The following is a 62,820-nucleotide window of genomic DNA, read 5'->3' on the forward strand; positions in this document are numbered from 1 at the left end:
CTATCCAAAGTTGATAGGTCTTGTCGAAGTCAGTTTTCTTTATTTGCAAATCGAGTAAAATAGTTTAGTTTTTTTTGGGTGTTGCTTTTTTTTATTCAATATATTTGTGTTAGTTAGGTCTGGTCGTGCGTGCGCATTGATTTTTGTTAAGAAAAATAGAGTTGTTTTTATTTAGTTTCCTTTTTAGTTGTGACCATTACTATAATCTTCTTGTTTTTGTTTTTGAGTAGTGTTAAATTAGATAGATTGATTATTGATTATTTGATTAGTTGTTGATTTTTTTAGTTGTTCTCAAATTTAGTTAGGTTTAATTTGTTTGAGTTTTTAATTGTTAGTCTCGCGGGTTTCTTGGTTATTTTAATAATAGTCTTGCTAGTATAGATATAGTTGTGTTATTTTGTTTTGCAAGAATTTTCTTTTAGAGATTGTTACTTACGGAGGATATCTATCATTGCCTCTTTAATTGAGCCCGAAGAAAGAGAGTCTCGAGCTTAGTTTAGGATTTGTTTTTATTTTAATTGTGTTTACTTTTATCGCATTGTAATTGTAGAGATAGTGTAATTCTTTTATTTTTTTTTGAAGTATTAATTAAATTGATGTTTTCAATTAAAATATTATGCCTTATTTTCTGTTCCCTAAGAAGACGATCTGACTTGCCACTCTACACGAGTATAATGATTGGTTTTGAATTTATTATTTGGTGTGTAGTTCTTGTTTTAAAATAACCGTTTGCAAAAATGACACCAATCATCGTTACAACAGTTGTCTTTTATGTGAGACATATATACATTAACATGGCTGGTGACGGCTCACACATCAATATTTTCAATGTGTAAAACAAAAACAAAAACTGTACATCGACTGCCCACGTTATTGCTCCTAGTCATGCAACAGGATAAACACTTTATTTTCCTATTCCAAACAAATGAAAATCTCCAAGACTTTAATTGTTTTCTCCATCCATACGTGGAGACATTTCCACCATAGATGGTGGTAGAGAAATTTTCCTTCGGCATCTTTGTATTCAACAACCTATGAGTTTTTTTTTTTCATATTTTTTGAAGGAAAGAAAAGTTTTATTGCAGATGGGAAGAATTCAGTTCAAGCCGACAGTCAAGTGGATGACGAGTGGCCACCCAGACAATGGAACAGAGGATGGAAAGGGAAGAACAGAAAATATTGCATAGAAACAAAGTAACAGAAATGGTGCTCAGCTAGTATAGGCTCGATAATGTTATTAATACTGAATATATTGTACATATAATTCATATTATAGAATGAAAATGGTTGAAGTGTTTTGGCCTGCAAACAATAAGTTTAGAGTTCAAATCCTATTGTTTACGAGTTTGAAATAATTATTTATTTTATAAATGAATCAGTTTGAGCTTGGAATATTAGGTTTAGGGTTCAAATTCTGTTGTTTTCAACTTTTAAAAAATATATATTTTTTTGTAAATGAGTTTGCTCGTGCTTAGGGATGGCAGTGGACCGGGGCAGGGGTGGGGGACAAGGTCTCCACCCTCGCCCCGTCTCAAAATCCTGCCCTCTATCCCCATTTCATGTCCTCCACCCCGGTCCAAATGAGGCGGGTCGGCCCCGTTTTCCCCCAGTCCACTGCCATCCCTACTCGTGCTAGGTTCATTTAGCTGGAGCTTTTCATGAGCTCAAGCTCGGCTCAGCTCAACACAAGAAACAAGCTAAGCTTGAAGACCCTTTGTTTGGTTCACTCACCAGCCCTAAGCATGCCCGTGCACAATGGTTGTCGTGATGATCGGGCCCTCCACTCTTCACATTCTCCCCTTTGAGGTGGCAAAGGCATCTTTACTCCACTATTTCCAGTGGCTTCCGTTGGTATGTGTTTTGGGTGTGCCACTTTTGACGTTTATATATAATTAGCAAGTCTAGTCCAATCCATTAATATGTCTATTTGGCTGATCCATCTTAAAGGCCCACTGATATCACAAGCCAATTGCTTTTAGTTTTTCATGCTGGTTTCTTGTCCAATATCGGAAGTAACTGTCCTAAATTAACCCGGGTAGGACTGCCTAGGTCTACATAGCTAGGCCTGATTTGATCTAAGAAATTCGATTGAATCCAATCATAACTCAACGAAGAGAGCCTGTGTCAAACCAAATCTGATCATGCATGGAAGTAAAATTTTACTTCTGATATCAAACTGAGGCGTAGGAATTTTGGAGATGATAATTAAGAGGACTATTAAATGTTTGTTCTAAATTAGGGATGCCAACCGTACAGGTTTAGGCAGGATATCTAACCAACCTGAATCCATTTAATCCGACTTGGTACACAATATTAGACATCTGAATATGTGATTGGGTTAGATTCCCTATTGCATGATGAGATCTGATTGAATTCAGACATGGATTTGGTCTTGTATACAAGTCCTTATAGGTTCAAAATTGTATGTTTAAAAACCAAGGCCAAGCATTTTTTTTTTATATTCAAACCCGGAGAAACCACCCCCCAAGATCAGATATGGCAGCCTACTTATGATCACTGTTCCTGACAACCTAAAACTCTGTAACTTACCCTTGCCCCCAAGCCCCCAAGAAGTTTCCACGCTTTGGCTTGTGCAAGGCTAGGCATCTAAAACTCGTTTTCAAAAAAACATAGCAGCAAACTGCAATAACACAGTATGAAACCACTTTAAGTTTTGGCCACAGGTGAACGAGTGTATCCCACATTATATACTACAACATATATTGCAAGAAACCACTTTAAACAGGTTTTGGCCACGTATCCATTTATTTTTCAAGTGTTATAATATATATTAGATTCAAACGTTAATTAGTATAATGATAACTTTTATTTGAACACAATGAAATTCAATTACCTTAACTGATTTTGGTTAGATTCAAATATTATTTTAATAAGTAGACTTAGATTTGGTTGGAGTACCGATTTGACATCCAACTTCATATCCAAAATTGAATTCCATTAAAGCTCTATTTGGGAGCCCGTGCTGGAGAGGACATGAAAAAAAAATGAAAGAGTAGAAGACTGGAGAAGAGAAACGATCGATGAGGCTGGAGTTGTCAAACTATATTAGTTGACAATCGTGTATTTTCTCTCCGTTCTTCACTCTCAACACCATGGACATTTTTTTTTTTGAGAAATGGGACACGAGAGCATGGATTTTTTTGAATATTTTAATCAATAAAAAACTATTTTTGATACTTTAATATATTAAACATTACATTTTTTATTAAAATAAAACTTTAAAACATTAAAAAAATAAATAAAATAATATTAAAATATGGACTATATGTGTCAGTGTCATTGTGGTCGAGAGGCTCGTGTCACCAGGGACACCACCAAAATCTCGTGTCCCTGTGACATAGAATTTCTGTTAGTTTTAGTTTTTATAAAACGAGATAAAAAAACGGTCATATATATGAGATTTTTTCTATGAGAAATCAAGCTCGCAAAATCACATAAAATTACTCATTCGTCTCACCATTATTTTTTTTAGACAGAAAACTGGGGTTAGGCAGATCTCTACTTGTTTATTGAAATGATAACAGTAGTTACATATTTACAATGGAAGGGTCTGGATTCAAACGAGACAAGTGTTGGTCATGGTTAGTGGTAGCCATGATAGCAAGAGATTTTGCTTCTCTATTACCCTCCTTGTGAACAAACCGAACTACAACTCGATAAAAACGATATAAACATTGAGTGAGCTGTTCCATGAAACCATTCACTCTTCGTCTTCCTTCCAAACTTTGATTAATATGAATCATCAAATCCCTTTTGAGATGATTCCAGTATGATGCTAACCGAAGCAGAAAGAGTGTTCAAAATCTGGTCTTAACGGGTCTGAGTTTCAGCATGTCTGGATAGACCCAATCACCCACCTGGTTGAGTGATGCTCCCCTTCATTATTCAGCTTCTGTTTTTTTTTTTTTTATACAACATCGTTCATAGCTTGTTATTGCACCCACGGCAACAACTCTAAAAAGAAAGACAAGAAACATTACAAAAGGAAACTTTTTATTTTTTCTTTTAAACAGGTACGCTTAGTTCACATTGAAAATAGAAAACCCATTGAAATAGGAAACCAAATTGAAATACGAAACTCATTGAAACGAGTGTGAAACAGGTTGTACGTAGCTTCACTGTGCACAAGGTGCTTTCAGATGTACTCTCTCACTGCTGCTCGTCCTAACATGGAGGATGTATCTTGGATGCTCCCTATCTTCAAAAAACGGATGCACATGATTTGTTAGAAATGTTGTTGGGTGATCTCTCATCAGCTTAATGTTTTTTGTTTCAACTTTAATGAAATAATTTTTTCTCTCCCTCAAACAAAAAAAATCGGTTCTAATGATGGGTTGAGTCTCATCTGGTCCAGGTTTGCGTTAGTTCGGTTATGAAACAGGTTCAGGTCGGTTTGGGTATGAAATGGATTCGGATACATATATATAACTGGTTTGGGTATAGATTGCCTGGAACCATTTGAGTGGGTTATAAGACGGGTTGACTCTAAATGGGTTTGGATCTATATATCAAGCCGTGCTTTCAATGGTCTATATTTTAGACTCGGCTCGAATAACACATGGGCCTACTAAAATTGGCTTGGGTCAGCTCTAATCACTTCCGGATGTCCGGTGGGGGTTAAGGACTAATCATGATTATTGAGGCCATTTTTTTTTCTAGGGTTCAGCAAAAGGTAGGACAGAAGATACAGTTCTTTTTTACCATGCGTCATACAATGGCAATATTACAAGAACATCCTCTCATGGAGCCATAGCATATGTTCGCGCAGATAAGGGATCAATCAATTTTGATTAGATTTTTTTTTTTATCATTTATTACACACAGAAACTGCACCCAGGATTGGAAACCTGATTGCAGTGGTTTTTAGCCTGCTGTATTTCACTTTGCCTTTCAGCGGTGTCGAACTCTGTGGGAGCTCCCTCTCTACTCTTAGGGAGACCAACCCATCTCCCTGTTCTCAAAAGGTAAATTAAGGGGACCAACCCATCTTAATTAGCAATGGTAAATATCAAAGTTCATGAAAAAAATTCAAGAGGAACACAACAGATTTTAGTCTTGGATAGAAATGGCCAAACAGATCTAGATTGGACTAGGTGGAGGACCATGCTAACCCTCTTGATAAACTAACAATGTTTTTTTTTTCTCTATAAACTAACAATGTTAAATATCAAAGTTTGCAATGCTAGATGACCAACAGATCAGATTTTAAACTTGGATAAAAATGGCCAAACAGGTCTAGATTGCAGTAGCTGGAGGACCATGCTAACCCTCTTGATAAACTAAGAGGTGTTGGTTAATGTTTAATGTAGTGGACAAAGAGCATCCAATGCTCACTGTAATTTATTGTTCAAGTGTGAATGTAATGGATAAGAGCATCCAATGCTCACGTTGTGTTAAAGTTCAAGAATGTAGAGCATCCCAAGCTCACATCTAGTTGAGTCCTTAAAAGTAGACAATGTTCGTTATGCACAAGCATAGACGTGGTGGGCATTCCAAGCTCACATCAAGTCCTTAAAAGTAGGTGCTGATTAATTTTTAGTGGGTTAAAAAACTGTATGTAGTGTTTTTTGTGTTGGTAGTGGTTTCCTAAATTTGTGCTGGTTTTTGCTTTTAAATAGGGTTTTGCTTTTAAATAGGGGTTTACTTACGTTACAAAGTATCGTAGCGTGAAATGAGTTGAAGGAAAAATAAAAGTCTGTGGCAAGTTTCTTTTTACAGCTGATGTGTTCTTTATTTTCTTTTAGGCTGCCATTTTTTTTTGTGCTCTTTTTGGTTATATTTCAGATATAGCCCTTCAAGCGAACCAACCCTTCTTCGTTAACAATGTCTCACAGTGAGAAAAAAGTGCTAGAGGACTGAAACAACAGATTTCATTAATCTTAGATAAAAATAGCCAAACAAGACATACCTAATGCATGTGAGCTGAAAATAAGATGGCAGCTAATGATCAATATGTGACAGGTGAAATGGGGGAAGATATTGTCACCACTCTTGGGTCCCAAATCCACAAGTGAAAGCCACTGGCTTTTTTTTTAATTGTTGTTTTAATTTACTACACATCTGACCCTTTAGATGTGATCTGCATGTTTATTTTAGTATAAATCAGCCGTTAGGTCTTCTTATTCAAGCATTGAAAAATCAATGGCTTAAAAAATGTGAATTTTTATCCCTCAAAAAGTAAGATTTTGAAATAAAAAAATAAGATCCGGGTTGATTCCTACTATTCTAATCATGCTCAATACATGCATGAGGTAAGATTTGGTCAACACATGCCAGTATTTTCTCGAGGAAACATGTTATTCCTCACTTTTATGCTTATGTTTTCTATGGCACTTGAAAATGTAAGAATTTGGAGGGAAATGTTAATGGTACAGAGAAAATACACAAGACAATATTTAATGTGATTTGGCCTCTATCTCATAGCCTAATCCATGACAAAAAAACCTCTCTCTCTCTCTCTCTCTTCTTACTTCCATGAGAGAGAGTTGTATTTATTTATGACGATGCAGGTATGCGCTAAGGGGCACCCTAGTGGCAACCCGGTACACAAACACTTGTTATGGCTTGAGGTTGGAAGTCTATGTTGAGATTATCCTTTGAATTTTTGTTTGATGGATCTAGGATCGACAACAGTATATGAAGGTTGACTCTCAGCAGCTAGTGGGTCGATCCCTGTGTTGGAAGGGTCGACTCCCATATGTTTCAGTTTGAGGTTTAGACCTGAGGGTCGACCCTTGAGTTTGCATAGTCGACTCCTCCTCCTAGTATAATTGCATGTTTGATTCCTTAGTGAGGGTCGACCCTTGGATGGCAGAGTCGATACCACTTATGTTTTTTAGATATATTGAGTGTGGTTGAAGGTCGACTCCTAAGAGTTAAGGGTCGACTTTTCCCGTGTTAGGATTTGAGTTTTGGTCATGATGTGCTTTCCAACATTAGATGCATGTTATATTAGTCTTGTGATTCGTATTGAGTGTTGGATCATACTGAGACATGTGTAGTCTCATTCTACTTCTTGAATTATTTTTAGGGGCTTTGGACCTGGGACGGCTTTTCGGAGTTGTTTTTGGTTTTTGTAGTTTGTTGTATACATGTGATATATTTTGTAAACCTTTACACTAAAAAATGAATGAAAGTAATTTTTGTGCCAAGATTTGTGTATATTGAGAAAACTGGTTTGGGTTTTGACCCAATGCCAGAATGGCACATTAGGATTGACTTTAGGTCGATGTTGAAATGGAACGTGTAAACATAGTAATGTTGGCCTATAGCCCTTTTAGTAATGGTACGTAAAGAAAATGATGATTTTACAATGATGGCCTGCAAACAATGGAAACCGTTTTTTGAAAAAAGGTTTTAAAGGAAAAGTCTTGGCTATACTTGTTTTTCGAAAAAGAAAATTTTAAAATAAGTTTTTGAAAAAAAATAATTTGGTGTCACATTTTCAGTTATTATCGCAAAGCCAATACACAGGAAAATTTAACCATGCCATCAATTAATAGAAAACATATGCAAAAACTGAAATAAATTTGATTGAAACTGAAGGACCTAAAATATCAATCTCAAGGACCTAAAATATCAAGTTAAAACATTCATTTCGTGTCTAAAACAAAAGTTGGATTTATAACTTCATTCAATCAAGCATACACAAGCACTATTTCTTACAGAAATTAGTTCTAAAGAGGTCCAAACATTCTGAAACACATCAAAGAGAGGGAGGAACAACAACTGAGCTCTGGTGTCACCACACTGTCCAAACGAAAGAGGGTTCATCCAACACTTCAACAACACCTGACAAGGACTGGTGAATGTTCAGTCGAAGAATAGGGTAGCACATGCAACTCTAGCAGCGGCCACCACACAGAGGGCAATGAGGGGGTCTCCTCCACCCGCATGACTCTTTTTAGGGTAGGGTTTTCTCACAGCAACAACAAGAAAATCCCCTCATGTTTTTACGGTTGTTTTTATAAAACAAAGTGAGAGGAAGGGGTGACCGACATTTTGGGGCCCTTGAATAGCCACCCAACCCTACCCAATGGGCTAGGTTGGGTCCAACAACTATATAGCTGCCCAATCAAAGTGTGTTTAGACCTAATGGATGGATTTGGGCTGCCCAATATATCCAATCAATTCAAAATAAAAACTAAAATCTACCCTGAAATGGCATATATCCTCTAGTAACCCAAATAAATCTTAATGGGCTACTAGATCTAGGTCTGGATTTGATGATTTAATTGAAAACAAAAAAGTCCTAGTTTCAAGTTGAAAAAATTCTCAAAAATCATAAATAATATCTAAATCTTAATGTCTATTTTCTCTAAAATAAAATTCAAAAGCTTTTAAAATGATCTAAAAATAGGCATTTTGGCATGCAAACTTTGTTTAAGTTGATTTCAATGACATGTCACTGTTTACTACGTTCTACAATACTATTTTGTTGTGGTGTACATGGACATGAGATTCACCACTTTATCTCATGTTTATCAAGATAATATAAAAAATCAACACTCATACTCATAAACTCTTTATCAGCATCACTATGATTTTTTTTTTATCTCATGTCCAAACTTTTTTTCAACAATCACTTTAAAAATTTGAGAACACTTGAAAGCATTTGATTTCTTCACTCATGAAAATAATGATAAGAACCGAGAGTAGTCATAAATGAGAAACAAATAATATTTGTACCCCCTATAGATAAGCATGTTGTTGGTCCTCATAAATCAGCATGTACCACTTCAAGAGGTTGCGATGCAGACTATTTAGAATTTTAAAGCAGAAGTTTATGCATCTTTTTAATGAGACATGACGAACATAAATTTTTAATTTGATTTCTATATATTCAAACTTCAGTTCATTATTTTTCCTAAGAGTTTCAAGAACTTTATACCTAATACGACCAAACTAGAAATGTCATATCTTTAACGCCTCGTCCTTCTTAACAACCATGTTTCTTTTAGCACATCTACCAAATTTACTTAAACAACTAGCTGGCCAATTATGAGCTAACCCTACTCAGTTTACTTAATTTGCTGCACTGTCCCTTTCTACAAATCCTTAACAATAAATCCATGAGTATAACACTCGATCATACACTTATTATTGTGAGTGAATTTAGCAACAAAAATAATATTTTTCTTAATGCTGGGGATGTGTAAAACATCTTTCAAAATAAGTGATGCATTGTTTTGAGTTAAGAATAATATTACCAGTGTTTATGAAAAGTAAGCTAAAATCATTACCAACAATGACACATCCCTTGATATTCTTCACTGCTTGCCATGACATAGTCTTCAACTGTCATGTGGTATGTAGCATCAGTGTCTGAATGCCCAGCTGCATTCTGAGATAAGTTTAATTAAGGTCATAGCTACAAAAGCTTTGGGAATATGTTATGATTCTATGACCACAAAATTGACATATGACTTGATTTTCTTGAGTAGAGTATTGGATGATTGATTTGAACCTCCCTTTTGATTTTGAAAGTTTTGAAAATTTTGACCAACACCTTCACCTCTACCACGACCTCCAAAATTTCCTCATCGCTCCTTGTGAAAAAAAAAAACAGTGGTTGTAGTCTCTAACATGATGGGACTGTTTGGGAGCCAACATATTGAGTCTCTTTTCTTGGTTTATTATCATATCATACAACTCCACAAAGGTTGGCAGTTGTTTAAAAGTGGACACCGTAGTAATGAAGCTCTCATGTTCTAATGTCAAACCATCAAGAGTCTGAAGAACCAAGTCTTCTTCTAACACCACTTCACTCATGGTACTGAGAAAATCAGCCAAAAACTTTACTTGATATAGGTACTCGGCCATGGATTTATCCTCCTTAACAGTTTGTAAATCTCTTTTTATCAAAAGTCTTTTTAAATTCAATTGAGATGCAATAGGATTTAAACGGGCTTATCTTCAAAAACAAAAAAATGTATTGTTTTAAATCTTAATGCAATAGGATTTCAACTCTAAATCTGATGCTTTCAAGCCAAACATTTTAACTACTTATTTTGTGCTACGTGTATTTAGTATTTCGTAATGTGCTTATACGAGTTGACCCATGCCAAACACTTGCTCGAATTTGGGTTGCTAGCTGAACCTATTTTATGAGTTCAAATGAGTTTTTATAAGCTGTGCCATGAGTAGCTCACCTCATTTCTAAGTCCTACATAGATCTACCAACCTTGCTTGAAAATTGATAGCTGGAACAAACATAAATTGCTTCAAAATTTGAATAATTAAACATACGAAAACTTTTTTTATTAAGATACCAGCCAATTGCTCACTGGTCACCTAAATATTCTGTCACTATCTTAGGACATGTTCCTCATAAATGTAATTTCCACATGTTTCCTCCCAACTGCAAAACAAGGCTAGCAGCCACAGGAATGTGGAATTACATTTTCATTAAAAGACAAGTTGGTTGTACCTCACTCAATTTTGCATCTGCCACACTGGTTCTTCATAATACAAACTAGAATCAACTAGAACAAAACCCAATTTTTATGAGAACCACTTGGTGCTTAAAGCATATGAACACATATTCATAACAACTTAAACTGATGAGGGGATAAACCAATTCAAACCAAAATAGATAAAAACCAAACAACATTTTCACCCAAACTAATTTAGACCCTACATGATCATGGATATCACTATGAATATAAAATTTCTTGATTAAAATCTTTTCAATATCTTTAGTTAACTCTGGTTACTACTGAAAGTTTATTAAGTTTTCTAGCCAGGCTCAATCCTCTTATTCTAGTTTGCGCCCAACTTCGATTGGCAACTGACTGAGTTTATCCTGGAACTGATTCTAACGTGTCACGAACTTGTTCATGATCAATTCGTATAGTTGGCAAGCCAAGCCATGCACAACTTGTTTAGCTTAAATGAGTCAAGCCCGAACATAGGGTGTTCGACTCGAGAGAGCTTATTTTAATAAAAACATATATTTTATAGATAATATATATATTAATTGTAATATATAAAAAGAAGAATGCATCAAATAAATACGAAAAAAGGATGCACCAAAAATATATACATAAAATATAAACTATTAAGTGTAATATAATATATATATTTTAAGTGTATATATATATATATTATATGAATAATATAAAATGTTTTTACATGAGTCAGCTCGTGTTCGACTCATCTTGTTCAGGGACAAGCCTAGCTCAAGCTCTGCTCGACAAACATGAGTCGAGTCATGAGCTCAACCTATTGCTAAATGAGCTGATCTTGAATGTGGACTATTCAGCTCGGTTACCAGCACTACTGGAGCCAATAAATGATGCAGCACATTTGGGCGATCTCGAGGAGAATGCGAAGAAGACACATTTAGGGAAGGAATATCAGTGACCCAGACATGCAGGCCATGCTCACGCCAAGTCTAAATCAAGTCTGCAGATCAAAAACATCATTTCTGGGTATTTTGGGACTTTACATAATTATTTTGTAGAAACTAAAAATTATTTTTGTGCAAAAACTATTTTTTGAAATCTAGATAATATTTAAGATTTTTTAGAATTTTGTAGCAGTAGATTCCAACTTTTAGAATTTTAAAGTTTCCTTATCGGATCTAGATTTAGGTCCAATAGTCTATTAGGATCCGTATGGGCTATTGAAGGGTGTATTTGGGTTCCTGGGTAGATTTTAAATTTTTACTTTTAATAACTTAACCAAGAACTGTGAATGGATCCATTAGATGGCCTAAAGCCATCCATTGGACCTGAAATGAGTCAATTGGTCCAAAATCTAGTTGTTGGACCCTGGATCCATCTCATTGGGTCCAGGGGGCAACAACCTTAATTCCAAAACAAAAGAACATTAAGGGCTCTTCCTCTTCATTCCCTATTTCAAGTTTTCAACACAATAGAGAAAGACATGGAGGAAGTTTTGTTGCTGTGAAGAAATCCATTGAGAGCTTGTGTGCATGTTAGAGAACCCCTCCTTGACTTCCCTCCTTGGTGGCTACTCGAAGGCACATGTGCTACCATCGATATCTCAGCTGAACATCGACCATGTGTGTCATTCGTTTGAGTGTTGTTGGTCATTGGACATAGTTCCTTCCTTTGCCAGCAACGCAGTTTGCCGGTGCTAAGAAGGTGCCTTCAACGTGATCAGGTGGTCCATTGGGTTGGCATCCCTTCGGTAGGTTGATTCCAACCCGATTGTAGACTGTTAACCCCTGTTCTGGTCGTGTATCCCTCTTCTATCTGTTAGGTCGATGAATGGTGCGTGTTGAATATGATTTCAATGTGTTTGAACCTGATTTGAGTTGAATTAGATTTTCATGCTAAATATGATTTTGTTTTGTTGGAAACTGATTTGTGTTGTATTAGATTTACGTGTTGAATCCAATTTTATGTTGTCGAAATATATTTTTGAGTTGAACTTATTCATTCTGATTAGAAGGTAGCATTATGACAAGTCGTCTATTCATTGTTCATGAATTTTGTGTGGATTTAGCACCCACCAACTGTTTGGTGAAACGCTCCAATAAACTCAACTAAATGATTTGGATTATGTTGAACTTTTGTGAACGTATGAACTGCCTTTGATTTATTTATTGATTCATTGATTGTCGCAATAGATTAAATTCAAATTTTAGCTCATCCTTGTTAAATGATTTAGTTGGTATATTGTTTAGGACTGGGTCTTAGTAGTTCATGAATTTTTCATGTTAAACTTTATGCATGAGCCTTGTTTATGGGCTGTTTGTTGGGCACACACCAACTCTTTGGTGAAACGTCCCAACAACCTAGCTGAATGAATTTAGGTTCAGCTGGTTGGTCAAATACTTCCTAGATTGCCTAGTGATGTTTGCCATTAAATTCTATATATAACTACCATTTGTTGACATTGTTAAATTATCGTAAAAAAATGCTGTTAAAATTTACATAGCATCAACATAGTTGGCAGCATGTCAAGGCTGCTTGATTGACCTATTCGGGTCCCTAGCCGACCCCTTGACTACGACCCTTTGTTGTCATGGTGTTCAGTTTATTATTTGTAAGTTTAGTGTTGTTTTCTTGGCAGAAATACATCACAATCAATTTCTGTGAAGTTGTTGAACTCCTTACTGAAATTAACTATTGAACCGTGCTTGATTACTTGACCAGTTCATTGTTGGTTGCGTATTGTCTTTAGTGCTTGCCTCTTAGGTTGTTCATGTACCCATCACTATCAGTTTGGTATCAGAGTGCATCCTACCAAGTTTCTTAATTCGATATTGTCCTACAGTTGCCAGCAATACCTCAAAGAGGATGTAGCCTAGGCATGAGTCAAAAGTTTTTTGAGACTATTCAGGATTTACATAAACAAAATCATGACCATCAATAGATCAATGTCTGGATGCTGAGGATAGAATCCCATATTTTGCATAGGCAAATTGAAAAACCAATACGGTGTAGTGCTACACTAAAAGGACGTTATCCCATATGCGAAGACAAGAATATTGTTCGTGAAAAGGAAGTAGTTGCTTATGCATCTATGATTTTTATGGAACAACCTCACGATGAACCTCTCCATGAGGTCCATGATGATCCGATATTCGACGAGATCAAAGAAAGCAAGAAAGAATGTAAAGGCTCCTATGTCACTCTCTTGGATGTCGAGCCTCTCATGGGTGACGTAGCTCCCTTATCACCTGAATTTGACTCAAGTATGAGGAGTGAGGACAACCTGAAAGTGTTCGTCCTCAATTTTTGGTGATGTTTACCCAATGGATATGAGATCTCATTTTAGGTAGGCCATGACAATATGATAGATTCATTATCCTGTTATGGACTGACTTAGAATCCACTCTTTTTTTGTTTGGATTCATCATATTCATTTCTTCTTGTTTAGATCTGTGTATATCTGGCTTAGGTATTTCGTTGGGTTTTGGACTTCTTGCTTTGGTTTGGTTTGTTGAGATTGGATCCATCATGGATTGATGTGTATTTGCTTTGGTTTGGATCTATTTATACTGAATCGGGTTTAGTCGGATCCATCTAAGATTGATGCATATTTGCTTTGATTTGGATATATTTGTACCAGATCAGATCTATATTGGACTCAATCTGCCCCTGAACTATTTAAAGGGGAGTTAACCCGATAATGAATCTATCATGAAAGTTTTTGGGAAACTCCCTCTCTAAGATGTTATTTTCTTTTCTTCGTCTTTCATGTTTTTCGAGGGTACAATAATCAGGATTGAGGATCTCACTTTGATTGCACCCACCACCTTCGATCGAGAACATATTTCTTCTTTCGATCGTGGCATTCACGATTTCTCGAACATCACGAGCGCATCAATGAGGGCGCAAGCCCTTTATAGTTTACGAGAAAATCGTTAGGGCACCGATCCCAAGATTGATGCCCTAACATTGGTATTAGAGTTGATATTCATGGCATCACATCATTTATCTCTAGAGTCTTCGCTCTCACGTAGGCCGATCCACGCAAGCGGGCTGATCTGCAGCAAGCCCTAGGTCGATCTGCAGCATGGATGCCCTAACCTATGTAGCAAGCCTAGGTAGATCTTTGTTGGCCCTCTCTCACACTCCTGTCGATCTGCATCCCTAACTGCGACATGTGTAGCACTTATACGAGATTTCTTGGTTGTCTTCTTTGCGAGTCTCTCGACTCTCTTTTCTGTTCATGAGAGGGAAACTCTCTCTCTCATTTCCATTCATGTGAGGGCAACAACCTCTTACACTTCTCCCTCATTCTCTCTCTCTCTCTCTCTCTCTTTAACTCAATGGGATAGGGCAGCCTCTACTGCAACCGTCCAACCCCACTCCCTTTCTCTCCCTTTCTTACTACTCTTCTCCTTTCTCTATCATTTTTTCTTCTTACTTTCTTCTTTTCTTCTTCTTCTCTTGTCTTCTCTATATTTTTCTTCTTGTCTTCTTCTCTCATATCGTCTCACGTTGCTCCCCCTTTTGTGTGATGCTGTCCATCGCAACACAGATTGTAGTTGTCGTCCTTCGCCCATCTGCATGCTCCCCCTTTTCGTGTGATGTTGCCTACAACAACATTGATCCATAGTCTACCAACCAGGTATGCTTCAAGTGTACCGGATCTGATCAAACCATATTGGGGCTTCGAGCTGGTGTCACACATATGACCGGTAGCACCACATGCTCCCTCTTAGCATTCTTGTTACTCAGATTGAACACGATCAGGTGCCACCAACTTTGAATTTTCTTAGATATTTTGAATTTTCCTATTATTTCGGACACGTTACCATTGTTGGCACACAATCTGAGGAATTTGGAGATTGTGGATATATCAAAGTGCGCTTGGCGAAACGAATTTGCATGAACTCCTACTAAGTTTCTCCCGTGCAAGAGCTGTCAATGGTAGTGGATGTGATTGGCCTTGTAGTTTGGGGAATTGGCATTTTTATTTTTAGGTGCCATTGGGTAAGGCAGTGTTAGCATAGTAGAGCAGTTTGGCCAAGTACGACCCTTCACCAGAGAGACTGAGTACAGAGATGACCACGATGCAAGCATGGGAAGGCGGGCTGTGTAGAACAGATAGACCAAGCAGGCAGTAGGATTGACAACCGAGTCTGGGAAGGTTCCTGTGAGGCTTGAACAGAAGAAACGATGAAAGACTCACACTCTTCTGTGAGCAAATGGAAAAAAGGTTGCAATAAAGTGTGGCGACCGGGCATAGGTACAAGGTACTTTACTTGAAAGTGTGTGACTCGAACAGTAAGAACAATGAGAAAAAGGGTGCAGAGGCTGAGCTAGAGATAGAGAATAAGGCTGACAGGACTGCAAAGATCTCCTATCATGCCCTTGCAGGAGTAGAGGTCCCCAAGACGATGCAAGCACATGAGAGTGTCATAAAGCTCATGGCAGACATGGAGGAGCGCATGTCCCGTCTTGAGCAGACCTTAGCTGGTTTGCAGGCCTGAGATCTGAATTCGCTGAGCTAAATACGAGAATGGATCTTGATTAAATTATTTTTTGCACTGATCTGCCAGAGTTTTTCTCTGATTCGTGTGAGGAGCAAGATCTAGTGTTAGTGAATGTAGAACTCCCATCGTTCTTTCAAGGACTGTGTGAAGCATGCACAACCATGGATTATTGGTTAGCCCAAGCCAATCTTGTTGCATTCTTTGATGAATCATATTAGCCATGCAACAAGAGTCAATCGATCAATGAAAAACTTTAATGTGCAGCCTTTAAAACCCACTAGGTATTTGTGGAAAACTCGACATACAACTCTTATGATGCATTGAATGACACCAGGTTTCAGCACTTGATTGAGATGAATGAATGAAATTTTAGAGACTTGAGGATGGAGTTCCTACACACAGGGTTGAGGATCACTATAGTCGCAGCGCTCCGAGTATCTCCCATCGAGACCGAGGCACACCAAATGACCCGAGAACTCAGGCATGGAGATGCACAATTATATTTGATGGTGGTCGATGGTACGACAGTAGAGGGCTAGACAGAGATGCATCCATAGTTGGAGCAGGTCCTAACCGAGTACAAATCAGTGTTCAGTGAGCCACATGGACTGCCACTCGTGAGGAGCCACGACAACATGATATCGATAGAGCCGGGAGACAAACCCTTTAATATGAGACTGTACCAGTTTGCTCGAGTGAAAAAATGGGAGATGTTGCAGTTTGGGGTGATTCACACCAAGTGCAAAAAGTGGACGAGGTGACCTGAGCGGTTGAGGACGAATTGTGATAACATTACCTCGACCTTTTGCTTTGAGGACAAGGCAATTTTTCAAGGGTGGGGAATTGTTACGGACCTACTTGGATCTGTTCTTTTTCTGTTTGGATCGATCAGATCCATTTCTTCATGTTTAGACTCGTGTTTCTAGGTCAGGTATTTCTTTGAGTTTTGGATTTCTTGCTTTGGTTTTGTTTGGTGAGATCATATATATCCATCTTGGACATGCATATTTGCTTTGGTTTGGATCTATTTGTACTGAATCATATCTACATTGAACCCGATTTGCCCCTAAACTATTTAAGGGGGACTTAACCCCATAATAAATCTATCTTGGAAGTTTTTAGGGAACTCCCCTCTCTAAGATTTCATTTTCTTTTCTTCTTCTTTCATGCTTTTTTAGGGTACAATCATCGGGATTGAGGATCTCCCTCTGATTGCACCCACCACCTTCGATCGTCAGAAACATGTTTCTCCCTTCGGTTGTGGCATTCACGTTTTTTCGAACATCATGAGTGTATCAATGAGGGCCTAAGCCCTTCACAGTTTACGAGAAAATTGTTAGGGAATCAATCCCAAGATCGATTCCCTAACATATTCATAGCCGAACCAACATATACTCATTCAAGCACGAAGGTAAAAAGATTTTATTAGGACCCTTTGGAAATCTACCCACTCAATCATCCACACCCAAGCATAGCCTAGCTAACTCACCCATTGTACTCCTAGCTAGGCATGACATGAAAAAACCCTTATGTGAAGTGTATCCATGCTATTTCTGTTTGGCTTTAGATTATTTGTTATTGTTACATTTACAAGTTGTATTTATTGTTTTAAACAAAGAACATGCTGATGTTGCACCAAACAAAGATTTGTTCCTAGTTAATGAAATCTTATAAGTAGGTTATATAGTTTCATATAAGAATTTTTACGTATGTCCAATGAAAGTAGAGCCCCATCCAAGATTCACCTACTCACATTTCTATTGTATGTTCGTAATCTTTATGATTTAGTTTCTTTTCGTTGTCACTTTAATTCTCATTTTAGTATAGCAATATCCCTAGATAATTGCACTTTCCAGTTGATCTTAAGAATTAACAAATCTTTTGAATTAATTCTGGATTGTGTTTTACTCATTTTCTTGCATTTTCTTGTTCTGAATTAGGATTTGAGTCATCATAAAGTGTTCTTACTAGAAAATCATTACTTTTATATCTTATGTTAGTTGATAAACTCCTTTCGTTACCTGATGATGATCCAGATTTTTCTAAGATTATGTTAGTATTATCTCAAGGTCAAATTGTTAAATATTTTCTTCTCAATGCAATTTTGTATAAAAAAAATCTTTTGCATATTCCAGATTATTTTTTGCATTTTAGTCTTATTGCAAAAGTACATAGTGAAGATCATCTTAGCATAGACAAAACTCATCAACTTGTCTCTTTTTTATACTTTTGATCGTACATACACAAAGAAGTTCATAGGTATTTTGATAAAAGACAAAAAGGTAATTTCTAAACCTAGTGATTTTGTTATGTTGATAGGAAAAAGAGTATCTCCTGATAAGTATGAAAATTTAGTTAGTTGTTGTACTGTTCTTCTCAAAATTACTAAAATTATTTATAAGTTAATTTTTTTATCTGAAATATTTATTGTTGAATGTCTTTTCAGGTATGATGATGATTCAACTAATAAGGAGCAGGCTCCAAGGATGAAGCCTTTTGACCCCAAGGAACTGAACAAATTATATTGGATTGTTATGAACATATGAATTGCCTTTGATTTATTTGTTGATTTATTGTTGCAAAAAATTAAATTTGAATTTTAGCTCATCTTTGTTAAATGATTTAGTAGGTATACTGTTTAGGACTGAGTATTTGTTGTTCGCAAATTTTGAAACTTTATGCATGAGCGCTGTTTGTTGCGCGCACACCAACTGTTTGGTGAAATATCCCAACAACCCAGCTGAATCGATTTAGGTTCAGTTTGTTGGTCAAATACTTTCTAGATTTCCTAGTGTTGTTCGCCATTAAATTCTATATATACTACAACTTGACATTGTTAAATTCTCGCAAAAATTGCTGTTAAAATTTACATAGCATCGTCACAGTTGGTAGCATGTCAAGGCTGCTTGATCGACCTGGTTGGGTTTCTAGTTGTCGCCTTGACTGCGACACTTTGTTGTCGTGGTGTTCAGTTTAGGATTTGTAAGTTTAGTAATGTTTTCTTGGCTGAAATATATCACAATCAATTTCTGTGAAATTGTTGAATTCTCCACGAAATTAACTATTGAACTGTGCTTGATTAGATCAAGGGGGTTTATGCATTTAATAAAGTGGCAGCTGCCAATTCCTAATTATGGCAGCTACCACCGAGGTGTTACTTACCAAATCCAATTTTTAGTTTCAAATACAATGGGGAGATATTCTCACCACCTTTCTCAAATGCATAAACTACCTCCTCAATGTGGCTCTCCCAAACAGTCACCACCAAGGTAGTTTGAACATGTTTTGCAAAATGCATAAACTCCAGTTCTGGGTACTAGTTCCCAAACAGTGCGCTTTCTTGAAATGCCAGTGTAGTTTTTATTACTAACTCTTTTCTGTGCTAGTATAGAGACCTTTTCTAGCATTTCAGACTGCCACTACAATTTTCTTAGAAGAAAAAACCACAATAAATTTTGTTTTAATGAACAGTATTCCACAAAATTCAATATATATATATATATATATATATATCGAACGGGTTTTCGTCGAACTTGGGTTGGACATGCGGCCATGCTTCCAAAATAAAAAATAAAAAATTTACCTTTTAGGAGTGGTCAAGACCGCTACTAAAAACCATATTTCATGCAATTTTTTTGTGCCGTAATTGCGTGCATTATCAGTGGCACAAAAAAGACTGACACTCGGTTTTTTAGTGTTTGATGATACAACCTTCTCATATATATATATATATATATATATATATATAAAGACACACAGAGCTAATTTTATATGATAGTGCAATATTTATTTAAAATTACCATTTCATTGTCACTACTATAATTTGGACCTTGCACTTATGGACAAACATGTTTCTATTCAACCTAGCAACTTTACAGTCGATGCATGTGCATTTTTAGTCTTTAATATGGACCAACAAGTTATTTATTCCCTTCTTTTAGTGCAGTTCTTGCTGCTTGAAATTTTCCATTTCTTAAAGTTTCAATGCAAATCTCAACTGTTAATGTTCAGCAAGTACAAGAAACTTGTTAACATGTGCCCCATTCAAACTACACAAAGTAACTGCCCGGATGCATGGGGACTTGTAAACTGCCAATAGGAATTTTGACTGTGATTATGTAATTTGAGCTGTTCTTCCAATTCCAAAGGTCAACTCATTTTCATTTTTCTTATGAAATTTCTAGTCACAAAAGTAATGAAGCTAAATTTAGTCTCTCTAGAACATTTGATTATTGTCTATTAGCTAAAGAGCTTACATGCAACTCCATTAATTTGTATCTTACCAATCTTATGATCTTTGACAATCAATCAACTGTTAAGACGTGAGTTTCACTAACACAACAAGGTCCTATTTCAATGCCTTTGCTGTGATCGATAGAGGATTTCCCTCACATATTTATGCATGATCTCAAAATTTGTGGCTTAAGATAGATAAGCAGCAAGAATATTACATGCTTAATTCCATTAGGGTCTCTTTCTTTTCTCCCAAAGAATCGCTTTCCGTTAAATTAAGAAGTAACGAATAAATTGTCTACAAGGCCTCTGCACACCTAGCTAGGGAGTAACTCAATTTGTCCTGAGATGAAGAGACATCTCGAGTTCAACCAGGGGGATGCATCCCCTACCCAAGCCGAAGCATAAGAGAAAGCTTTTCCGAAGGGCGGGGCGGAAGCGCCCATAGGGTTTTACACGAAGAGCCTCTGAACAGGGCATGGTCAATGTTGAACCGCTCGTTGATCTGAAAAAACAGTGATTTCTCCTCGACATCAAAACAAATAATGAATCAATTTAAAAATGTATTCATGACAAAGTTTGCTTTGGATCCCGGTGAAGTCAATAGTGAAGCTCATGCTATGAAAGCCGAATACCAATGTGAAGAAAATTACAGATATTATATGGCATGAAGACTTGCCACAGTAGTGATCTATATTTCCTGCTTCCTACACTTTAATCATTTCTATCAGCAGTGTAAAAATAAATTATAATTCTTGAAATTTTGGAATGCCATTGTTTCTTACCCATTTTTAGTAGGACAGTCCCCTCTAATGAGAAATAAGGCACCTTCTCTCTGCCAACCTAAATACTCATTTTGGTATCATTTAAATGCATTTTTCTGAAATGCAAAATACATGAATTCTTGTGTCACCGTATCCCATTAGAACTCTGAAGTGTACTTGAGCGAAAGTAGTACTGGGATGGTGACGTCCTCTAAAAATTCATGTGTTATATAGACATTAATATTAAATGAGTACAACTGTAATAGTAATATCAGCCCGATGATTATCACAGAATTAATTCAGGATGCAAAACAGACGCTTTATACATTAATAGCAGTAGCCATTGAAGCACACGGATAGATGGTCTACTATACCCTGGTGGGCTCCAAACCCTCTAGCGAAACACTTTTATTTTTTTTCTGTTTCCATGCATATATGTCCCTTCAAATGTGATGTACAATTTTTAGTGTAGTAGAAACTTGGATATGCTTTTAGGGATCCTTTTAGTTGTAACTGTGATTATCGCAACTTCGCACTATCAAGCATGGCAACTACAACAACAACTGGGTTGAGGTGGCTGCGGATGCGATCTGGGACCAAGCAGACTGCAACTTCACGGAACAGAGGCGGTTAAACTCAGAAACACGCACGATCTGATCTTCACTGCTCTCTTCGGAAACGGATTATCGGACATCTTTTTTGTTTCTCTGTGCCATTCAGGTGTAATCCTACCAGGCCTCTCAGGCATATGTATTCTGTCACACCGACTGGAGGGTTCCTTTTGGCGAATTTTCTATTTACGCTTCTGCAAAGAAACGTAGTAGACACCTTCTTTGGTTCTTTTCTTCTGGTAGAGTCTCATAGGTAGTTCTACTGGATCTTCTGAAGCTCAGGACATGAGCTCTTACTGGGGTGCTCACTTAGTGGAATTGATAAGCTTGTACTAGGGTTTACTGTGACTATGTATTTCTGTATCTCTGATCTGCTAGTGACGTTCTGTCGCTGGCACCAAATCTTCATAGTGATATCTCGTCACTAACAGCAAAACTGTATCTTCCTATTTTAATGCAATCTGACTTATTTTTCTTTCACAAAAAAAAAAAGAAACTTGGATATGCTTTTCTGACATGTATGTCAGATTTTCTGGAGGTTGAGAAATCAACAGCCTATAATTTACTCAAATTTTAATGCCTTAAAGACATTTTTGCGTCGAAAAGATGTGATCAAAGGTTGATTTTTACTATTTTGAACATGTAAAAAACATCCATGGGTCAGATTTGCTCGAAAAGGCTTGCTTCTATGAGTTTCAACTGAAGGGTTTGGAACCCTCAAGGATAGCAAATATTTTCCCATAGATATAAGAAAAAATGTTATCTGCCCATGTATATATATCACGTTCAAATTGCTAAAGCTATTCAACAGGATAGAACATTCAAATCTTTCAAGAATTATTATGTTAACTACTTGATAACAAAGACCTGATTTTGCCAAACAAGGGCTCTGCTCATCTGGTAAGGGCGACTTGTTAACATCACCAAATTGACAAACTTCACAAGTTCAAAACCCACAGGTGGCGTCCCTTGCCGCAAGCACCAAGCTGGGTGTAGTCCCCAGTGGGCAGCGGTACCTCACAGGATTTACCAACCGGAGGATAGCCAATGTGCGGACAGTGATTTGGGTGGGGTGTGTGGGGAGGGAGGGGATAGTGTTGCCCTTTGATTATCAAAAAAAAAAAAAAGGACTTGATTTTATCAAAGCTGGAGTGGGTGGCTTCACATTTTATTTTCATTACATAAAATCCTAATGTCCCAGTGGCGCTTCATTGTAGCACTCCCATATGGTCTTGGGATTAGCAATTGACCGTGGCATATGGCACGAAGAATAAGGTTCTAGTCAGTGCTTGGACATTGCATTCAGAACTGGCCATTTAACTAGACAGTTAAAGTACCTCCACGAATCCAAATGTTGACCCAGATCGATTACGGGGTTCCTCGTCACACACTGTTCCATGTTAAAGTTTGTGTCGCAAAAGCATCTTCATTTTTTATCTTGTTATAGTTGTGGTGGTTATGGGTGCAGTGAGATCTTAATCTCCAAATCAGTATTTTACAAGAATGGAACTGATGCAGAGATCAGGAAGATCGTTCATGAACCTGCAAGATTGGCACCAAGCGCTGCTCCAAAACTAGAAAACTATGAAAACAGAAAAAATAATAGAAAATTCAGGAAAAATAGCCCCAAGGGGGGTTGGCGTAGTGGGGTGGGGCCTTGTCTGCTAGAGGAGCGGTCAAGGTTTGATTCTCATAGGCGCCGCCCCTCTGCGGAAGCCAATCCGTAGCATAGGCCACGGGGGCAGGGGTCCTAGCCTCGAAGTTTTACGTTGTCAGCATGATGACCATAGGTATGACAAGCTGAGCCAGCGTGACCAGGTCTTCGTGCCGAGTGCGGTTTCTTCAGGTTATAAATTCAAAAAATAACTGAAATTCTCTTATAATTCATTCATTTAGCTCCCTGCATGTTTCTCTATAATGAATATTTATAGCGATAAAAGAGAAACCCTAAAAACCTAATCCTATTACGGATATGAGATAGACCCAATATCAAATAAGATCCAAAACATGATCCTAAACTAAGATCCAAAAACATAAATTATTAAGATGGACTTGAATGGACCCTATGAACCCGATATGGTCTTGCTCTCACTCATACATCATTCTCCATGGGTTAGAGAAGACTCATCCTCGAGTCTGAATCATGCACTTGCTCTTCTTCCATTTTTTCTCCACCAACATGAACCATCGATCAGGTGCAACTATCCATAGTTGATGCAAATATGTCACATGTGAATCTGATGAAAATAGGATCTAACCTACTAAAGGACTGATCACGAGGATTGTGCAGATCTTACTTCTAGATGATTGGTATAGAAAGATAGCAAATGGGTCTACAAGTAATATTTGGGTCGCCAAAGAGATCCAATTAAATGAAGATTTGCTAGGGTCCAAATAAGATTAATTGGATCCTAAATGGGCTTTGAGTTGGTCCTCAATCAAATGGAAGGATTTGTTACACAAGTGGGTTAGGTTTAATGGATTAGGCCATAAATTTTGGGTTTGAGTTTGATTTGAAAAGGACTCGGAACCAAACCTGATTACAAAAGGGTTTTCTTGGGTCAATGTCTAGTTCAGACCAGCAGAACTTAGACCTATGACCCATGGGCCAGCCCCAAAATGGTAATTGTGGGCTTGAACCGAGCCTAGACTCATGAGACTCGAGTTTCGAGGCTCAAAACCACCCCACACAGATGATACAGGGAGGAACCGGTCCCTTCACCTGTCTCATCATGGAGGGGGTTTCCAACCATGCTAGAGCAAGAGACGACCCCCTTGGCACGAGAGGGTGGTGTATGTTCGCCCCCGATGATTCACAGAATCCCACGTCTGTGTTCGGGGCTTTGAATGAGCACCACGTATACAAGCACATGGGGCTCGTATTCCCGTGTATGTTGACATAACTTTGCATCGGACTCTGGTGTTGTTGCAAAGACTTAAGCACCCTTTCTTGCTATTCTTCTCATAAAGTGATGGTTTAAGAAAATGACAAAAATGCTCTTCATTCAAAAAAGAAAAAACAAATAGTTCAAAAAAAGGACAAACATGTCCTCCATCCAGAAAGTCGAGGATGATGTTGACTCTTCAAAGTCTTCTTCTTCTTTCTCCGTTCAAAAAAAGGACAAACATGTCCTCCATCCAGAAAGTCGAGGATGATGTTGACTCTTCAAAGTCTTCTTCTTCTTTCTCCGTAAAACACTGTAAAACCCCCTCTCTCTCTCTAGAGAAGAAATCAAGGGAGGCAAAGAGTTCTCCCTGGAGAAGGTCATGAACATCAACCATCTCACTCTCTCTCCCTTCTCTCTCTACTTCTGTGCACATCCAATAGACGATCCTACATTGCTTCATCGTCATTTTCTTCTTCTTCATTCTCCGTAAAACACTGTAAAACCCTCTCTCTCTATAGAAGAAATCAAGGGAGGCAAAGAGTTCTCCCTGGAAAAGGCCATGAACATCAACCCTCTCACTCTCTCTCTCTCTTCTCTCTCTACTTCTGTGCACATCCAACAGACGATCCTACATTGCTCCATCGCCATCTTTTTCTTCTTCCTTCTCCGTAAAACACTGTAAAACCCTCTCTCTCTAGAGAAGAAATCAAGGGAGGTAAAGAGTTCCCCCTGGAGAAGGTCATGAACATCAACCCTCTCACTCTCTCTCCCTTCTCTCTCTACTTCTGTGCCTGATTTAGAGTTTTTACCCTTACAGGAGGGGGGTCTGGGGGCTCCCCCCCGGCGCGGATTCCGCTGCGCAGTCAGCGGGCGAACCCCCCTCCTGTAAGGGCAAAAACTCTAAATCAGGCACAGAAGTAGAGAGAGAATGGAGAGAGAGTGAGAGGGTTGATGTTCATGGCCTTCTCCTATAAGGGCAAAAACTTTAAATCAGGCTCCACAACGAATCAAGTTGAATGATGCTACCCACGCTGAGAGGAGCCCCCAAACCCTCCTCCTATAAGAGCAAAAACTCTAAATCAAGTTCCACAATGAATCAAGTTGAACGATGCTATCCACTCTGGGAGGAGCCCCCAAACCCTCCTCCTATAAGGGCAAAAACTCTGAATCAGACTCCACAACTCATCAAGTTGAATGATGCTACCCACACTGGGAGGAGCCCTCAGACCCCCCTTTCTGTAAGGGTAAAAACTCTGAATCAGACTCTACAACTCTTCAAGTTGAATGATGCTACCCACGTTGGGAGGATCCCCCAGACCCCTATCCTGTAAGGGCAAAAAATCTGAATCTAGCTCCACAACGAATCAAGTTGAATGATGCTACCCACGCTGGGAGGAGTCCCCAAACCCTCCTCCTGTAAGGATAAAAACTCTGAATCAGAATCTACAACTCATTTAGTTGAATGATGCTACCCACGCTGGGAGAAGCCCCCAAACCCTCCTCCTGTAAGGGTAAAAACTCTGAATCAGGCTCCACAACAGTCAATGTGCAGGTCAGCCGGTGCTTGATGGAGCAATGTAAGATCTTATGTTGGATGTGCATAGAAGCAGAAAGATAAGGGGGAGAGAGAGAGTGAGAGGGTTGATGTTCATGGCCTCCTCCAGGGGAGATTTCTTTCTCAGATAATCCTGCAGTGCAGAGACTGGGTCTTAAATAATCATCTTCGGGGCACTTAAGTCTTTACAACCACTCATTTTCAAGAATCGTCATTTTTTTTGGCACCAATGGAGGAGAGGGTACTTAAGTCTTTGCAATCGCATCGAACTCCAATGCTAATTAATGCTGACAAACATGGGGATACGAGACACACATGCTTACATACGTGGTGCGCTTTGGGACCCCCGAACATGAGATGTAGCTAACTGCCTTGTTCGGGGGGGGGGACATATAACCTGCTTTGCCTTGGCACCGATTGCGCCAGAGCAAGGGAGGGGCCTCCAGCCTCCGATTACCCGCCTCGTCAGTTAGAGAGCACTGATGGTGGTGGCCAGTGGTGTTGTCGCCGACGGTGGCCCTGCTGGTAGCCTGCTGTAGTGGCTACCAGTTTAGGATACTAACAGTGAGCTTTGGCTACCATCGACCACCTAGCTGGTCGTCGATCAAGTCCCTATCAATGGTGGACCCGTCTGCGATCACTAGTGGTAGCCATGTAAAAGAGGTAACTCATCGAGGGCTTCATTTATACAATCATGATTCATACATATCGCTCTTCAATTGTTGAACATGTGCTTCTAATTCTTCTATGGACCCTTCTTCAAACTTCGCAAGAGGGTGACAATCAAGAAAAGCAACTATGGCTCTTATACCAATTTGATGCAGTAGTAAGGAAGATCACTCCTAAACCCTGCAAAAATCAACACCTTAGCGCAGCTACAAAACTATAAAAACTGAAGGAAAAATTAGAAAAATCAAGAAAAACAACTAAAATCATTAATTTATTTAGCTCCTTGTCTATTTCTCTATAATGAATATTTATAGTGATAAAAGAGAAACCCCAAAAACACTGATCCTACTATGGATTTGAAATAGATCTGATATCAAATAAGATCCAAAACATGACCTAAACTAAGATTCAAACTAGATAATAAAAAACATAAATTATTAAGATGGATCCAAATTGACCCTATGAACCCGATAATGTCTCACTCCTGCTCCTGCATCATAAACCTAGCTGCAAGAGAATCTCCCATTGATGCAACTAAAAAAAAAACACTTAGTTCAGGCTTTCAGCAGAGCAGATCCAGTGATTTGGGCCCGATCACCTAACCACTCCCAGGCTTTCGGTCTGCCTACTAATAATAGGACATTAACAGTGCAAATTCTTGATTTTAGTCCTTGCAATATAGTGTTTGGGATTGCCTACTTCCACCAACTTTCATAAACAGTAGGAGCTAATATTTGAAATCATGTCTCACCAAATTAATCTCCATACCCTTGAAAGAGGTGCAAGGAGAAAGCCTGCAAAGGGAACAACAAAAAGAGAAAGAAAGGAATAAAAAGATGGCACTAACATTCATTTTGTAAAGCTATTGGCACGTATTCCATTCAGTCAATGTCTCTAGCCATGGAGGCATTAATTCTAAAAGGTTGACGTCATTCAAAAAAAAAATCTAAAAAGTTGGTGTGATGAGATTCAGGCCAGTGTTTTATGGGTTCAAGATTGATCGGACCACCGCGGATGATTGTTTTGATGCTGTTGTAAAACCGATGGTTTCTAGTTTATCAACTCAGTCTTATTCCACTCCTATCGATAAATAATCAGTTTTATTCCACACGATAAATAATCACTTCGGATTAGGTGTAATCTTGGTTTTTTTTTTAAGGAAATAAAATGCATGCACTAAGATAGGAAGCATTACCTCGATCTGGTTCTCCGTAAGAGTTCATCATAAAAAAACAAAAGATAGAAAGTATTAAATGCATGCTTCAATATGTGCCTTGGCACTTGATTGCCTTCTGTGGGTGTCACATGATTTAACCAATTCTTGCCATATGTCCAATAAACTCTATGTCTCTCACATGATTTAACTGATTCTTGACTAATTTTGTGGGACCTGACAACAGGCAGCGGGTGGTCAGTAGGCACACGAACTGAGCCTGAGCTGTTACAACGCAGCTCGTTTTAAAATGCATGTGTTCAAGCTCAGCTTAGAGCACAAGCCGAGCTTGAATAACATTGTTTAAACTCTGCTCGATTTCGAACTCGGGCCGACCTTTACAAGAGTTTAAAAAAAATGCATCTTTTACTCTTGAAGAGGTGGGATTTGAACCCCATCCTCTTTAAAACGTGTACAACACCATTAGACCAAACTGATCATTTTTTATTATTATGACAAAAAAATAATACATATTCTAAAAACACAAACTAGGTTACTATAAAACGTGAAATGTTATAGTGACAAAAGATTCAATACTGTGACCTTTAGATGAAAAGTCCAAAGCCTATCTGTTAGACACTACAAGAAATCTGTGGATTAGCGACATTTGTAATCCATCACTAATCCATCGTAAATTCGTCGCTAAACAGTTTAGCGATAGACTAGCAACGAATATCTTTCATCGCAAGTTCTTAGTCGCTGATTAGCGACAAAAAATATTTGTCGTTACTTTCATCGCTAATTTATGATGAATTAATGAATGCCATGATTCATCGCAAGGTCATTGTTAATCAACAGAGATTTGATTTTGCGATAGATACACATCTGTCGCTAATTTTGTCACTATTGAGTGACAAAATTACGACGAATTACAATCCATCACAAAACATCGATCGATTCAATTTTTCGATGGATAAATATTCGTCTCTAATCCGTCGCTAAATTAGAGGTTGATACTAATTAGCGACGAAGCTAAAAAAGTAAAAAAAAAATTAAAAAAATTAAAAAAATTTGTTTCAAATATAAATATCAAGAAAATTTTTCTCATTATACAATTTATATATCTTGTGTATAAAAAATAAAGTACACATAAAAAATACATATACAAAGAAGCTGAAAAAATTTATTGATCCACTATAATCCCCGCCAAGTTCTAATTATTTACAAGTAAACATTTACAAAGTTTTTTTTGAAACAACAAGAAGGTACAACAAATCCAACACATGAATCTAATCATCGCCAAGATTTTGAGCATCATCTTCTTCATTGTCTCGATCTGCCCCTTCATCCATGCCTCCATCAGCTCCTCTACGTTGATTATGTCCAACATCCTACAAGAGAAAAGAAAGGTTAATATTGATAAACAAAATATAATGAAATAAACTATATACAATGCACCTAATCTAAGACAAAAATGAATTACACATAGACTAGCTAGCAATAAAGTGAAGGACATTAACAAAATTCAGATATGTGTTCTAAGGCTGACAATTTTTTTTATAGTGATTCAATAATGCAAATATGTGTTCTAAGGTTGTCAAAAAAATATCATAGTGATTCAAGCATGCATATATGTGTTATAAGGTTGTCAAATAAATGTCTTATGTATCACAATCATGCTTATATGTGTTCTAGTGTTGTCAAAAAACTCTCATAGTGATTCAATTATGCATATATGTGTTCTTGGGTTGTCAAAAAACTTTTATAGTGATTCAAGCATGCATATATGTGTTCTTAGACAGTCAAACAATTTCATAGTGATGAAATCATGCTTATATATGTGTTCTAAGGTTGTCAAAAAACTTTTATAGTGATTCAATCATGCATATATATATGTTATAAGGTTGTCAAAAACTTTCATATTGATTCAATCATGCATATATGTGTTATAAGGTAGTAAAAAAACTTTCATAGTGATGAAATCATGCTTATATGTGTTCTAATGTTGTCAAAAAACTTTCATAGTGATTCAATCATACATATATGTGTTATAAGGCAGTCAAAAACTTTCATAGTGATTCAATCATGCTTATATGTGTTCTAATGTTGTCAAAAAACTCTCATAGTACTTCAAGCATGCATATTTGTGTTCTAAAGTTATCAAAAACTTTCATAGTGATGAAATCATGCTTATGTGTGTTCTAATATCATCAAAAAACTCTTATAGTGATTCAATCATGCATATATGTGTTCAAAGGTTGTCAAAAAACTTTCATAGTGATTCAATCATGCATATATGTGTTATAAGGCAGTAAAAAAACTTCCATAGTGATGGAATCATGCTTATATGTGTTCTAATGTTGTCAAAAAACTTTCATAGTGATTCAATCATGCATATATGTATTATAAGGTAGTAAAAAACTTTTAGTGATGAAATCATGCTTATGTGTGTTCTAATATTGTCAAAAAACTCTCATAGTGCTTCAAGCATGCATATTTGTGTTCTAAGGTTGTCAAAAACTTTCATAGTGATGAAATCATGCTTTTATATATATATATATATATATATATATATATATATATATATATATATATATATATATATATATATATATATATATATATATATTCTAATATTGTCAAAAAACTCTCATAGTGATTCAATCGTGCATATATGTGTTATAAGGCAGTCAAAAACTTTCATAGTGATGAAATCATGCTCATATGTGATGAAATCATGCATATACTAGCTTGAAATCTAACGACATGAAATAAATGACATGAAACTTTCATACCTGACAGGCAGATGCAGACGAAGTTCCTCTGTTCTAAAAAAAGTTGCATAACTCATTACGGACAATGTCGAAAATTGCTTCATGTAAATAGTCATGCATTATGTCCTTAACAAGCTGACAGATACCATCCCAAGAATTAGTCAGGTCAATCGAACGCTTGGAGTTGATGATGGCGGGAGAACTCTGAGAGCCGTGACTGGAGGAGGCAACGACTGGTGTGGTGTTCATATTATTCCAAAACCCGAATACACGACCCTTTTTGGGTTCACCGATTGCAGTCACCCATGTTGCAGGATCAAAAGGCAGATGCTGAGTGGAGTCATCACCATATCGCTCTACCATCTGTTGTTCGTATGACTCCTACAAAGTAATAATTACAGTATGAATTAATAATTAAGAATTACAATGTTCATGATAACTTGTATATTATAATGTTTATTAATACAATAAATGCATACCGTTGTCATTCTCGCCTTCTCTGATAAGAACTCTCTCGTGCCCTTACGTTTATATGTTTCAACAAACACATCTTTGTAAGGCACAATGCATATTTTTCTGCTTCTTGCGAGGTTGAACAATAAAAAAATTATTTAAAAAGTATGCAACAATTCTTATAAATTTGACAATATATATTGATGAGTTACCATTTTCTTCATACGTCTCTCAAAAGTCCTAGATTTACCTGTGTGTAGATGGACATTGGGCATCTTCGCTCAGTTTTGTGCAGCCTTTGCTGGGCAGTTTTGAAATTCATGTCTCGCCCACTTGTCGCACATTGCATCCCAAAAATCTGACCTGATAGTAGGAGGGTCATGACCCTTCCACTATAGTGAATCATCTATCTCACCAGATACTTTTATTGTTGTAGTCTTCATATTGTGCAATATGTCTGCAAATCGACTGGCAACCACCTTCTGCTATACTCGCCTCGCATCTTGCTCCTCCATCGCAGTCGTGAAGCAATTTGAAACCTATAAATAATTTCATAAAGTTAGTAGACATGACTATAACAAAAAATTAAATATAAAACACATTAGCTATGAGAAACCATTATATACCATGAATGATGACCACAATCTATTCAATACCTCCTTCAGGTACTTTTTTCATTGAACGATCGGGATCGGTTCTAGAAGATGATGAACTAGTGACTGTCTAATTTTTTGTATTAGTTCATGTGGCTCGAACATCGCGCTGCACATGAATTTGTACACATTAACTATCGATATATAATATTTATAAGATAAGTATTGGATAAGTGAAAATAAAATACTTACGATTGATTATCGATATACACTATTTGAATGAGTCATCGTGTGTTAGACTGAGAAGACCCTGCATCCAGCGTTGTCTCGTGACGTGTATGAATAGCTAGTGTAGATGGGTCATGTGCAAGCAAAACATCATCTATAGAAAAATGAGTTAGAAATTCACACAATGCGCATTTAAACTAATCAAGTATACAATTAGTTAAATGATATACCTATCGAAGCAGCCCGTGAAGATGAAGGCTGAGACTGGCTGCCACTGAGTGCTTGACCATTGTGACCTCCACAAACCATATTCTAACAAATAAAATTTTTATTTAGATCAGTTACACAACTTTATATCTTCATGGATACATAATCAAATCGAAAATAACTCCATGCAATACATTCAAACATTGTAATACATTCAAATCATTGCAATACATTCAAATCATTTGATTCATTCAAATCATTCACATCAAACATTGCAATACATTCAAACATAAGATATGACATCACTTGCTAATTATAGACAACTTATCCTTAACTTGCAATACAATTGGATCAGGTACACAACTTTATATCTTCATGGATACATTGCAATACATTCAAACATAAGGTCTGTATTACAAGATGTATTTCACTACCTCGAGTATGCTTCCTCATCACTTGTTTGACTTTCATATTCTTGTTCTTCCTCCTCCTCCATTAGGGTTTTACGAAAAATTTAGCAATGGATTAGCGAAGAAAAAATTCTGTCATAAATTTGTGATGGAGTAGCAACAAAAAAATGGTGTCGCTTATCTGTCTCGAAGTAGCGACGAAGTGAGACAAATTTTTTTCGTCGCAAATTTGTGATGGCACGTGCGATAGAATTTATCCGTCGCTAAATCCGCAACTAATTCCAATTTTAGGAACGGATAGTTTTCTCTCGCTAATCCATCGTAACTTTGCAATGGATTATTTTCATGGAAAATTTTTGTCGCTAAATAATGTTTTTCTTGTAGTGAGAGAAATACTAACTATTATTTATACTTTTACAAACATATTTTATATATACTATTTTTATGAGCTTTATCAAGTTTAGTCACTTGCTCAAGCTTGGCTTGTTTATGTAGATCGAGCCTGGACTTGTGTACAAACTCGACTCATTTACTTTCACGAACGAGCTTGAGCCTATCTTAAATGGGTCAAGCCCAAACTAACTCGGTTTGTTGTACATCCCTAGTGTCAGGTGCAGCGGCACATTAGTATCATGCAAGATTGTGTCCGATCTTCCAACTGTTCCACGTAGGGCTGGTAAACCATTTGAGAGAGATGAACGAAGTGTTTGATCTTGGCTTATTCTCATGGTAAGCCAAGCTGAATTTGAGCTCATAATGATTAGTTCAATCATATGTTTTACATATATATATTTGTGATGTAAAATATATCTGAAATATTTTTTTTACTACTAAACAAGCTCGCATGAGTAAAGTGAGAGCCTAGTACCTATTGTTCATGTTTAGCTTGCCAAGCCTATTTACAAGTTTGAACGAACCAAACAAGAACCAAGCCGAGCAGCTTAATTAGCTTTATTTCCAGCCCTAATTCTACACGTAGTTGTAGCACAAAAAAAAGAAGAGCTTTTTTTCTGAAAAGATATACTCATGGTTTTAATTTTCCTTTTGCAAATTGATACTTACAATGTTCTTCTTTGTTGATCACAAGATCTATTTTTTATGATGAGGAACCCTCGTCGAAGGAAGAAAAACCCAGGTGAAACCCCATGACCACCCTACCTTATGTGGCCTACCTCCGAAAGCTAAGAACACACCTGTGCGCCAGCAGGGTTTGGCTTGTCACCTTCATATCAGCGCCCTTACAACCACCCCACTGGCCACGTGAGTAACCCCCTTACAATGTTCTCAATACTAAACAAAGCGGAATTCTTTATAACCATTTTAAACTAAATGGTTTATTGCGATGATGCCAAATAGCACTTTTAAACAGATCATAGAGTAATCCTGTGAATGGCAAGGAAAGAGGAAAAGAAAGACGGATCTATAATAGACGATTACATTTTGTCATTTAATTACAACCTTTTTTTTTTCCTTTTTTGATCTCCTCCTCTTAGTCAGATCATCATTATCATCAAGCCTCAATTCTAAACCAATGATCCTCTGTCACCTTACAATCTCTCAAATGTTCTCTTACATCATCCCTTCAAGTTGTCAATGGTTTTCCTTTTTTTCTAATTTTTGGTTCTTCCTTCATGTTAACCATTCTTGCATATTCCTTACCAATGAAATAGATATACGGCCTATCACTAGCACTTAACCCATCCTTCACAAAGTTTTTTTATTTAAAGAAAGATCAACAACCCAAGAGATTCTTTTCATAAGTAGTTCATTGTCTTGCTCTTCGATCGCATACTATTTTTTGTTGGTCATCTCTTGGCCATGAACCATATACGAGGTTATCTTGGATTCTATGCAGGAAAGTATGAACCCCATGGAAAGCGTGAATAAGCAATTAATGATATTTCTGAGGAGAAGAGATTAAGTTCCCATTTTCTGATAAAAGGTTACCATCTCACATCATTCTACTCTCATCTCCTACGTGAGTTCAATCATGTCACTATTCTTGATCGCAGAGCATTTCTAGGCACTTGTGAAAGTCAAACTCAAATAGTGTCATCCATATCCAAATGCACCATGTACTCCCCCAACAACTATCTCTTCCTTTCAAAGCAAAGTCTCTTTCCCAAGAATATTTATGACTTTATTTGTCACCATGCACCTCCATTTCTACCCAATATAAATACAGAGATACCTCTTACATTTCCCACCCACTCACCATTGAAGTTGGAGAGAGAGAGAGAGAGAGAGAGAGAGAGAGAGATGGAAAAAAACAAAGTGAAGATCCCCCCATCTCTTGCACCCCAGAATCCCTGCTTCCCCTCAGTTGAACATGAGATCCAAAAGAAACCAGAATTCCTGCCTCCCCAAAACCCTTTCCTGCCCTCAAGCACCTGGGAAGCAAATTCAAACCCTTTTCTGACCGACGACGATACTCCACAAGTCTCTCTCGAAATCACACATGAAAATCACGACCTGTTGGTGCTACCGATTGCCTACGAGCCCCCACAGCTGCAGCCTCCGCAAGAGGAAGAGGAAACTGAAGAGCGTGGACCTTTCTTGAATCTAAATGATAAAAAAGAGGAGAAGACAGAGGCTTTAGGCCCCAGAGAGCCAAAGAAATGGATCAGGATCCCTAAGTTGGACCCTCGCCATCGCTGGCCTCAAGGTTGGTGCTAGCTGCTTTTTACAGTCAATAATCACCTCCCTTCATGCATCTGTTGCCCCGGTGTTAGTCCTATTACGTATGGAACAAAATAAAGCAGTCTCTTCCTGTGTGCACTTGAAAGGACTCGTAGTGACTTCCTGACTTTTGGATGTAATATCAAAAGTGACGAGAATAGGTAATGTTTTTAGCTTGTATTCATGAACAGGTAAGCTTCCTGTAGTTTAACTTCTGTGTATGTGTTTGAAGGGAAGCATATTGGTGATTTTCTACTGTTTAGAATGTAATTGCCAGGATGGGTGTAACCTTTAATTTCATAAATAAACATGCAAGGTACCTTCCTTATAATAACCTCTTGCCGTCCAGTTTTTTAGCTATTTGAGGTGATGGTTTTGCAGATGATTGAATGGTTATGATCAACCACAGCTGTTTTGTTGATCAAATGCCTGGTGAGTTACTTTTCTCCCATGGGTTGGCAACATTCAAAGTCATGATATTGATCAGTTATACGACCAGATGATGCCGGAGCTTCATATGGTTTCCAAATTCATTATTGTCCCAAACTCCTCCCCCTTTCAGATAGCATTGCATACTTCTGGGCCTCGTTTGGATGATAGGTAGCAAAATCATGGTTTTGCTATTTGGATGACAGCTGTTATCCTGGTTATCTGAAAATTACTATTTTTTTTTTATTAGCAAGCTAAGGTTAGGCAGACCCCTACCAGTTACATCTAAAATATCATTACATAGCATAGCATCGATGGAAGGAAACCAGTCTGGAGGTTTGTCCTTCCATCAGAATCTCCATCGATCCAAACCAAGTTACAAGCAACATAATTAGACTGTTTATCGACCAGTACACCATTGGTATGCTGAAAAGAGAGCAAACACTTGGCTAAGTCTGATCTCATCATACTCGGAACAGCTCTTCCTTCCAAGACTATTTGTAGCGGCACTAAGTCTCTTCTTGATGATTCAATGACAATTCTGCTGGATGAAGGGATAAGACTCAGAATAAAAGGCCACACCACCCATTCTCTTGCTTTGACGTTTTCACTGTCCTGAGGCCAGGCCAAAGCAGTATTACTGATTCATTCCTATCCACCACCTGGACGATTAAACACTGATCTGTAGCGTCAAAAACGTCAAATGAAATCTGAGATGTGTTCCAAAGAAATAGAACTCGACAAGTTCGGCTGTAAGCAAAATTGCCAAGAAAGATGAATCTTTTGAAATCAGCCATGACTTCCAACATAGCATCTTCTGAAGATTTTTTTTTCCAACAGAAAAATTACATCGGCCTTCACCTTATTACAGATTGCTGAAAAATCTCCTTTCTCGCCTATGACCTTCCTAACCCTCTAATATTGCACGCCACCAGTATCATATCGACACATTAGTGGGGTTCAAGTTCAAGCTCTGCGATTGCAAAGCTCCATGAATAATAATAGCATTTGGGCTTGAGCCCACCTGAGCTTCTTGTAAAACATAAGACATTTGTGGCTCCTTGGCTGGACGATCCTCCACTTGATTTGGGGGACGTGAACTATGACACTCGAATACCTCTGCTTCACTCATCTCCTGCTGCTCTTGGATTTTACCTTCAATTTCCATCACCATATGATTTAACTTTGAGATAGGCAATCATCTTTTCCGGGCTTGGGCTCGACTTGATATCGGATCATAGGATTTATTATTGCTTTATCACCGCAATACTGATCTCACTCTCTCTCTAACTTATGAACCACCAAGTAGTGGGGTCTATGAGGCACATTTGAATGTGTTTCATTTAGATAGACATGATGTGAGGCAGTTAAATCGGTAGACCTCCTTTTGCTGGGTAACAGGGGTATGAGAGATACCAACAACTTTACTTTATTAAAGGAGAGGTACTCAACAAAAGTAATTCAAAATCAGAAGTGAGATATCCCCCTGAAGAAGGCCTGTTACGAGATGCTCCTCAAGTCTTCATCTGCGTACAACAGATTCCCTTCAGTCGTATCAAAGCCCAAGTTCCTCCTGTGCGCAGTTTCGCCCTCACCTCGCTGTTAGGAGTCATCGATCATTGATCAACATTGTATATTGCCGCTCGGAGCCATAAAACAATGATCACGGTTAGTACTTTTTTCTTTTTTTGTAGGGGTTGTCGAAATCGGAGGGGCCAAGCCACGTTCGAACCGCTGACCCCTTATCCCCTGTCACCCGATTTCCATCCACACTCGGTGTAAATCCGCCAACCAGGGAATAGATATAAAAAAAAAAGAATAAGGATGTCATATTTTTTTTATTCAGGGGCCATTTTTTTAATAAGGCAGTAACGGTTAGGTTGCCAGATTCTGACGACCTCTGTCTTTCAAACTAAACAAAAAAAAACACAATAATAATAAAAAAATGAAAAGAAAAGAGGCAAAACTGAGATATCCCCCATTTAAGAAGGAAAAAGAAGACCTTGTCTCTTCGGTTTTTTGATTTGGGGAAAGCCCCTCTTTCAATTTGGGGTTCCATATTTTTATAAATAATAAAAAAAAATAGACCTTGAATCGGGGCCTGCGTCTAGCTACAAAGCGGTCGTCGGTTTTCGGTGAACTCTAAACTTTTAAAAAAAATTTAAAAAACATTTGCTTTGCTATTGTAGGGAGGAACAGACAAAAAAAAACCTTCACCATATTTTTTTAAGAGGTAGACCCAGATTGGCGTCTGCATCTACCTTCTAGAAGCCGCCGTCACTGGATTCCGGTGACTTGATCATCGGGATCAGAGACTCGGTTCTTAAAAAAAAACCTCACCCGACGCTGGCCTGAGCCACCGGTGGAGAACTCCCGGCTTCAACAAAAAATAATGGACTTTTTTTTTCTTTTTAGAGAGGTAATACAAAAAAAAAAAACAAGGGGAAACACAATGAGTCACCGGTTTCCAATGACCCTTATTCTCTAAAAAAAGAACAAGGGGGAAGAAGGGTACCTTTTTTTTTCTTCCTTCGTCGGTGGCGCAACTCCCCTTTTCTCTAGCGGAAATCACCATACCCATGCCGATGCAACGGTGAACATCCTCCGCCTTATCGATGGTGCTAAGAGATTCCAACGATCGATGTTTTGATTGTGGAAGAACAACGGCCGCAGACTGGATCAAACAAAAAAAAATTTGCAGAAGTGGAACGAACCGAAAAAGAAAATTTCAAGAATAAATGTTTCTTGAAACATCGATCCCTTTTATACTCTTAAAGAGGAAAATATACTATTTTGCCCCTAGTCTTTTCTCACAATATCAGTCAAGTCCTTTTCAGTTCATTTACTAATTTGCCTCTATTCTTTCCTTCTAATTTTGCTTATATCCTGCTCCAATAAATTTACTTCTCTACCCTTGTTAATTTAAAAAATTGGTGCCTGTATCCTCTGCTTTATAAAATAGGGCCCTAGTTTTCTGGTAAATTCTAGAAAAAGACCTGTACTCTAGAAAATATCTGAGACAAGCACTTGTCTTTCTGAGAATTTTCAGAAAACCTCCTTTTTTTTAATTTTGAAAGTTCTATTTTTGGGGTTCTTATTTTCGTTTTAGACCTCTGACTTTTTCAAAAATTATAGAAAAATGCTTAGAGTTTGCAGTTTACCTCATAAAGCTTTGTTTTAATTGAAATAAGTTGGAAATTGAATGTCTACAACATTTTACTTTTATTTGCATGAAAAATATGTTTGATATCATGAATCTACAAATTGTGAACATGATATTTTATGAGTTAATGGCTAATATTCTGATATTTATCTTCTTGTCGAATGTTGGACATATTTTTATCATATTTTGTTAACATAAAATATTTAAAACCAGAAAAATGTCTAGTAGGTTTGTGCTAATGAGTTAGCAAAAACTGATAAATTGAATGAAATCAATTTTCATATTTAGAAGAGGAGGATTTCTCTTGTTTTGACCTTAGAGGGTATCAAGAATACCCTTACTACTGAAATGAGAGACCCTGGTGACAAAGGTTCTGAAGCAGATAAAAATGCTTATCTTAAATATAAAAAGGATAACATGTTAGCCAGAACCATCATGCTCACCTACATGGATGACAATCTCATTAGGGTGTTCGAAGATTATCCTATAGCAAAGTCAATGTTTGATGTTATTTCAAAAAAAATATGTTACTACCTCAAAAACCCACATTCAATTTCTCTTGGAGCAATATAATTCATGTAGGATACAAGAAAATAATAATGTAGTTGACCACATGAAGAAAATATTAGTAAAGGCAAAGGACTTGGCAATTGTTGAGAATGTGATTCATGATCATATGCAGATATCCACTATTCTACATAGACTTCCATCTTCATGAATGATTGTTCAAACTTTTCTAAGATTGAACTTTAAAAACATGACACTAGAAGAGTTGGCTACTCAACTTAAAATTGAGCAGCAACATATGCAGCAAGACAAGAAGAGGAAATTACATTTCGCTAAAGATACTTCAAATAATAACCATAGTCCTTCTAGGCGCCCACATTTTAAAAGAAAGTTTTTTAAAGGTAATGGCAAATTTCATAAGAAAAAAGGTCCAACATTCTGCAAGCCACAAGCAACCGCCTCCCAAGTGAAGTATTTCAAGTGTGAAAAACCTGGACATTTCAAGAAAAATTGCTAGAGTCAGACGAACAACAACAATAGCAGAAACAACAAAAATGGCAAGCAAAAGGAGAGGCGTGATATTGAAATGCTCATATTCGAACTAGACACTTTCTGAATGGTGGGTGGGCTCTGAGGTGACACGACATATAGCCTTGAGCAAAAAAGGAATGGTAGATATGATCGAGTATAAACCCGGGGAACATCAGGTATACATGGGAAACAACACCTACTTTGATGTTATAGGTGTTGGGACTTATCATATTGAAACTTCAAGGAACAATGTTCTATTATCAAATATTTTGTTTGTACCATCCATCAGACGAAACCTAGTGTCTGTTCTAGCATTGGTTTCTACTATCCAGATAAAGGTTTAATCAAAAGTAGAGATATTATATTCTCAGAAGATCAAAACATAGAACAAATTATTTCTGAAATAAATTGTGATGATCCTCTTGATTTATATTATGACTCTGATGACTCTCAAGAACATTTAAGTAATGATAAATCATTTGCTAGTTCTTCACATCGGGCTCTAGTTGGTCACAAGAGGTCTAGAGCTCCTCCATCATACTTGGATGACTATTATGTTTACTTGTTGGAAGAACTGTGTTATGCCTTAGACCTTGATGACATAGAAGATAATATGTCATACAATAAGACAATAAAATCACATGAGTCAAGAGACTGGGTAAAAGTCATAGACGAGAAAATTGAGTCCATTGAGAAAAACTACGTCTGAAAATTGACTGATTTACTTGAGAAAAAAAAAGCCATTGAATTTAATAGATTTTAAAGAAAAAAAATCAAATTCGATGGTATTATTGATAAATTTAAAGCTAGGTTGGTGACTAAAGGTTTTCCTCGTAAAGAAGGGTTAGACTATTTTGATACATATTCACCTATTGCAAAATTTGCCTCAATAAGGATAATTCTCGCTATTGTAGCTCATTACGAGTTTAAGGAAATTATTTTCATAGAACAACTTGAAGGCTATATTATTAAAGGCCAAGAGGATAAAGTATATAGGTTGAAAAAATCCCTATATGGACTCAAGCAATCACCATGTCAATGGTACTTAAAGTTTCATAAGGCAATTACTTCATTAGGATTTATGGCAAATAAATTTGACCACTGTGTTTATGTTTGAAAAAGTGGGAGCAAATTTGCTATCCTCTCACTATATATAGATGACATTCTTTTGACGAAAAACGACAATGATATGATTGTCAAAACTAAGTCATGATTAAATTCTCAATTTGAGATGAAAGACATGGGAGAGGCATCCTATATTCTTGGAATTAAAATCACTCAAGATAGAAATTCTAAATTTTTAAGCTTGAGTTAAGAAAGATATATAGACTATATACTTGAGAAATTTAGAATGAGTGATTGCAAGTCTGTTAGAACGTATGTGGTAAAAGGTGTCAAATTGAACAAGAATCATAGTCTTGGTGATGGACAAGAAAGACTAAATGTCCCTTATGCACAAGTTGTTGGAAGTTTAATGTATGTTGTGCTTTGCATAAGACTTGATATCAGTTTTGTTGTTGACCTCGTTAGTCGCTGCCAAAGTAATCCTGGTTGGCCTCACTGGAAAGCTGTGAAAAAAATATTTTGATATTTAAAAGGGACTATAAACTTGAAATTGTGTTTTCAAGATGATACTTTAGAATTGACTAGATATTCTGATGTCGACTTTACAGGCAGCAAAAATATTGTGAATATATTTTTTTTCTTTGAGGAGGAGCAGTTTTCTGGTCATGTAAGAAACAAGGTTGTGTAGCTCAGCATACTCAGGAAGCATAATATATTGCATGCATTGTTGTTGCCACATTTGTCGTTTGGATAATCTGTTTCATTAATGATTTGAAGCAGGATATAACCAATGGACCAGTTCAAATTTATTGTAACAACCAAGTTGTCATCTCTCTTATAAAGAGTGGACCAGACAATTCTAAAACTAAACATATAATAGTAAAATATCATTATATTCATGACATGATTAAAAAGAATGAAATCAAAATTAGTTACTTACCTACATCTGATATAATTATTGATCCCTTAACTAAGGGTATATCAGAGGAAATATTTTTGAAACATGTATCATGTATGGGATTAAGATATGTCTGATAAGACATGTGGCTGAATGAATAACAAATATATATATATATATATATATATATATATATATATATATATATAACTCATTCCAAGAAGATTGATGCAAGTGAAATACTCTAATAGTGGGAGGCAATATCTTGCATCGTGATTATATTCACATGCCCAAGTAGGAGATGTTGGTCATATATGATCGAGAATAGTCATGTTCACACATGGATTCATGCGTTGAGGAGGGAGGTGGGCTCACTCTCTCTCCAACGCATGAATTGCCCAATAGTGGGGTCTATCCAAATAAGACACATTTAAATATGCTTCATTTGGATAGACATGATATGAGGCGGTTGCCGAATTTCTCTTTAAAGAGAAAATCAATAGATCTCTTTTTGCTAAGTAATGGCTACCCAAGGGTGCGAGAGATACTCACAACTTTACTTTATTAAAGGAGAGGTACTCACTCAACAAAAGTAATCTAAAAACATAAGTGAGATATCCCCCCTAAAGAAGGCTTGTTACGAGATATGTCTATCTGCTCCTCAAGTCTTTATCTGCACATAACAGGTTCGGTTATTCCCTTCAAACTTCAATCACTTGAGATGACTCACATTTCTGAATTGTATTTGTCCCATCATGGGGATCATCATTTACACCTATTTCAACTTCCATATCATCTTCAATTAAGACTTCAAATTGATTTCCTTTGGTAGGGCTGGAAATTGGATTATCCTTCTTCCTCCACATCTTATTCTTTATTTCCTGCCACTCATTGGTATTTCTATGATCCTTATGCACTGGATGATCATCTTTTTTTAGGCAAGCACCACTCTTGTGATACATAGATCTACAAAGAATCACAAAAGCTAATAGAATTCTCATACTCAACCTATTTAAAAAATATTTTATGATCTTCCACTTCTCCCTCTATTTCTTTCTTCTGATTTAAAGGTAATGACAATTCAACACATATTCACGCAAACAAAACTCTGCATTTTCTTAGTATATTGATAGATATCCAGAAGTTTCCCACCCAAATACTTTGCAACCCCCATGAAAGATATCTGGAGTCCAAAACTCTATTGGTAGTTCTGGTAAATGAATCCAAATAGGAGTCAAACTTAATACCTCCAGCTTCCATGGCAAATCAGGATTTCACTTATTGACCACCAATGTCCTTCCTGATGTTAAGGTAAATAGTAACTCTTAGTAGTTACTCAGTCCTCAGAATCTGTCAGCCACAAATACAGAGTGAACTCTATCCACTCAATAGTTCTCCACCCTCTAAAATCGGCAAATACAACTCAGTTTAACTTAATGTAATCATGTAACAACCTTCCTAAAATCATGTACACGTCTGGTGTAAATCCTAGCCAAATATTTTCAGTAACAAATGTGATAAGTCTTTAATATATCTCCTTAGAACTTATGGAAAACATGTGAGTGTGTAGGATCTTAATTTCATATGTTATTTTTCATGGTATTAGGGCTTCCCACTCTAACGAGTAAATCAATCACATCTAACACATCCAACTCGTCATCCTCAATGGTACCCACAACATCAACAACTTAGTGGAATGAGGTGGCAAATCTAGTCTTGATTAAATTGAATCGAGAAAACTATCTTCTCTAGTGAGGGAGGTAGGTAGTCAATCATGACTATCACATTTGGCGCAAGTCCGATCAGTTGGCTTTGAACTGGATCAAAGCAACAATTTATGAAACAATCCTTAGAAAAATCATAAGAACTAAGATTGCTTGTGATGCTTGGACAACAATGGATAAAGCCTACGGTTCACAGTCACTATTGTGAATCATGATGTTAAAGAAAGAACTAACATTTATCAAGAAAGAACCAATAAACATGTTGACATATCTCAACAAAATCATATTTCTATCTGATTTGTTGGCTGCCTCACGTCATTCTATCGATGCCACAAACCTTATTCAGATAATTGTCAATGGGTTGTCCATCAAGTATGAAAGCATTGTAACATCTGTTATAACTACTCATAAATCAAGAAAAGTGAGTGCTCTTGTTGAACTCAAAACCATCAGAAACTCAAGAATCCACCCATACCACATTCATTGTCTCTCATGGTAGGGGCCGAGGGCATGGCTCCTACAGAGGTCGCCGGAATCAAGGAAGGGGACAAGGGCACAATTCCCCCTCCAACAACAACTTCAATCAAGGTAACTCAAGTCAATGAGTACCTGTGACTTATCAATATTGCGACAAGCACAGTCACATAGCAAAAGATTATTGAGATGTGCCAAAGGCATTCTCGGCTATGTCCATGCAACAGAGTGAGGACAACTATTAGTACCCTAACACGGGTGCTACCAATCATCTGAGAATGAATGAGCAACATTTTGCCAATAAGTCTCCATATCAAGGGAGTGATTCCATCATGATAGAAAATGATAAAATTCTACCTATTTCTCATACAGAAAACATGATTTTTCATCTAGAGGCTCTCAGTTTCACTAAAGAATGTTCTTCATGTTCCCGCCATTATAAATAACTTATTATCTGTTGATCAATTTACTAAGGATAATGACTGTATTTTTTAATTTACCCCATCTCACTTTATTGTCAAGGATCGTCAGATAAACAAGATTTGGCTTTGGGGACCAAAAACCAGTGTGGGCCTATATTCAATTAAAGCAAGTAGTGACTATTCATTGATGACAACATATGTGAAAAAATGAAGATCTTTTGACATATGGCACCACTGGCTTGGACATGGAAACAAGAAAGTTTTGTCATTTCTTAGGTCTAGCAATGTTATTTCACTTGATAAAAGTAGGCAAATAAGAACCTGCGTTAATTACTTAATTGAAAAGGCTCATAAATAGCCTTTTGGTCACTCTCAATCCAGCAATTCACGACATCTAGAATTCTTGCATGCAAATGTCTGGAGCCCAGTGCCTGTGGATTCTCGGGAAGGCTTTAGATATTAGTTCCTATTAGTTGATGATTACTCAAGGTTTTGCTGGTTATTTCTCATGAAAAATAAATCTCAAGTGTTTGATTTTTTCAAAATTTTCAAGACTATTGTTGAAAATCAAGTTGGTTTTGCTATTAAATCATTTCAGTCTGACAATGGTGGAAAATTTACAAGTCTTGAGTTTAAAAGTCATCTTCAAAATCATGGCATATTTCATCACTTCTTTTATCCATATATGCCCAAACAAAATGGCCTTGTCGAATGCAAGCACATGCATATTGCTGAAACCGGTCCTATCATGCTCAATGGTACAAGTTTACCTCCAGTTTATTGGGTTGATGCATTTCAAACAAGTTTACCTCCTGAGACACTGCACATCGTATGAACTTCTTTTTCACCGCAAACTTGACTATACTCACCTGTGAGTGTTTGGTTGTCTTTGCTATCCTTTACTCATGCCCTATAACAAGTCAAAATTTCAACCTAAAACTTTACCTTGTTTCTTTCTTGGTTATGCATCCCATCATAATGGTTACCTTTGTTTTCATCCTCAAATTGGTTGTACATATATATCTCGTTATGTCTATTTTGATGAGTCATTCTCTCATAATTCTTGCATCCAATCGACCTCGTCTCACCTATCATCATCAAACTTAGCTAAATGGTACCTTTCCCTTTCAACTACACCTAGTACCTCATCATCGTCTAAGCCATCTCCTATCCAGTCTTCACTAACCCAGCCTAGTGTGCCTCCTCCCTCAAAGTGTCTGTCACCCAAGTTTGTCGTTGTCTCCTTTAATATGTCTTCCATCGTTGTTGTGAATATTATGCTTGATCCACTCTCTCATCTCAATCCCTCTTCCCCTGTTTTTGCTGCTCCACCTGATCCAATGAGTCTATCACCCCTCTCCGTCTATCATCCTCTAGCAACATATCACCTATTTTGTCGACCAAATCCTTAATATCACCCGACTCCTCCCCCATCCAGTCCAGCTCCATCTCAGTCTCCCATTGCATCTTTAGTTCCCACACCTAGTCCCAACATTTATCATCTTCCTAATCATACTCATCCCATGGTCACCCAGTCTATGACAGGCTCCTTAAAACCAAAAATATTCATGGCCTCTCTCTATCCCATTGTATTTATCAGCTTTCATGCCTCACTTCTTGAACTTGAACCTTCCACCTTCAAACAGACGTCTTAACTATCTCAATGACAAAGGGATATGGCAAACTGAATATGATGCTCTTCTTTGCAACCATACTTGGCACTTAGTTTCACTATAATCTCATTTTAATGTCGTTGGCTGGAAATAGGTTTATCACATCAAATGATACTCTGATGGCACCATTGCTCAGTATAAAGGTTGTCTCATGGCAAAGGGTTTTCATCAAGAGAAAGGCATCAATTTTTTTGAGACTTTCAGGCCAGTTATTAAGCCAACTGCTATTTGGGTTATCCTCTCACTTGTTGTCTCTTTCAAATGGGTTATGCGCCGACTTGATTTCAACAATGTTGTTTTAAACAGCTATCTAGATGAAGATGTGTACATGAGCCAGCCACCGAGGTTAAAAAATGTTAAGTTTCTCAATTATGTCGGCAAACTAGACCACACTATATATGGACTCAAGCAAGCCCCCTGAACATGGTACCAACGCTTGAGCGCGTACTTGATTTCTCATGGATTTGTCATATCGCAGTCTGATGCCTCACTTTTCATTTTTAAAAATCATCGTCTTCGCATCTTTTTACTGGTTTACGTAGAAGATCTCATCATCATAGGCAACTCTCCTAAGGCCATCACACGAATCGTTAACAATTTTGGTTCTACCTTTTCAGTCAAAGACCTTGGGTGGCTAAGTTATTTTCTAGGTATTGAGGTCCATTATCTCAATAACGCTGTGCATCTATCTCAATGCCTCTACATTCTCAATCTTCTAAAGAAAGCCACTATGGTTGATGCCAAGCCGGTTGTCACTCCCATGAGTACATCGCTCAAACTTACCAAGGTAGGCATTGCCCCCTTTCGAGATGCAACATTGTATCACAGTATTGTTATAGGCATGTAATATCTATCTCTCACTCGCCCGAATATTGTGTTCGTCGTAAACAAAGTTTGTCAGTACATACATCAGTCCCATGAAGTTCATTTGGTCGGCCATCAAGGGCATTCTTCGCTACCTAATAGACATTGTTGAGTATGGTCAACTTCTTCGCCCATCTTCTTCTCTTTCTTTGAGTGCTTTCTCTGATGTAGATTGGGCAAGGTGCCCGGATGATCGCAAATTCCACTAGGGGGTTCATTGTTTTTTTAGGAAATAATTTCATCTCTTCCACTACAACAAAGCAGTAGATTAGCGACGACCACATGCCGTCGCTAATCCGTCGCTAACCATGTTAGCGACGGATTAGCGACAACGAGGCGACAGTATGCTTACGTCGCGAATATTTCGACGCTAACTGGCGACGGAATAATTCCGTCGCCAGGTCCGTCGCTAATTGCGACGGAATAACGAGCGCTATATTCCGTCGCCAATTCGCCGGTACTCAACGTCGACCACCGCTTGGCGACGGATTTAATTCCGTCGCTACGCCGTCGCTAGATTAATATGAATAGCAACGGATGGTTCCGTCGCAAACACGAAAAAAAATTTAAAAAAATTTATTTGAAAATTAATTACCGGGAACTGTACAATTTCTATTTCCTGTACAATTTATATTTTCTGTAAATAAAAAACAAACCACACAAAAAAATTCATATAACAAGAATCCACAACAATTAATCGTTCCACCTTAAAATTAAGAAGTTTAATTATTTACAATTCAACAATTACAATTAGAAAAAATAAAAAAAATAGAACTTCTTCAACACAGTCCTCTAATCATCGCCAAGATTTTGTGCGTCTTCTTGTTCATTGTCTTTATCTGTCCCTTCAGCTCCACTACCCTGATTATCGCTAGCAGCCTACACAAGAAAAGAACAGTCAGTATTGATAAACAAAATATAATGAAATAAATTACACACTATATGTGATTCTATCATGTGCTCATGTGTGATCTAAGGCAATAAAAAAACTCTATATGTGATTCTATCATGCTCATATGTGCTCTAAGGCAGTCAAAAAATTGAATATGTGATTATAGCATGTTCATATGTGTTCTAAGGCATCTAAAAAAACTCTATATGTGATTCTACCATGCTCAGATGTGCTTTAAGGCAGGCAAAAAACTATATATGTGATTCGATCATGCTCGTATGTGTGCTAAGGCAGTAAAAAAATTGAATATGTGAATATAGCATGCTCATATGTGCTCTAAGGCAGGCAAAGCCAAATTTTTTATATGTGATTCTATCATAAATGATATATAACATGTTCATATTTGTTCTAAGGCAGTAAAAAAACTCTATATGTTATTATAGCATGCTCATATGTGTGCTAAGGTAGTCAAAAAACTGAATATGTGATTATAATATGCTCATATGTGTTCTTAGGCAGTCAAAAAACTGAATATGTGATTATAGCATGCTCATATGTGTTATAATGCAGTCAAAAAAACTTTATATGTGATTCTATCATGCTCATATGTGCTCTAAGGTAGACAAAAAGTTTTATATATATATATATATATATATATATATATATATGTGATTCTATCATGCTCATATGTGTGCTAAGGCAGTAAAAAAATTGAATATGTGAATATAGCATGCTCATATGTGCTCTAAGGCAGGCAAAGCCAAAAATTTTATATGTGATAACTTAATATTTTCATGTGCAAACTATTCATGACACGATACATTCATTTGAAGCATGCTTTCAGTATACAATTTCACATGGAAGACATAATCAAATTGAAAGTAACTACATGTAAGCATGGATACAATCACATCAAACATTGCAATACATCGAAATAATTCATATCAAACAAATGTCAAACATGTACCTGCAGCAAACACACTTCAATATCCCACTAACTACTACCATGCATGGCATGGACTCCGTACTCCAAAAATAAGAACACTTCTATTCTCATACATTAAAATCATGCTCAGCATGATCTCCGAACTCCAACAAAGCAGTCCTAGATATCAACAACTAAGTGAGTGTGTGAACAATAAAGTGTTACATTCAATAAATTAAATAACATGTGATGCGCTTGCATCACTTACTCACCACGGGTATTTACCCGATTTGCATTTTTTTTGTCACTTACTTACCACGGGTGGCGGGGCACAAGCGAGTTCCGTTGAGAAATCTGCAAAAAACACTGTGTTAAAATGAATATTGAAGCTAATTAGGGAAACACAAACACTTATGCAATGCAAAAAACAACTAAACTGTTGATGATATATCTAATGATGAAATGCGATGAAGTCAGGTTGTTAGATGACAATACACAGTCTTCCAGTGTTGCCTGGAGCCTGCTATACTTTTTCATTGTTAGCTTTTTCTTTTTAATAGTCATTTTAACAAGATTTTGATGCATAAACAAGATTTTTTTAAGGCGTTAAAATAAGTGGCTTATAATCTTCATAAATATTCAAGCATTCAAAAATCACATTTTTCATCGAAAATACACGAACCAAATGGTTGATTCCTATCAAATTCACCATGCTAAACACATCCACATGGTTGGATTTGCAAAAAGTGTTGGAAATGCCCATATTCCTAGTTCTCTTATTTAAGTTCTCATATTCTTGCGATTCTATATATATATATATATATATAAATTAGGAAGTAGCTGCCTACTCTGATCTGTGTTCAATCTATTGAGTTTTTGAAGAGTGTTTTTTTATGGTTCTTTCAAAATCTGGCCACACAGGAGTTTTCTACATATGCTTGATTTTATAGGAATGAACTATTGGATCGTCCGATCCCATTAAGTAGCTATGTTTTTATAAGGTTTGAAAATCGATGGTGTACAATTTTCAAAAGTATTCAAGCTGAAAAAGTACACTTTTCATAAAAAAACACTATACGAGTGCAATTTTATAGCAAATCAATCATGCCGAATACATCTGTAGGGTCAGATTTCAAAAAAACAGTTGTGTGTGTTTCTTGCTTAGGCAAGCCCGGCTCAAGCGAGGACTCACCTCAGGCTATGAGCCTGAGGTGAGTCCGGCTCAGGCGAAGCCTCACCTCAAGCCATGAGCTTGAGGCAAGGCAAGCTCAGGCGAGGTTCGCCGCCGATAGCCCGGGCTCAACCTCATCGGCCATCGCCGGGGCGTACAGCGTGAAGAAGAAGAAGAAGAAGAAGAAGAAGAAGAAGAAGAAGAAGTGATTACCTGCGCGTCGCCGGGCGGTGGCGGGAGGTTGACGGGGAGCGGCAGCTGGCGAGCGCCGGCTGGCGAGCGGTGGACGGGGAGCGGCGTCTGGCGAGCGGCGGCGGCCGGACGGTGGCGAGAGCCGACGGGCGGCGGGAGGGAGAGGGCGGCGGGCGGGAGCAATACAGCGAAACAGAGAAAAGAGAAAGAGGGATGGGATTAGGGATTTACGCGACATTTAGCGACGGCTTAGTGACGGAATGTTTCCGTCGCTACGCCTTCGCTAAATCAAAATACAAAAAAGCGACGGAATATATTCTGTCGCTACGCCGTCGCTAATTAGCGACGGATTAGCGACGACAGAGTTCTCTCTCTAAATCCATCGCTAAAATGGTGTTCTTGTAATAAAAAGTAGCGACAAAAAATGCAGTCGCTAATCCGTCGCTAAGTAGCGACAGATTAGCGATAAAAGTTGTTTCCTCGCTAATCCGTCGCGAATTAGCGACAGATTCTATCTCTAGCTAATCTGTTGCTAATTAGCGACGGAAAAAATCCGTCGCTAATTTCCGTCGCTAATTAACAATTTTCTTGTAGTGTTCATACTCTCGCAAACAATGCACAGTTGCCCAGTCTAGCACCGAAGCTGAGTATAAGTCACTTTCATGTGCTGCCTCTGACTTGTTGTGGTTAAACTCTTTACTCATGAAACTTGGTGTTTACTTGCACACACTGTCTGTTCTGTGGTGTGATAATATTGGGGCCTTATTCTTAGCAGCCAATCCCGTGTTTCATGCTCGCACGAAGCATGTAAAGACACTACAAGAAAACTGTGGATTAGCGATGGCCTCTATCCATCGCTAATCCGTCGCTAAGCCGTCGCTAAACAGTTTAGCGACGGCTTAGCGACGGATTAGCGATGGATAGAGGCCATCGCGAATTTTTGCTCGCTAATTAGCGGAAAAAATTATCTGTCGTTAATTCCGTTGCTAATTTGCGACAGATTAGCGACGGACATTATCCGTCGCTAATCTGTCACTAAATTTAAAAAAAAAATAAAAAAAAAAATTGATCCTTGTCGGGCGGTATTCCGGCAGCACTAAGCCGGACTTATGCCGCACCCGACAGGCATTGCATGCACATAACGATCGCTCTGCCTCATAGCGAACCGGCGTCGCCGTCCTCCATGAACCGGTGCTCTCCGGCGTCGCCGTTCTCCATGAACTGGCACCGTCATCTTCCGTGAACCGGCGTCGCCGTCATCCTCCGTGGACCGGCGTCATCGTCCTCCGTGAACCGGCGCCGACGTCCTCCAGCGATCGCCGACCGTCCTCCGCCGTCACCGTCCTCCGTGAACCGACGTTGTTGTCCTCCGTGAACCGGCGCCGACATCATCCAGCGATTGCCAACCGTCCTCCGGCGTCGCTGTCCTCCGGCGTCGCCGTCCTCCGTGAACCGGCGCCGACGTCCTCCAGCGATCGCCGACTGTCCTCCGGCGTCACCGTCCTCCACTCTCATGTACATGCTCTCCAATAAGCTCTCTGACGTCGCTCGGTTTAAATCGAGCGCGGTCGATTTAAATTTCAAACAGGGAGAGAGGGAAAATTTCGCGCTCGGTTTAAATCGAAAATTAGCGACGGAAAAATTCCGTCGCTAATTAGCGACGGCTTAGCGACGGAAAAATTCCCTCGCTAAAATGTTTTTCTTGTATTGAGAATTAGCGACGAAATAATTGTTGTCGTTAATTTGTCGCTAATTAGCGACGGATTAGCGATGAAACAACTTTCATCGCTAATCCGTCGCTACTTAGCGACGGATTCATTAAGAAAGTTTTCTCTAGCTAATATGTCGCTAATTTGCGACGGAAAAAATCCGTCGCAAATTTCCGTCGCTAATTAACATTTTTCTTGTAGTGAGATCGATTTTCACTTTGTTCAGAATCACGTATGCATTGGCAATCTTCAAATTTAGTTCATTTCCTTTGTGATCAGTTTGCTGATGGGCTCATCAAATCGTTGCCTATGATCATGTTCCATGAATTATAGGATAAGCTCAGGGTGTGTTAAGGTAAATAGTAACTCTCAACAGTTACTCAACCCTCAGAATCTGCCAGCCACAAATACGAGGTGAACCCTATCCACTCAACAGTTGAAGATTCTCCACCCTCTAAAATCGGCAAATGGAGCTCTGTTTAACTTGCTCAATGTAATCCTTTAACAACCTTGGTAAAATCATGTACACGGCTGGTGTAAATCCTACCCAAATATCTTCTGTAACAAATGTGATAAGTCTTTAATATATCTCCTTACAAGTCATGGAAAACGTGTGAGTGTGCAGGTTCTCAATTCCATACGTTACTTTTCACCTGCCACCTTCCATATGCCTCCACTCATCACATAAGTGAAGTCATCCTCATTATTCATATGAATCAAGAACAAACCATCTTACCAAAGGAGAACTTCACGTCCTTGCACTACAAGGATGAAGGTCAATAGCAGTGATTTTTCTCGCCACTATTGCCCAAAAAGTCACCGCTATAAATCAATAACCGTGATATTTCTCACCCCAAGAAATGGCCTTTGTTGGCCAATAGCGACAATTTTTTTCTGTCATCGTTAAAGGGTGAGCGGCATATATATATATATATATATATATATATATATATATATATATATATATATATATATATATATATATATATATAAGTTCTGAACATTCACGTATATAATATATATCAGCATGTGAAATGCATGCCTAATGGAATAGGTCTAATTCAAACCTGTCAAAACAGGTTCAGGTCTGAGTAGGGTTCTGCCAAACCCTATTTTGCCAATAAAATAAAATTAGTGCAATGGCACCCTATGTATTCCCATAACACAGTCTCGGACTTTGTTTCGTGGGAAAGGGGTCCAGCGGACCTGTTTGTTTAACGAGAAAATAGTGTTGCTTTATGGAGACAATGCCAGTTCTTCGGCCCCACAGTCACCCCATGAAACATGAGAGATACTCCCAAAAAAGTGTTCGGCATTTCAACCATAACACCGTAGCTCTGTTTGGGAGCTGGTAGCTGTGACGAGTGTTGAAATTTTAGGTTTAAATTTGGTCTAACTGTTATAGTGTTGGTTGTTTGGGAGAATGACGTTGAGAAGATAGTTTATAGAAAAGAAAAAGCAGGCAAGATGGTCTGGCTTTTGTATTTGCACTCAAAACTGGATTTGGTAACTGTCCTAAAGGTAGCAGCTGCCAATTCCAGAAATTGACAGCTTCGGCTTTTTCAAATGCATAAACTCCTTGACTATTCCTAAAAAAAAAACCTCCTTCCGACTGCCAACTCCCAAATTTAGCCTTAAAATTCAGAACCTCATTTTTGATTTATGAGAATCAATGAGCTGGATTCTTTCATGTGTTCTCTATTGCTTGGAGGTCATATTTTAACATTTTTTGAGATGTACACCACACCTATTTCGAGAAATTTCTAGATGGGTGGCTATCAAGCAGGTTGCTGCATCCCACCATGCAGTCATACTGCATATAATGTGAATATAAATATTTTATCAATAACAGGAATGGTAATAAGCAACTGATTATTAATTCATTAACCATGATCATACATCCAACCCTCGCCCAAGCAAAGAAAAATCTAGGTAGGGCCCCACCACCACCATGCCTCTTAAGTGGTCACCTATGAAAGGTGAGGACACGTTTGTCCGCCAGCAAGGTTTGATCCGGTGCTTTCATCCCAGTACCCTCACAACCACCTTGCTGGCCACACGGGCTACCCCACGGTGGTGATTTACAATTCAACATTTTAAACATGTCCCTAGGGTGGGTGTTTGTTTGCATTGTAATACTCTAAACATCCCATTTTCTATACTTTGGCAAGGAACTCTATGATTAGATCAAGTTCTAAACTGACCTGTTTTGTTTCACCTTTCTCCTATAAAAAAACAGCAGTTATTTCCCTGTTCTTGTGTAACCAAACCAAACATGACTCGCTGTCAAGTGATTCCAAATCACATGATTTCAAATTGCTTGCTTAGTATCACATTTCTTAAATCTAAATCCATATGCCCACAAGGGCTCCACTCATTTGGCAAGGACGACTTGTAAAGTTCCCCAAATTGATTGGATATTACTAGTTCGAAGCCCACAGGTATTTTCCCTTACCATAGAAGCTGCTTCCCCTGCTGGGGCAGGAAGACCTCTAGGGCTTTATATACCAACCTGAGAGATACCAAAGTGCGGTGGGTGATGCAGGCATTTTCCCTTGATCCAGCAAAATAATAATAATAATAAATTATTTGATCAGGTCATCAGATTATTTTTTCTCTTAGTTTATTATCTTTTTCATTTTTATTTCTAAATGCTCCTACAAATCGCTCATAGTGCTGCATCTCTTCCGAGATTGAGGCTTTTATCATGACTTTTGTTGGTTGCATCTACTGACGTACAAATAACATTCTCATCCAGGAGCATTGGGATCCGTGCCCTACATGCAAGTGTATTTTGGTAATATAGTGTTTCTCAAAAATAAAAAATCCAACAAATTTTGATCTATTTGGGCCAATTTGAGACTCAAGTATATTTTGGTAATTTTACCTATAATATTTTTTTGAGAATTTTGTGCAATATAACTTAATTTTTTTCTATGTAGTTTCTATTTTATTTTGAAACCTCAAACAATATATATATATATATATATATATATATATATATATATATATATATATATATATATATATTGTAGAAGCCGGATTCTATAGATTCAAATAGTTTTAAGATATGGTATAATCAATTTTGTGGTACTAGATAGTGTAATGGGTCCATGGAGTATATTTTTTTATTTTCAGATCCGGATCCTATTATGAGTGTGAGCCCTACATGACAAATGAGTTTATTTTAGTGGGTCTTGAGAGAGGTGGACACTTAAGTGGCCAACCATGGGCTAGCCACCTCTCTTCAAGCTTCATTGGGAGGTGTCACCCAAGGCTTTCTGCAGCCTCTTATCCCTTGGTGGCTCCTCATTAGCCCGCCACGAGGAGAATGAGACAAACTAATTCAAAAGATATTCTTCATTGGCTACCACGGAGGTAGCCTCTCTTGTGGCCAATGAGAGGCTAAGCTACATCTCTTTCATATAAAAGCAGTCCAAGAAAATACGTAAGGGTGGCAAAATCTGACACGACCCGCCAACCCGCTTCTTAGCCGGGTTTGGGTTTGACTTAAACGGGTTTGTGTCGTAAACGGGTCGACCCGTTTATTAAACGGGTTGGGTTCGAGTTAGGGGTATGCCAACCCGTCTGACTCGTTTAATAAATGGGTTAGGCGGGCGGGTCAACCTGTTTACCCAAACCCAACCCGCCAACCCGACCGATTTATCGCAATATTTTAGTCACGGGTTGGCATTCTCCATCGGCAATCAGCATCAACCCTGTCAGAAGCAGCCCCTCCTCATCGTCCTTCTCTTGATCTCCCACCGACATGCCTCGAGCTCGTCAAAGATGGGGCAGTAGCCGACGAGCGTGATCTTGTCGTCGGAGGCGGCGACGGAGCCGAACTCGAAGACGGTAACGACGTCGGGCCTCGGCACCTCCATGGCGCCATTCATCCCCGGGACCTCCTGCTCTCCTGCCAAAATCCTTACCAAAAAACCCTAGAAACCCCCAAAATCTCCTTCATACAAAAGAGTACAGAACCAATAACCCACCCCCAAGTGACATCGATTGTTCAGAAGACCACCCAGAACTGCGGAGCGATTGACCCTGCAGAAGACAGGATCTCCCACTATCACCCCTCGAGCTCATCGAAGATGGGGCAGTAGCTGGCGAGCGTGATCTTGTCGTCGGAGGCGGCGACGAAGTTGAACTCGAAGACGGTAACGACGTCGGGCCTCGGCACCTCCATGGCGCCATTCATCCCCGGGACCTCCTGCTCACCGGCCGCTGTGTCCGTTGTCGGCTTCTCGGTTTTCCGCCCTTCCTTCCCCTTGCCGTCCTTGGACTGCGGTGCATCGCCCTTCCTTATGGAGAACCACCGGCACCACCCCATTTTCGCTCTCCCTAGGGGTTAGGGTTTTGGTTGGGGGGAGAAGTTAGGCGGGTGGGTCAACCCGGTTACCTGAACCCGCCAATCCACCCACTAACCTGCCAACCCGTTTACCCGACTCAACCCGTTTATTAAACGGGTTAACCGTGTCGTGTCGGGTTACCTGCTTAATAAATGGGTCGGGTTCGTGTTTGCCACAGCCGACCCGTTTAATAAAAGGGTCGGGTTCGTGTTGAGGTATGCTGACCCGCCAACCCGCCGACCCGACACGCCAACCCGACCTGATTGCCACCCCTAAAAATAGGTGGAAAGTTTTTTTTTTTTTTTGCCATCTTTGAAAAAATTTTGAAAAAAAAATAAAAAAAAAATAGAGAAGAAGCCGTGGAGGAGAAAATATGAACTTTAGGAGAGATCTTGTGAGTGTAAACTTGCGGGTTAAAGGAATTTTATGAGTTGAGAGAAAATCGTGTTTTGTGGTTTGGAGTAAAGCTTGGAGTCGCCCAGGCTTGAGGACGACGCTAGGACGTCCTCCCATTCAGCGTGTTGATGTTGGACGTGTAGGCATCCTTCCATTGTGGTGTTGGAATAGCTGGGCGTGAAGACCAGCTTGATGTGTGGTGCGTGTTGGAGTGGTTGGACGTTAGCCAACCGTGTATGTAAGCCCCCACACCTGTTGCATCTGCCCCTTGCCCCTTGCCCTATTATGGTTGGTCAGTTCATTGCAAGTTTGAACAGAACCAAGCAATTAATATATTTTGACAAGGTTGGTATTCAACATGATTAAAATAGTTGAAATTGGACCTTAATTTTTTATTCCTCTTTGTCAACAAAAATAGTTGAAATTGGCTCTTGATTTTTTAATCCTCAGAAAAACTGGCAAACACATAGGAAAGACATGAACCAAGGACCATATTCTATTAAAACCAATCATTTAGATCGCATTTAAAAAGTCAGATGTTAAAAAAAATATATGAAAAAAGTGAAGTTATTGTCTACACGTGTGTGTGGGGGCGTGTATATATATGAGCTGGATTTGATATGGTTGAGCACTGGTTGAACTGGAAATGCACCAAATTTGGCTAATTCCACGCATAAATTTAATCACCCTCAAAGGGCCTTTGTAAGGAACTAATGTAAGTGGAAATATTTCTTGCATAGTTGCTCTGTAAAGAGATCTAGCAACCTGATGTGCACAGATGAAGGGAAGAAGAGTAGAGAGGTATGGTCATAACATGCCTTCTTTAGAAGGGGCTCTAATCTCTCACTTTCGTTTTTGTTTCTGAGTGAGATCTCTCTCTTGTAAGGTACAAATTTTGCTTGTGGTTTCACCCTTGGGTAGCCGTTATCCAGCTTTTTGGGACTTATCGATTTTCTCTCTACAGAAAGAAAATCGGTAAACAGTTTTACCAATTGCTTATCTAAATGAAGCACGTTCAAATGTTCTTCATTAGGATAAGGCCTTCTACCGAATGGTTTCAAGCGTCAGAGAGAGAGAGAGTAGACATGCCTCTTTCCTCAACGCATAAAACCATGAGTGAAACATGGTCACTATGGTCATGTATGACTAACATCTCCCACTTGGCCATATGAAAATAATCACGATGCAAGATTTTGCCTCTCACTATTAGAGTATTTCACTTGCATCAATGTTCTTAGAATGAAATATATACTTTAGTTAATCATCCAACTATATATCTTATGAGATATATCTTAATCCGATAAAGGATATATGTTTCGAGAATATTTCCTTTGATATGCCTTTTGTTAAGGGATCAACAATCATATCAGATGTAGGTAACTAACTCATTTTGATTTCATTCATTTCAATCATGTCATGAATATAATGATATTTTACCATTATATGTTTACTTTTAGAATTGTTCGCTCTATTATTCATAAGAAAGATAGTAGCATGGTTATCACAATAAATTTAAACTGGCCATTGGTTATATCCTGCTTCAAATCATCAATGAAGTTTCTTATTCAAATGACATATATGGTAGGTGCATTGCATGCAATATATTATGTTTCCTGAGTATGCTAAGCTACGCAACCTTGTTTCTTACAAAACCATGAAATTGTTCCTCCTCCAAGGAGAAAAATATATCCAGAAGTGGATTTATTATAATCATTGTTGCTTGCAAAGTCAATATTAGAATATCCAGTTAATTCTAAAGCATCATCTTGAAAACATAATTTCAAGTTTATGGTCTATTTTAAATATCAAAATATTCTTTTTACTGCTTGCCAGTGAGGCTAATCAGGATTACTTTGGTAGCGACTAACGAGGCCAGCAACAAAGTTGATATCAGTCCTTGTGCATAGCATAACATACATCAAGCTTCCAACAACTTCTACATAAGGGACATTCAGTCTTTTTTGTTCATCACCAAGACTATCATTTTTACTTAATTTGACACCTTTTACTACAGGTGTTCTAAAAAGGTTGCAATCACTCATTTTAAATTTCTTGAGTATGTGATTTATATACCTTTCTTGACTCAAGTTTAAAAGTTTAAATTTTTTATCTCAAGTGATTTTAATTGTAAGAACATAAGATGTCTCCCCCATGTCTTTATCTTGAACTGAGAATTTAACTATGACTTGGTTTTGACAATTATATTGTTGTTATTTTCAGTCAAAAAATGTCATCCACATATAGTGAGCGAATAACAAATTTACTCATACTTTTTCAGACATAAATACAATGGTCAAATTTATTTGCCATAAACCCTAATGACGTAATTACATAATAAAACTTTAAGCACCACTGACATGGTAATTCCTTGAGTCTGTATAGGAATTTTTTTTAATCTATATACTTTATCTTCTTTGACTTTTATTATATAGCCTTCAGGTTGTTCCATAAAAATAGTTTTCTTGAGCTCACCATTAAGAAAAACAGTTTTAACATCTATTTGATGTAAATCTAGGTTATAGTGGGCTATAATGGCGTGAATTATCCTTATTGAGATAAATTTTGCAACTGGTGAATATGTGTTAACATAGTCTAACCCTTTATTCTAAAAAAAAAACTTTATCTACTAACCTTGCTTTAAATTTATCAATATTACCATTAAACTTAAATTTTTTCTTTAAAATCCATTTGCATCCAATGTCTTTCCTTTTCTCAGGTAAATCAGTCAATTCTCAAACCTGATTTTTCTCAATGAACTCAATTTTTTCGTCTATGGCTTTTAGCCAGTTTGTTGACTCACGTGATTTTATTGCACCATCATATGATAGGTTAGCTTTCATGTCTAAAGCATAACATAGTTTCTCCGACATGTAGGCATAATAGTCATTCAAGTAAGACAGAGGAGCTCTAGACCTTTTTTGGCTAACCTGAGACTGATGAGAAGAAGATAAAGAACTTACAGATGGCTCATCATTACTTAAATGTTCTTGCAAGTCATTAGAGTCATAATACATATCAAGAGAATCATCTTCATTTATTTTAAGAATAATTTCTTCTATGTTTTGATCTTTCAAGAATATAACAGCTCTACTTTCAATTAAACCCATATTAGGGTGGTAAAATCTATAACTTTTAAATCCTTTGGGATATCCAATAAAGATACACCTTATAGATCTAATATCGAGTTTCTCTATTGATCGCTCTATAACCTTTATATGAGCTATTGAACCCCATCTACGAAGATGACTTAGGTTAGGTTTTCTTTCTTTTCATGATTCATAAAGTGTAGAGGCAATAGATTTACAAGAAACCCTATTTAAAACATATGTTGTTGTAAGTATTGTTTCACTCTAAAATACTTTGGGTAATAAAGCATTAGATAACATGCATCTAACCATGTCAAGAAGGGTCACATTGTATCTTTCAACCACACCATTTTGTTGAGGAGTGCCTAGAGTTATAGTTTGAGGTCTTATCTCATTAGCCTTATAATATTTAGAAAAATCATTTGAAGTATATTCTTTTCCTCGACCGGACAAAAAAACTTTGATCTTTCTACTAAGTTGGTTTTCATCTTCTTTACAACATTCCTTAAATTTGTCTAATGCTTCATACTTATAAGTTATAAGGTATGCATAACTATATCTTGAAAAGTCATCAATAAAAAATATAAAATATTGCATTCATTTATGAATTTGAGTCCTTAAGGAACCACAAATATCGATGTGTATGATTTCTAATAATGCAGAAGCTTTAATCGCATTGTGTGGAAAAGGTTTTCTTGTCATTTTTTATAAATACAAGGTTCACATCTGTGAAACGAAGATTTATTAAACTCAAGTATTAGATTTAATTCAACAAGTTTCTTCATTTTCTTTAAATTAATATGTTCAAGTCTTTGGTGCCAGACATTTACATCTGCATTAAAGACATTATCAATATAAGCAGAAATCAAAAGAATTTTATTCATGTTAGAATCATAAATTTTGAACAGACCATGTTGTTTATCGAAAACACCATCAAACAGGACTCAACCATGTTTTCCTATAGTAACCTTCCTTGGTAAAAATTTAACTTCAAAATTCTTTGCAACAAAGACCAAAACAAGCACTAGATTAGGTCTCATGGATAGTACAAACAAGATATTTGACAACAGAACATTATTTCTAAAAGTTTCAGTACGATAAGTCTTAACACTTATAACATCAGAATAGGTAGTGTTTCTCTTGTACACCCAATATTTACTAGGTTTATACTCAATCATGTCCACCATTCCTTTCTTGCTCATGGTTATATGATGTGTCACTCCAAAATCCACCCACCATCCAGAAAAATCCTGGTTCGCATAAGAGCATTCTGATATCACACAGATTATATCATGCATCTCTTTTTCCTGGTAATTTTTTGTTCATGCTATTGTTGTTGTTCGTCCGACTCCAACAATCTTTCTTGAAGTATCCAAGTTTTTCACACTTGAAGCACTTTACCTGCGAGGCGATTGTTTGCGGCTTGCGGAATATTCTATATTTTCTCTTAACAAATTTTGTATTACCTTTAAAAAACTTTCTCTTAAAATGTGAGCATCTACATGGGCTATGGTTGTGGTTTGGAGCATCTTTTGTGAAGTGTAATTTGCTTTTTTGTCTTGCTGCATATGTTGCTGCTCAAATTTAAGTTGAGCAGGTAGCTCTTCCAAGGTTAGATTTTTTGAGTTCAGTCTAAGAGCAGTTTGCACCATCTTTCATGAAGATGGCAGACTATGCAGAATAGTGGATATCTGCATACGACCAGAAATCGTATTCTCAATAATCGGCAAGTCTTTTGCCATTAGTAGTATTTCATTTACATGGTCAACTACATTATCATTTTCTTTCATCCTCCACGAATTATATTGCTTCAAGAGCAATTGAATGTGAGTTTCAGAGGTAATATCATATTTGTTTGAAATAATATCAAACATAGACTTTGTTGTAGGGTAATCTTCAAACACCCTAATAAGATCGTTATCCATGTAGGTGAGTATAATGGTTTTTACTAACATGTTATCTCTTTTATATTTGGGAAAAGCAGTTTTGTCTACCTTAGTAGTTTTTTCATCAGGGTCTCTCATTTCAGTAGTGTGGGCATTCTCGATACCCTCTAAGGTCAAAATGAGAGGAATCCTTCTCTTTTAAATATGAAAATTGATTTCATTTAATTTATCAATTTTGGCCAATTCAGTTGCACAAACCCTACTTGTCATTTTTTTTAATTTAAGTATTTCATTATGACAAAGCATAATAAAAATATATACAACATTCAACAAGTAGATAAATAAATCAATATTAGCCATGAACTCATAAAATATCATGTTCATAATCAGCAAACTCATGATATTAAACTTATTTTATCATGCAAATACAAAAAAAAAAATAGAAGACAAACAATTTCTTCTTATTTTAACTAAAACAAAGATCAATGAGGCAAACTGCAAACTTTGAATACTTTTCTGTAATTTCAAAAAAGTCAGAGGTGAGTATTGAAGAAAAAAAATTAGAACCCCCAAAACAAGACTTTCAAAAAAAATCATTGATTTTCTACAAAATATCAGAAATATAAGCCTATTTTGGATATATGTCAAAGTTCAGGTCTCTTTCTAGAAATTATTATAAATTAAGGACCTGTTCTTTAAATTGAGGGATACAGACGTCAAAAATAAAAAAGAACAGAGGCAGAGATATAATTTTACTACAGTAGGATATAATAAACATTAACATAAAAGAACAGGGAAAAAAATGTAAATGAACAGGTAGGGGCTTGACCAGTATTATGAGAAAAGACCAAGGGCAAATTTATAAATTGTCCTATTAAACCGTATAAAAGGGGACCAAAAGTTTGAGAAAACCCTGATTCTAGAAGAAAAAAATCGGTTCGACGCTTTTCTTCAGAAAAAGGGAAAAATGTTCTTTGTTCCCTTCTGAAAAAAAAAATCATTCGATCTTCCCCCGTAAGCCCCACTGATGTTGGAGTTTATCGCCAGGCTGATAGGGCCGCCGGATGGGTGGCTGGAATGTCCTAGCCTCACCAATGCAGTGGTGGAAGACGTAGCGGCAACAAAGAGAGGGAAAAGAAGAAAAGGTGTTCTTCTTCCTCCCCTTCAAATTTTTTTTAGAACAAGGGTTGCCTGATACTGGCGATCCATTGTGTTTTCTGTAATACCTCTTGACAAAAAAAAACTTTATGTTGATGAAACTGGGTGATTACCACCGGTGCTCAGGCCAATGTCGGTTTTTT

At 37.6% G+C, this 62,820-nt stretch overlaps 2 long non-coding RNA genes across 2 annotated transcripts; one reads left to right on the plus strand and one right to left on the minus strand.

The window, feature by feature from the left end:
• Window positions 1–11,893: 11,893 nt before the first annotated feature.
• LOC149818921 (uncharacterized) lies at window positions 11,894–18,591 on the plus strand. The gene is made up of 2 exons (XR_016427424.1): window positions 11,894–12,177; window positions 18,387–18,591. It is a non-coding gene; the product is annotated as an uncharacterized LOC149818921 (long non-coding RNA).
• Window positions 18,592–35,806: 17,215 nt separating this feature from the next.
• On the minus strand, window positions 35,807–38,315 carry LOC149818922 (uncharacterized). The gene is made up of 2 exons (XR_016427126.1): window positions 38,102–38,315; window positions 35,807–37,185 (listed from the first exon to the last, which is right to left on the minus strand). It is a non-coding gene; the product is annotated as an uncharacterized LOC149818922 (long non-coding RNA).
• Between the last annotated feature and the right edge of the window lie 24,505 nt (window positions 38,316–62,820).

Source organism: Nuphar pumila, chromosome 13 (assembly GCF_984573655.1).
Source record: "Nuphar pumila chromosome 13, dmNupPumi1.hap1.1, whole genome shotgun sequence".
Classification (NCBI taxonomy): domain Eukaryota; kingdom Viridiplantae; phylum Streptophyta; class Magnoliopsida; order Nymphaeales; family Nymphaeaceae; genus Nuphar; species Nuphar pumila.